Genomic DNA, 60,948 nt, shown 5'->3' with positions numbered 1-60,948 from the left:
GTTGCCTGGGCTTTTATGGAACAGGTGGTGGTGCTCTGTTCCTTAATCACATCACAATCATGTAAAGTTACTCCAAATCAATGGTCTGCAGATGACCTACTACAAGGAAATGTAGGTTACTATTCATAATCCCACGCATGGTGCATTGAAAGTGTACGTTTTGTCAAAATGATTGTGGGCAAATTGTACTAACTGTCAAGTTGTGAGCGCTTCAGTACAACCCCCTGTGATTTCTGCATGCGGGTCCACGAACGATGAAAGCGCGCCCCCGAGACTTCAGGTGAATGGGAAGCGAGAGCGGGTTATGGTTCAGTGTGCGTCGGTGAAAAGGAAAAATAAGGAAAATGACCTGCAACAGCTCGTTCTGGGCACATGTGTTCATGACAGCGTATTTACTATGGGTCACGGGACGTGTTGCTCAGAAAGTAAGTAACACATGGCTGCTCTTTGTTTACAGTCTATATTTGCCTCATAAAAAAGCGCAGTGATTTGTTTCACCCGTCATCGGTCTTCTAGTTTAGTGACTGGCTGAAAACTTGTTAAGCAAGAATTAAACTGTATTAAGTTTCCTTGTTGTTGTTGTGTAGCTAGTTATTTTCCACCCAGGGAAAGACAGAATATAGACTTTCCTGGGTAATTTGTCATTATTATGAGAACTTGATGCACTAAATGCACTGTAAAGTATTGTAGTAGTCCGGTATGCATGTGGACACCACACGTGCATACACAGGGCTCATCTCTCCAGAAGTTTGAGAATAGTTTTACGTTAACAATCACTTTTTAGTAATCTAATATCATTAACTTATAAAATGATCTACTATCCTATCGAGTGCTACAAAAAGCTTATTGACATTTCATTAGGAAGCTTCCAATAGTAATCACCCCAAGTTCAAAGTCATGCTGGGTTGGTAATTGAGGAAAATACGTCATTATTTTATGTGATTTTTCCAGTTGATCATTTTGTCAATTTAATGCGCAATTGGATATCAGCTTTTCGCAACTGTAAGATATTACACAAAAATATACATCAATATTAGGCTACTGGATGTCATAAGGTGAATGCACCAATTTGTAAGTCGCTCTGGATAAGAGCGTCTGCTAAATGACTTAAATGTAATGTAATATCTATAGCCAGATGTGTCTGCACTTCTTGATAATCAGCTGGCAGTACTCTCTGTAAGGCTGCATTTTCCAACCATGGGGAGGAAAACATCCCATGACACTGAGCGTGCACTCAATTTTTAGTCCTCAACTATATCTAGTAGAGTTAAAGGCAATGGCATGCAGAGTCAGACAGAGAGAGCAGTGAAATGAGAACCACATGGATGAAGCCAGAGCAGGGCATGTTCACCTCCTGTTGGTCTGAGTCTGACTCACTCTCACTTTGTGGTGAAAACAACCCCCACTGCCTGACTGCCTGACACTGACATGGATTTCATGACTTTATTCCTGAACAAGAGCTCTCATAAATCACCCTGTACATACTGTAGAGTAGAGAAACCTTACTCCTGCTCTCTGTTCAACAACACACAGCAGTTTCTGTCTGACACGGTTCCTAGTACAGTAGTATTTAAGTGTAAACCAACCGTTCCCTTACAATTCATTATCCGTCTTACATGGCACTGGATTGCATCAGTGGCTTTTTCCTGGTTATTGGGTTTCCACATTCACACTAAGGTGGGGTTTGGGGGTGTAACACACCTGAAACATTATTTAGTACAGTGGAGGCTGCTGAGGGGAGTACGGCTCATAATAATGGCTGGAATGGAGTCAATGGAATGGTATCAAACACATCAAAGATGTGGTTTGCATGTGGTTGATACCACTCAATTGACACCATTCCAGCCATTATTATTAGCCGCCCTCCCCTCAGCAGCCTCCACTGGTTTAGCAGTATGGTTGTGCAAAAGATGGTGCAGCAGAAGCAGTCCAGGTGACACTCTGGTTTGGGTTTCTTCTCAATTTGGTCCAAACTAGGAAGAAACCTGTATGTAGGTTACATTATTATTACTATCTGCTTTCCTTTTCTAAGTGTTCTGTATGTGAACATCTGACACTGTAGCATTGACTTACTGCACATATATTTATGCTATTTATCTGGTGAGAATTAAGCTATTGATCGCCACTGTACTGTATATTAAATATAAGACAGAGGCGTCACATGACCAAATGAATCCATAACATTACTGTGTCATAGTGTCTATGGGCCATGGAAGTGTGCTATTTAATTATGTTCAGTTATTAGCATTTGGGAAAGACTTCCCTAATCTGTTCAGTGCTTACAGGTGATTAACAGAGTCCGGCAGAAGGCGTTCTTTTTAATCACCAAATTCTTCCTGACAACTTTGGCAGCAGTTAGAATGCAGTGGTACCATAAAATAATTTCCCCCACTTCCTATGTGGTTTCTGGTGCTGTAGCCTCTCCGCAATGATTTGAGTGTGACACGGCATTCGGAAAGTATTCAGACCCCTCAACTTTTCAATCAATCTACACACAATACCCCATAATAACAAAGCGAAAACAGGTTTTTAGACATTTTAGCAAATTGATAAAATGTATAAAAACTGAAATGCCTTATTTACATAATTATTAAGACCCTTTGCTATGAGACTCGAAATTGAGCTCGGGTGCATCCTGTTTCCATTGATCATCCTTGAGATGTTTCTACAACTTGATTGGAGTCCACCTGTGGCAAATTCAATTGATTGGACATGATTTGGAATGGCATACACCTGTCTATATAACGTCCCACAGTTGATTGTGTCGAGGCACAGATCTGGTGAAGGGTACCAAAACATTTCTGCAGCATTGAAGGTCCCCAAAAACACAGTGGCCTCCATCATTCTTCAATTGAAGAAGTTTGGAACCACCAAGACTCTTCCAAGAGCTGGCTGCCCGGACAAACTGAGCAATTGGGGGAGAATGGCCTTGGTCAGGGAGGTGACCAAGAACCCAATGGTCACTCTGACAGAGCTCCAGAATTCCTCTGTGGAGATGGGAGAACCTTCCAGAAGGACAACCATCTCTGCAGCACTCCACCAATCAGGCCTTTATGGTAGAGTGGCCAGACGGAAGCCACTCCTCAGTAAAAGGCACATGACAGCCTGCTTGGAGTTAGCCAAAGGCACCTAAAGAACTCTCAGACCATGAGAAACAATATTCTCTGGTCTGATGAAACCAAGATTGAACTCTTTGGCCTGAATGCCAAGCGTCGCATCTGGAGGAAACCTGGCACCATGCTTATGGTGAAGCATGGTGGTGGCAGTATCATGCTGTGGGGATGTTTTTCAGTGTCAGGGACTGGGAGACTCGTCAGGATCGAGGGGAAAGATAAATAGAGCAAGGTACAGAGAGATCCTTGATGAAAACCTTCTCCAGAGCGCTCAGGACCTTAGACTGGGGTGAAGGTTCACCTGCCAACAGGACAAAGACCCCAAGCAAACAGCCAAGACAATGCAGGAGTGGCTTCGGGACAAGTCTCTGACTGTCCTTGAGTGGCCCAACCAGAGCCCGGACTTGAACCGAATCGAACATCTCTGGAGAGACCTGAAAAAAGCTATGTGGCAACTCTCCTCATCCAACCTGACAGAGCTTGAGAGGATCTTCAAAGAAGAATGGGAGAAACCCCCCAAATACAGTTGTGCCAAGCTTATAGCGTCACACTCAAGGAGACTCTAGGCTGTAATCCCTGCCAAAGGTGCTTCAACAAAGTACTGCGTAAAGGGTCTGAATACTTATGTAAATGTGATATTTCAGGGTTTTTTTGTAATACATTTGCAAACATTTCTAAAATCCTGTTTTTTGTTTTTTGTATTGGTCACATACACGTGTTTAGCAGATGTTATTGCGGGGGTAGCGAAATGCTTGTGTTTCTAGCTCCAACAGTACAGTAATATCTAGTAAGTAATATCTAATAATTCACAACAATGCACACATCTACAGTAAAGGAACGGAATTAAGAAACATTTTCTGGGCTAATAATGTAAGAATTAACTAATAAAATAAAAAATACTGCAAAGTTGCCTAGAAACTAGAAGCACGGCTGCCCTATCTGTCTGCACCATGGTTGTACACCATTTAGAAGAAGGCTGTAACGTAACGAAATGTGGAAAAAGTCAAGTGGTCTAAATCCTTTCCGAATGTACTGTATGGAAATGCCAATTTATCTCCTAGAAAATGTGCAATTGTGTGTGATTTCATTGGATTACAAGTGCGGCTATTTTGGTTTCACTATCGCAATTTGCTAAGACTTCATTCTAGTTTTGATTGAAGTGTTGTTGGAGATAATCTGGGGTTTGTTTCTTTATCAACATTTTCATTTTAATCCTTTTAAAATCTTTTTAAAATTGATTTTGTTTTTTCATTGCAGAGTTCTCCCTTGGGTAATTTTAAAATAAATATTAGTTATGACCACCCACTACTACAACACTAGGAAGGAGAATCTCTAAGCCTACAAACTGTCAAGACTCGTCCCCATCCACTGTGACTGAGTGGCGGTGAGCAGTAGAATTCTTAGAACTGAACAACAAAAGCCCTTGGTATATTGAATTGTCAGCGTCCCCAGCTTTAGTTTCTGTGTGCGTAGGGTGCTCACTATCTTTTCAATTATCTGCCTGATGGGGCACTCTAAATGATGCCTTTGTCCTCTTGTCCTCTTTTGTATAAAGTTGATTTTTGGAACAGCGTAAACAGGCTTGGAATTCATTGCATCCACCCCCAAAGGGGAATCTTTCAACTTTGATAAATCCACCACCCGAACATTTAGACAAATGAGAACCACCCTAACATCTAGCTAGGCAAATGAGAGCATGTTTGACATTTGAAGTTATGAAATATTACAGTATCTTTACATAATTTCATTGCTTATTCTAATGTTGATTTTTAAACAAGCATCAGTTTGATGCTGTGGAATTCACTGAGGAATTCACCCCCTAGCTAAATATCTAAAGTCCATAAAGAGACTAGTTCATACTGTAAACACATATTGGTCAGACGGTGAGGTTGGCATGATGGTAAATAAACTGTACCGTTACTTTAAATGAGATGAATGGGCCAGGCAGAGGGAGTGAGCGAGAGCTCCAGCTGCCCAGCTAGCTGGCTTGGCTGTTCTGGCTGTGTGTGTTGTTGTCATCCTGTATGTTGGGGCTACTCGCTCAGCTGCTGAGAGATTAATTACTGAGGATGCATCCATTCACTGCCTGGATCACATTCCAAATCTGGAAATTATTTCTCCAAATTGGTCCGAACCACCATGGAGACATAACTCTGACTCATCAACATGCTTTAATTTCTAGGCTAGGCGTCCTTAGTTAATGACTGTTAGTGCAACCTCCTATCCAGAGACGAAGAAAAATACAGGGAAAACTATGTTAATTGGTGTGTGCACCACAAATGTGGAACCCCCTATCCAACATCCCGCCCACTCAGCCACATATCTATGTGGAGTTGGAGGGCCCACCACCACCACTACAATGCTGAACATTCCACTGTCTCATGCGGAGCAGAGAAAATGTGTGGCCCCAACATTGACGACCAAAGATTATCGTGGCCTTGATGGTAATTTGAAAAGGTCAGAATTTTGTGCGGTGATTTAGAGCATGAGGACTCTGCTCTCCCAGGTCAGTGGGGGCAGCTTCAGCTAGATCCCAATCAGGAAGCTCACCAATTGTTTGTAAACTCACCCTGAGTGAAGCTGAGGGCTTGGGATACCTGCATACACCACCACACCATGCTTAGAGTGACTTCAGAAAGTATTCAAACCCCTTGACTTTTTCCACATTTTGTTACGTTACAGCCATATTCTAAAATAGATTAAATAAAAACAATTCCTCAGCAATCTACATACTATACCCGATAATGACAAAGGTCCCCAAGAACACAGTGACCTCCATCATTCTTAAACGTAAGACGTTTGGAACCACAAAGACTCTTCCTAGAGCTGTCAAACTGAGCAATCGGGGGAGAAGGGCTTTGGTCAGGGAGGGGACCAAGAACCCGATGGTCACTCTGACAGAGCTCTACAGTTCCTCTCTGGAGATGGGAGAGCCTTCCAGAAAGACAACCATCTCTGCAGCACTCCACCAATCAGGCCTTTATGGTAGCCAGACGGAAGCCACTCCTCAGTAAAAGTCACACGACAGCCTGCTTGGAGTTAGCCAAAAGGCACCTAAAGACTCTCAGACCATTTTAAACATTATTTTCTGGTCTGATGAAACCATGATTGAACTCTTTGGCCTGAATGCCTAGCATCACATCTGGAGGTAACCTGGCACCATCCCTATGGTGAAGCATGGTGGTGGCAGCATCATGCTGTGGGATGTTTTTCAGCGTCAGGGACTGGGAGACTAGTTAGGATCGAGGCAAAGATGAACAGAGCAAAGTACAGAGAGATCCTTGATGACAACCTTCTCTAGAGCGCTCAGGACCTCAGACTGGGGCAAAGGTTCACCTTCCAACAGGACAACAACCCTAAGGACACAGTCAAGACAACGTAGGAGTAGCTCTGAATGTCCTTGAGTGGCCCGGACTTGAACCCGATCTAACATCTCTGGAGAGACCTGAAAATAGTTGTTCAGCAACGCTCCCATCCAACCTGACAGAGCTTGAGAGGATCTGCAGAGCAGAATGGGAGAAACTTCCCAAATACAGGTGTGGCAAGCTTGTGGCATCATACCCAATAAGACTCAAGGCTGTAATCACTGCCAAAGATGCTTCAACAAAGTACTGAGTGAAGGGTCTGAATACTTTTAAAATTTCTAAGAAATTATTGTTATTTTATTTAACCTTTATTTAACTAGGTAAGTCAGTTATTTAAGAACAAATTCTTCTTTACAATGACGGCCTACCAAAAGGCAAAAGGCCTCCTGCGGGGACGGGGGCATGGGATTAAAAAATAAAGATAAATACAATATAAATATAGGACAAAACACTCATCACAACAAGAGAGACAACACAACACTTCATAAAGAGAGACCTAGGACAACAACACAGCAAGTCAGCAACACATGACAACACAGCATGGAAGCAACACTACATTAGCTAACAAAAAAAATACTGTTTTTGCTTTGTCATTATGTGGTATTGTGCGTAGATTTGATGAGGGGAAAAAAACAATTTTATACGTTTTAGAATAATGCTGTGGAAAAAGTCCGTGTCTGAATACTTTCTGAAGGCACTGTATTGTACAAGTTGTGGGCTCGTGTATCAGTGCCTTTTCACATCTGTGGACAGACAACACCGGGTGCAAGGATGTTGTGTCTTAGTGTGGTGCTTCTATGACACACAGATTCAGTATTCTCCACAGTAGAAATAACCCCAATGTCTATGCTCTAGATTTCTGTCTGTGTCTGACCTGACCAGCAACAGTGGCTAAATGACTGCGACAGACATACAGAGGAGCTCCTGAGCCCTGGGTTATATAACACTTAATCTGGGAGTTGGCATAGCTGAAGCGTCAGCCTGTGGAGCAGTGTCACTTTTCTACTCCAGTAAACAGCGCCTGGGAGGATCCCTGCCCCCTTGAGGGGCCCGTCTGGCTGTTTAGGAGCCAGTCAGGGGCTGTTTGTGCATGTGAGAGAAGGGAATGAGTGAGTGAGTGTGTGACAGCGATCGCTATGGGAAGATGAGCCTCTGTTTCAAGGGTTTTAGCTGGGGCTTTCATCATACTAGTTGTATACTCACTAACCTGTTTCAATTCCTCAGTAAGCTCTTCAGTTGTTAGGGAGAGTTTTTTTATGATTTATAGATTGGAATTGTGTTCAAAATTCATATTCCAAACAGCAAATCAATCATAGGGATATTCTTTTAGTAGGCTTTGTATAAAGTTCAAACTATATTTCTGGTAATTTGCAGTTCTGGAAATGTTGTTCTGACAAAGGATTCAAGTTGCTTAACAATATCAATATTATGGTCAACCTCAAACTAATCACAGGTTTGCATTTGACATTCCAATGCACAAGGCATTCTACAGCATTATATGCTTGGTTTCCCTGCTTTTGTACAGGGATCGTCTAGTCAATCTCCTTGTGTGGCCAACTCGGGTGCAATGACCGACCAGCAGGGTCTTCTGTAAACTTTCTGCCTGCTCCTACTTATTAACATCACTTCATTAAAGTGTTATCTCCCATCCCACCATGAAGTGGTGCAACCAAACAGCACTGCTGCCCATTGTTCCCCATGAGAAAAGGCTTCCTTGAATAATGCCCGCCCTGGCTGCGACTGCCAGTGGAGAGGCCTGTGTCTGTGATGTAACAGAACTGGGATGTTTGGCATTATAAGAATGTCCATTTGCATTTTACACTGTGGCACTTTGAGGCCATTCATGTGTAGTCTACCATGTACATCACACCACAGTGAGGGTGGCGGACCTCCAGATAGTCAGTCCTAGTGCAGCCAGAGCCAGGAAAATGACAGTCCCTGTCCCTCCTTCCCTGACAAAGTTCTCTCTCTTTCTATGTAGCCCACACACTGTCAATAGAAAGAGCCTGGCTACACGAATGTGGATTTGGACACTTATATTGGTCACGGAGACAGACAAACACACCCCTCCCTTCCCCCCCATGTTGTCAAGCTGTTCCCTTCATTCTATAGGGTATGGCACAATACCACCACTGCACAACACCGTAGAGCAAACACGGAAATTGGCTTACTTTCTGCAACCTCTCTGGGAATGGCATTTGACCAGTTCAAATGTCATCCGCGTAATTTATGTATTGTTGTTGTGGCGCTCATGACATGAGTTCCTAGTAAGTCTAAGGCCATTTTCTCTTTTGCACCTTACTATGACATAATGTTTTCACACTAAACAGCAGAGAAAGCATTGAGAAAGAAAAGGCTATTATACAACACTCTTAGAACTAGTTGGGCTTCAAAGTGTGCCTTGATTCTTATAATTTATCACTGTTATATAAGCCTCCATCACTATCAAATTGTATTTACCACTGCATAAATTAAAATTTGTTTCTGTAATTATTTGATTTTGATGCCCAAACTTGACAATGAGTGTACTGTGTCCATAGCAATAAAACATTTACAACTTTTCAGTTCATCTTAAAGAGCCAATGAACACCCCAATTGGCACGTGTGTTTTTCTGTTGCAACAGAAAGTGTGTTTCTGATTCCGCGTTTGGTTAATGATGTTTGTCCCACATGAGACACTGTAGACCCGGAAGCCTATTTCACTCCCTCGAAATCCCCAGAATGAATCTAAGTCAAGAAATCTGTAATTTATTTAGACATTTTTGCTGAGGATGTTTTAGTTGCACAGTTTTACATCTAACTAAGGTGTTTGGTGCAGTATTTCTCAAGTAAAAAAATGTGCAACGTGTTGTTTTATTGAAACAAAGCCAGAGGTGCTGGGGGGCAGGTCGGTCTCACCGTCTATGCTATTGGATAGAGAGAAATCACTGCAGCTGCTCACCCATGTTAGTGGGCAAATGTACAGTACCACTCAAAAGTGTGGACACTACTCATTCAAGGGTTTTCGTTGATTTGTACTATTTTCTGCATTGTAGAATAATAGTGAAGACGTCAACACTATGAAAAAACACATATGGAATCATGTAGTAACCAAAAAAGTGTTAAATCAAATAAAAATATATTTGAGATTTGAGATTCTTCAAAGTAGCCACCCTTTGCCTTGATGACAGCTTTGCACACTCTTGGCATTCTCTCAACCAGCTTCACCTGGAATGCTTTTCCAACAATCTTGAAGGAGTTCCCACATATGCTGAGCACTTGTTGGCTACTTTTCCTTCACTCTGCTGTCCAATTCATCCCAAACCATCTCAATTGGGTTGAGGTTGGGTGATTTGTGGAGGCCAGGTCATCTGATGCAGCACTCCATCACTCTCCTTCTTGGTCAAATAGCCCTTACACAGCCTGGAGGTGGGTTGGGTCATTGTCCTGTTGAAAAACAAATGATAGTCCCACTAAGTGCAAAGCAGATGGGATGGCGTATCGCTGCAGAATGCTGTGGTAACCATGCTGGTTAAGTGTGCCTTGAATTCTAAATAAATCACAGTGTCACCAGCAAAACACCCCCACACCATCACACCTCCCCCATACTTCACGGTGGGAACCACACATGCAGGGATCATCTGTTCACCTACTCTGCGTCTCACAAAGATCATCCATCAAATGTATTTATATAAAGCCCTTCTTACATCAGCTGATGTCACAAAGTGCTGTACAGAAACCCAGCCTAAAACCCCAAACAGCAAGCAATGCAGGTGCACAAAGACACGTGGTTGCAACCAAAAATCTCTCATTTGGACTCATCAGACCAAAGGACAGATTTCCACTGGTCTAATGTCCATTGCTGGTATTTTTTTTCAAGTCTCTTCTTATTATTGGTGTCCTTTAGTAGTGCAATTCGACCATGAAGGCCTGATTCACGCAGTCTCCTCTGAACAGTTGATGTCGCTCTGGATAAGAGCGTCTGCTAAATGACTTAAATGTAATGTAAATGTAAATGTTGAGATCAACTGAAGCATTTAATTCTGAGGCTGGAAACTCTAATGAACTTATCCTCTGCAGAGGTAACTTTGGGTCTTCCTTTCCTGTGGCGGTCCTCATGAGAGACAGTTTCATCATAGCGCTTGATGGGTTTTGCGACTGCACTTGAAGAAACTTTCAAAGGTCTTAATGTTCCACATTGACTGACTTTCATGTCTTAAAGTAATGATGGACTGTCGTTTCTCTTTGCTTATTTGAGCTGTTCTTTCCATAATATGGACTTCGTCTTTTACCAAATAGGGCTATCTACCATGTCACAACACAACTGATTGGCTGAAACCCATTAAGAAGGAAAGAAATTCCACAATTTAACTTAACGAGACACACCTGTTAATTGAAATGCATTCCAGGTGACTACATCATGAAGCTGGTTGAGATAATGCCAAGAGTGTGCAAAGCTGTCATCAAGGCAAAGGGTGTCTACTTTGAAGAATCTCAAATATAAAATATATTTGGATTTGTTTAACACTTTTTTGGTTACTACATGATTCCATATGTGTTATTTCATAGTTTTGATGTCTTCACTATTATTCTACAATGTAGAAAATAGTATAAATAACAAAAAAAAATTGAATGAGTAGGCGTGTCCAAACTTTTGAATGGTACTGTACATCCTCAAATCAAACTTAATTTACCTGTTGTGACGCATGGATGTTCCAAACTCCGTTTTAGACCAGACTGACTTTATGACAAATTATTCTATTTACACTTTATAGTCAATTTTGACACTAGAATAACTGTTTCTGACTCCTATCGATGCCACATAGGCCATTTCCAAAGGGATTTGTTTTGCTTTTTAAAGACACTCCTTCTTTAGTTTCTTTAACATACGTTGTTATTATAATTTGTCAATTGTATTTAATACAAACCAAAAACACATACTGGATTACTAGCACAACACATGATGGCTTATCTCTTTCAACACAAGTGGCTTGTCTCTTTCCCATGCATATAATATACATATTTTCCCATGGTTAGAAATAATAGCTGAGATGAATACGCTGTTGCAATGTTTTGATCCAATGTTTTTAGTCCAATGTTGTTCACCAACATATTGCAAAATTGTTGAGTCATTAAGTGGTCAGGATAGAGAGGTCTGAAACAGATTGATTACATATGCTGTTACGTGATGGTCAGGCGATCAGGACTGTTACACCTCTGGCGTGATATCCTTAATAAAATGCATTCAATATTTTCGGTGCATTCATGTGCTTTGAAAACACATCTTTCATTAACTGTACAACACACACACACACACACACAGAGATATGTATGTCCTTACTGCCCTCCAGCTCTCTGTAAGGGACATTCTGACCTGGCTGTGAGGCTGCCAGCTGTATCAGCAATAGAGAGGCCTTTGAGTTGCAGAGTTGCAGTCAGAAGGACGGAGGGGATTGCTGATTCCAAACCTAGCAGCAGCCTCTCTCATACAATGATGACTGAAAAGTACATCCAGATTTGGCTACTTAAAATCTGAGGAATGCCTTTGATAAATGCATGCATATGGAGAGATGAGATGGGCCATGGACTGGCAATCAAAGCGTCTATCTGGCATTGGTCAATGGCAGTGGTGCTGGTGCTCCTTTTGCACACACACACCGTGTTTTAAATGTGTTTCCAGCCAGACTACTAGTGTTGCCTGGGGCATTGGCTGGTTTGTTACCTGTCTGGTGGTGGAGGCTGTGCTGGTTGAGCCCCGGCTAGGTCGTTCGCTCGGTTCCCACAGTCCATAACCTGGGCTGAGAGGAAAGCTCATAAACACACCAGCCCTCCTACAAAGGTCTGGACCTGAGCTCTGGGCCCAGCAGCCCCAGCCACACATCTGCCACTGCTTAGCCAGGCTGAGGTCCCCTTCCACCGTCCACCCCACACACCTGGGAAGCATTACAGCCAGCTCAGCGTGTTTTAAGAAACCCTCCCCAGGGTTACCCAAGCACAGGCATGCAAGGCACCGCCATGGCTTTGATATACTGGCTGGCAGAAGAGGAGGGTTGAATAGTTCAGGTCTGGTTGCAGTTCATTGTTTTTTAGGCAATGTGCAATTCAGCTCAACTGTATTATTTGTTTAAAAGGCAGCCTTATTTGTATTATATGTCCCTAGACGTTATCATCATGTATTTTTATTTTATTTTTATGTCTGCTGATTTTCTGTAAGTCTTTAACAAGTGCTGGTATACAGTAGAGATGTCGATCATTAGAGATGCTAGCGTTTTTACGTACACTCATGTCCCCCTCACCAAGCCCATGTATGTGATTATTGCAGGTCTACTTGGATTGTGGAGCGAAGGTGGATGTTGTGGATGTCCAAGGCCTCATCCTGTCTCCTGGGTTTCCCTATAACTATTCCTCAGGGACCCACTGTGTCTGGCAGTTCTTTGTGCCCGTCGGCCACCAGCTCATACTGGAGATATTTGACTTTGACGTGTTCGAGAGCCACGACCCCTCTGCCCAGTACACTGCCATCTCTAACTTGAAAGTGGAAGATGCTGAGGCTGACGATGGGGCAACGTTCCCGTCTGGCGGTCCGGTCACAGATGAAAACATGTCAATGCTGGCTAAAGACGTCCCCGTAGCTCAGGCTCAGGGGGGCAGAGCGAAAGCCCCCCAGTCCTCCTTCCAACATGACAAGGTCAAGCAGGTGGTGGTGCAAGAGCAGTCCACCAAGATGGAGATCGCCAAAGTCTCCAACTCTGCTAAAAGGTCCACCTCTGATATTGCATCCCCACATCCCCCCTCACACCTCCTACCCAGGGACCAGGCAGCGGTGAACTCAATCACCTCTCCTCTCCTCAGAGGCGACCCTGACCTGAACCCTACCCCTAACCCCAGAGCAGCAGCCCCAGACCTGGCTGTGGTTGTAGACAAGGCCACCACTCCGACCTCTCCGCCCCCCACGGACAATGAGTCAGTGAGCTCTGAGACCCAGGTGGTGGACGCTTGCCCCCACGACGTCCTCTACATCTCAGACCTCCTCACTTTCTCCTCGCGCTTCTGCGGCTCCAACCGGCCCTCCAGCAGCCAGCTGGTGTTTGGCTCCAGCCAGGAGATGGTAGAGGTCATCATGGAGTTGATCACCACCACCCACTGGGGCCGCGGCTTCGCCCTGCTCTTTCACTACCACAACCGGACAGAACCGGATGGAGATGACCCCCGGCACGCCTACGCCCCTGCCGGGGACAGCAAGATGGGCTCTCTGCTGGCTGCCATGAGCGGAGCAGCCTTCTTTGCCATGGTGCTCACCAGCGCTCTGTGTATTATTTTCAGGTATGTAAAAGCATGCAGAGAGAGTTGCTGTGATATGATATCCATTTGTCACATATGTGTTGTGTTATCAGGGAGTCAGAGCAACCTATTTATATCCAACCAGTACGTCAGGGGTGACATGCAGAGAGAATTGTGCAAGTGTGACCGGTGTAGATTGCCTCTGCGTTGTGTTTTGATCGGCTTACATATACTGTACAGTGCATTCGGAAAGTACATTTTGTTACGTTACAGCCTTTTTCTGAAATTGGTTAAATAAAAAAAGATCCTCATCAATCTACACACAATACCCCACAATTACAAAGCGAAAAATATATATATATTTTTTTGCAAATGTATTAAAAATTAAAAACAGAAATACTAAGTATTAAGACCCTTTGTTATGAGACTCGAAATTGAGCTCAGGTGCATCCTGTTTCTATTGATCATCCTCTAGATGTTTCTATTTTATTGAAGTCCACCTGTGGTAAATTCAATTGATTGGACATGATTTGGAAAGACACATCTGTCTATATAAGGTCCCACAGTTGACAGTGCATGTCAGAGCAAAAACCAAGCTCCAGAGTTCCTCTGTGGAGATGGGAGAACCTTCCAGAAGAACAACCATCTCTGCAGCACTCCACCAATCAGGCCTTTATGGTAGACGGAAGCCACAAAAATAAACATATCCAGGTGTTAGAATGGCCAAGTCAAAGTCCAGACCTGAATCCAATCGAGAATCTGTGGAAAGAACTGAAAACTGCTGTTCACAAATGCTCTCCATCCAACCTCACTGAGCTCGAGCTGTGGGAAAAAATTTCAGTCTCTCGATGTGCAAAACTGATAGAGACATACCCCAAGCGACTTACAGCTGTAATCGCAGCAAAAGGTGGCGCTACAAAGTATTAACTTAAGGGGGCTGAATAATTTTGCACGCCCAATTTTTCAGTTTTTGATTTGTTAAAAAAGTTTGAAATATCCAATAAATGTCGTTCCACTTCATGATTGTGTCCCACTTGTTGTTGATTCTTCACAAAAAAATACAGTTTTATATCTTTATGTTTGAAGCCTGAAATGTGGCAAAAGGTCGCAAAGTTCAAGGGGGCCGAATACTTTCGCAAGGCACTGTACATGACATGCACTTGCGAACTGCTAACGGTAAAATATTGTCAACATTTCTTAACAAACAAAAACACATGGCATACCTGACAACAGGAAAAACTTGCTATGCTGCCCTTGTATGCCAACTCCTCTGCAAAGTACACAACGAAAGGGGACATGAATAGCCCAATGACGATGTAGCCTACAGTAAAAAGTACAATAGATGGCTAACATGTACAGTATGCATAACGTATCTGATAAAAAGTTAACAAATGCATGAATATCCCAATATACTGGTAGGAGACCATAATGTTACACAGTCAAGGACCATGTAAACTCATTATAAGTGGTTTAACATGTAGTATTAATTATGATTTTCATGACACAATTTGACTGTAACCTAGCTCTTCCACATGGGTACATTAGACAGGGAAAGGTATGGGGCGCAGGGGAAGTTTTCAGGTGGATTACAGGAGGAGAAGGAATGTACAGTAATATCAGGCATGGAACTATTCAGATTTTGTGTTATTATACAATATGAAATTCAAAATGTTTCTTTTGTCATACACATTTTGTGATTGATTTCCCTATTGACTCAAGCATAAACATAAACAAGACCATGCACAATGGGAATGATTGTCTCTTCATGATCCCTGTAGTTCACCTGTGCAACATCTTCAGGTAAAACAAGCCATGCAGAAAGAAATGAGTCATAAAGATACCTTTGTCAGACACGTTTTGTGTTATAAATATATTTCCCTGACAACCTGAGACATGCAGTTCTCAAGCATAAACATAAACTAGACCATGCACATTCTGCACAATGGCAAGAATTGTCCTTTTATGACCCTCCAAGGGAGATGGCACAACTGTTGGGTCTTTGATGTTGGCCAGTGTAACAAAGACTCCCCCCATGAATGAGATGGTAGCCGTGAATGGGATAATCTGCCAGTCAGTCCTCCTCCTCCTCCACTAGTGTGCTGCTGCTGATGGCCTGCCCGTTGACTCAGCTGGAGGCCTTGGTTGGTCCCTGATGAGACCCAGTGAAAGGCTTGGGTGTAGCTGCCTTGATGTGCAGCATTATCACCATTCTACAGAGAGGGGGAGGGAGAGCGAGACACGGAGGGAACGAGACGGAGGGAGGGTGAGGGCCGTTCAAGGTGCAGCACCTGGCATCGATTCCAACTGACGAAGAGAAATGCAGCCATATAAAAGCCAGTGGGAGAATAAGGAAGGAAGACGAGAAGAGCAGAGATCCTTGTGCTGCTGTGCTGTGAGCCTCTGTCCTGCCGAGGTGCCATCATGGTTGTTTAATAGAACAAGAACAACATACAGTATCAAAAGGTGTAATTTACAGGTTGTTCTCTTGGTCGATCCCATGGGGAGGCAACAGTAGCACACGCAGCTAGTACCAGTTCTAGCAGGGTGTAATATTATCCATGCCAGGTGACTAAATGAGTATCACCGCTGTACTCTACCAGCCTGATTCACATCTCTAGTTCCCTCCAGGAAGGTTTCAATTCCCATACATATAAAACATCTATCTCTATGAAAATTCCCCTCAATCTAGTCAACTAAACTCAAAGGAAAAGCACTGTTTTTTTATTACTTGTGCAATTTAACATTTTTCTCAGCTTGAAAGCATTCTGTATTGAAAAAACAAACATACACACAATACTTTATGATATACCGTTGCTACATACTGTACATCTCCGTGAAAGAGGTTACACAGTAGAAATGGGTTATTCTCAAAAACCTATGTGTGGCTGTTGAGCACAATAAGCCCATTTGTGTAGTTCTTACTTCTTGCTGCTAATGAAAGGGAAATTGAAAACACACTTCTAATAAAATGAAAGTCTAATTACCAGGTACAACAACACACGGATTAAACATTATCAGGAAGCCAAGAAGGGCATTTCCATCATGCGTAATATTTTTATGTATTTTTTTATTTAACCCTTTATTTGACCTGGTAAGTTGACTCAAAACACATTCTCATTTACAGCAACGACTTCCACAGCCATGACTGCTTTAGAGAAATCCCTCATGCATGTTGGAGAGCAGTTAGAGTTGTATTAGTCGTGTCCTGGCGCCATGGTTTTTAATTGTACCAGAAATGGGTATACAAAAGCATTTAGATCTTGGTTAATGAACAGAATCCCCTCAGCTGCTGGAGCTGCCCTTTAGAGAAACAACATGGGGCTGTTTATGTCGTGATTTAGCTAGCTAGACTTTTTATGTTTTGAGGAAGAACCTCAGTGAAGTTCCCGTTTCTAATTGTGCGGGAATATGTTCATTTTGTAAAACATTTTGGAGAACAGTTGCCCTAAATAACAGTAAAGCTTTCACAAATAGCATGAAAGAGAATGTCGTCAAAAAGTAAATAATGCTTTTCAAAGATATGTAAAACAGTCAAGAAATGCATAACTGCAATGTTGTGGCTCTTTTTTTGTTTTCCAGACCTAAACTATGTCCGAAAAGAGCCAACTCTTGCTCATCCAACAACTCTGAGGTAAACGGAAAACGACCCCTGTGTGTGTGTGTGTGTGTGTGTGTTTGTGTGTGTGTGTCCAGACATTCCTCTGCAGGCTAGCTTCTGACTGGAATCAGGGAACATTTCATTCATATCCTCTAGACTACAGCCACTGGAACAAATGCAAATACCCTCCGCTGGCCTGGCGCTGTTGTTGTCCAACTTCTCCCACGCAGGGCAGGCAGCCTGAGGTAGACTGACTGGGGACTGACTGACTGACTGACTGACACACACACACACACACACTACACTACACTACACTACACTTCCCTAATACACTTCTATTTGGGATTGAACTTTAGTGTGCTAACAAGGAAAGAAGCAAATCAGTCCTACAAGTTCTGGTCTCTTTTAGTATCTTATTGCCATGAGATCATAATACCCCATTGGTTATCAAAACATTTTATTAATGGATCAAAACAACTTTAGTTCATGTCTGTATTTCATAGTGCTGTGCAGCCCTACTCCCTTGGTGTATGTGCTCTGGTAGGCAGCTGTAATAGTACTTGCTGACTCTAAATTGTAGGTGCAGGAGGGAGTGCAGAACTCTAGAGCTGACGTCCGTGAGCTGCAGCTGGTGGCTCCTAATCAGCCCAGCCTGGAGGTCCCTAGGACAGCAGGGAACGACAACAACCACTCCCTCAGCCTCACACACACAGGTGGGTATGCACACGCACGCATTCGCATGCGCACGCACGCACGCACGCACGCACGCACGCACGCACGCACGCACACACACACACACACTCCTCTCTCTCCCTCTAACACTCCCCTGTTTTCCCCTCTACTTGTGCTCCAGCCACCTAGCCTAGTGAATCCGCTCGCTCCCCCTGACCTGCTCCCCCTCTCTATCTCCATGATTGAGGGGTACCGCTGGGGTGTTTGGTTTGGTTCCGACCTGGCTGACTGACTTAATCTGCCCCTAAACCTAACTTACATGTTCAGTGTAATTGTGACACTGTTATTTCATTCGGCTGTGAAACTATGACAGAAAAATTGTACACTTGGCCTGACTGTCAGACCTCCAACACACAGTAATAGAGCAGGTAGGATTCTCAACAGTAATAGAACTTGTAGGATTCTAAACAATAATAGAGCTGGTAGGATTCTAAACAGTAATAGAGCTGGTAGGATTCTCAACAGTAATAAAACTTGTAGGATTCTCAACAGTAATAGAACTTGTAGGATTCTAAACAATAATAGAGTTGATAGGATTCTAAACAGTAATAGATCTGGTAGGATTCTAAACAATAACAGAAATAATATAACTGGTAGGATTCTAAACAATAATAGAACTGGTAGGATTCTAAACAATAATAGAGCTGGTAAGATTCTAAACAGCAATAGAAATAGTAGATCTGGTAGGATTCTAAACCGTAATAGAAATAATAGAACTGGTAGGATTCTAAACAATAATAGAACTGGTAGGATTCTAAACAATAATATAAATAATATAACTGGTAGGATTCTAAACAATAATATAAATAATATAACTGGTAGGATTCTAAACAGTAATAGAGCTGGTAGGATTCTAAACAGTAATAGAAATAATAGAACTGGTAGGATTCTAAACAATAATAGAGCTGGTAGGATTCTAAACAGTAATAGAAATAATAGATCTGGTATGATTCTAAACAGTAATAGAGCTGGTATGATTCTAAACAGTAATAGAGCTGCTATGATTCTAAACAATAATAGAAATAATATAACTGGTAGGATTCTAAACAATAATAGAGCTGGTAGGATTCTAAACAGTAATAGAGCTGGTAGGATTCTAAACAGTAATAGAAGTAATAGAACTGGTAGGATTCTAAACAATAATAGAGCGGGTAGGATTCTAAACAATAATAGAGCTGGTAGGATTCTAAACAGTAATCGAGCAGGTAGGATTCTAAACAATAATAGAGCGGGTAGGATTCTAAACAATAATAGAGCTGGTAGGATTCTAAACAGTAATCGAGCGGGTAGGATTCTAAACAATAATAGAGCGGGTAGGATTCTAAACAATAATAGAGCGGGTAGGATTCTAAACAATAATAGAGCTGGTAGGATTCTAAACAGTAATAGAAGTAATAGAACTGGTAGGATTCTAAACAATAATAGAGCGGGTAGGATTCTAAACAGTAATCGAGCAGGTAGGATTCTAAACAATAATAGAGCTGGTAGGATTCTAAACAGTAATAGAAATAATAGAACTGGTAGGATTCTAAACAATAATAGAGCTGGTAGGATTCTAAACAATAATATAAATAATATAACTGGTAGGATTCTAAACAATAATATAAATAATATAACTGGTAGGATTCTAAACAATAATATAAATAATATAACTGGTAGGATTCTAAACAGTAATAGAGCTGGTAGGATTCTAAACAGTAATAGAAATAATAGAACTGGTAGGATTCTAAACAATAATAGAGCTGGTAGGATTCTAAACAGTAATAGAAATAATAGATCTGGTATGATTCTAAACAGTAATAGAGCTGGTATGATTCTAAACAGTAATAGAGCTGCTATGATTCTAAACAATAATAGAAATAATATAACTGGTAGGATTCTAAACAGTAATAGAGCTGGTAGGATTCTAAACAATAATAGAAATAATATAACTGGTAGGATTCTAAACAATAATAGAGCTGGTAGGATTCTAAACAGTAATAGAGCTGGTAGGATTCTAAACAGTAATAGAAGTAATAGAACTGGTAGGATTCTAAACAATAATAGAGCGGGTAGGATTCTAAACAATAATAGAGCTGGTAGGATTCTAAACAGTAATCGAGCAGGTAGGATTCTAAACAATAATAGAGCGGGTAGGATTCTAAACAATAATAGAGCTGGTAGGATTCTAAACAATAATAGAGCGGGTAGGATTCTAAACAATAATAGAGCTGGTAGGATTCTAAACAGTAATAGAAGTAATAGAACTGGTAGGATTCTAAACAATAATAGAGCGGGTAGGATTCTAAACAGTAATCGAGCAGGTAGGATTCTAAACAATAATAGAGCTGGTAGGATTCTAAACAGTAATAGAAATAATAGAACTGGTAGGATTCTAAACAATAATAGAGCTGGTAGGATTCTAAACAATAATATAAATAATATAACTGGTAGGATTCTAAACAGTAATAGAGCTGGTAGGATTCTAAACAGTAATAGAAATAATAGAACTGGTAGGATTCTAAACAATAATAGAGCTGGTAGGATTCTAAACAGTAATAGAAATAATAGATCTGGTATGATTCTAAACAGTAATAGAGCTGGTATGATTCTAAACAGTAATAGAGCTGCTATGATTCTAAACAATAATAGAAATAATATAACTGGTAGGATTCTAAACAGTAATAGAGCTGGTAGGATTCTAAACAATAATAGAGTTGGTAGGATTCTAAACAGTAATAGAAGTAATATAACTGGTAGGATTCTAAACAATAATAGAGCGGGTAGGATTCTAAACAATAATAGAGCTGGTAGGATTCTAAACAATAATAGAGCAGGTAGGATTCTAAACAATAATAGAGCTGGTAGGATTCTAAACAGTAATCGAGCAGGTAGGATTCTAAACAATAATAGAGCTGGTAGGATTCTAAACAGTAATAGAAATAATAGAACTGGTAGGATTCTAAACAATAATAGAGCGGGTAGGATTCTAAACAGTAATCGAGCGGGTAGGATTCTAAGCAATAATAGAAATAATATAACTGGTAGGATTATACCACAGACTGAATGAGTAGACATATTTTCTCATTATCACGGCCATAGAATGGCTCTAAATTGGGAGGTGGGAAGTGCAGCATTAGAAGTCTCAATGGAAAATGGCTTTAGTTTTGGAGTAACACAGGGTTTATCCCAGAACAATCCAAAGGCTCTCTCATTGTAGCTGAGCCCACAGAGAGATTTACAGGTCATGACATTTAACCTGAATAACGTGAGAGCATTAGGAACACCATGTTTCTCCTCACGCTGAGTTCAACCATGTCACCATGAGTGTTTTTCTATTTTTAGCACCTTGCAATGTCACCCCTCTGTATTCTTTCAAGAATTCATTAAAAGAAGTATATTATTTTTGCATCTCGGCCTCCTTGGGTTATTCCTTTTCATGGATTGAGTGCAAGCACCTTTGGAACTCACTGAGTTAACAGAAATATGAGTGGACAAGTACTGTGGCTACAGTGGGTACACGGTGTACTGGGTACACAGTGCAGTAATATACAGTAGCCTATGGAGACCAATCTGTAACATTCCATTTCAAGTGCTCTTTTAGGGAAAAGCAGTGGAAGTTAGCGTAAACTAAGGTGTGATGGTGCAATGCATCTGACTGTTGTGCCTTCAATGTAGCAATGTTTTAATTGTATCTGTCACAACGAAATTATTCAAAAACAACTATTCCTTCCTTTCCTTTCCAGGTTCCCCGGTCAGTGTTGGTGGTGATATGTCTGAGCATGCTGAAGTGGACCTCTCATCCAATGGTCTCACGGAACTGGACTTTGGGACAGATGAGGTGTTTATCATTTCATCTGCGCCCAGTACGAGCAGCAGACTGCTGTTCTCGGCCCATACGGTAAGGAGCGAGGCGAGGTAGGTAACCCTGGCTAGGACCAATCAAGGTGCCCTCCTCTAGGGGGGACACGCAGGCAGTAGCAGAGAACCTCCTCTCGGGGTGACACGCAGGCAATAGCAGAGAACCTCCTCTCGGGGTGACATGCAGGCAGTAGCAGAGAACCTCCTCTAGGAGTGACACGCAGGCAGTAGCAGAGAACCTCCTCTAGGAGTGACACGCAGGCAGTAGCAGAGATTCTCCTCTAGGAGTGACACGCAGGCAGTAGCAGAGAACCTCCTCTCGGGGTGACACGCAGGCAGTAGCAGAGAACCTCCTCTAGGAGTGACACGCAGGCAGTAGTAGAGAACCTCCTCTAGGAGTGACACCCAGGCAGTAGCAGAGAACCTCCTCTAGGAGTGACACGCAGGCAGTAGCAGAGAACCTCCTCTAGGAGTGAAAACCCAGGCAGTAGCAGAGAACCTCCTCTAGGAGTGACACGCAGGCAGTAGCAGAGAACCTCCTCTAGGGGTGACACGCAGGCAGTAGCAGAGAACCTCCTCTCGGGGTGACACGCAGGCAGTAGCAGAGAACCTCCTCTAGGAGTGACACGCAGGCAGTAGCAGAGAACCTCCTCTCGGGGTGACACGCAGGCAGTAGCAGAAAACCTCCTCTAGGAGTGACACGCAGGCAGTAGCAGAAAACCTCCTCTAGGAGTGACGCGCAGGCAGTAGCAGAGAACCTCCTCTAGGAGTGACATGCAGGCAGTAGCAGAGAACCTCCTCTCGGGGTGACACGCAGGCAGTAGCAGAAAACCTCCTCTAGGAGTGACACGCAGGCAGTAGCAGAAAACCTCCTCTAGGAGTGACGCGCAGGCAGTAGCAGAGAACCTCCTCTAGGAGTGACATGCAGGCAGTAGCAGAGAACCTCCTCTAAGGGTAGCATGACACCCAGGCAGTAGCAGAGAACCTCCTCTAGGAGTGACACGCAGGCAGTAGCAGAGAACCTCCTCTAGGAGTGACACCCAGGCAGTAGCAGAGAACCTCCTCTAGGGTGGCATGACACCCAGGCAGAAGCAGAGAACCTCCTCTAGGGATGGCATGACACCCAGGCAGTAGCAGAGAACCTGCAAGGGGTGGCATGACACCCAGGGAGTAGCAGAGAACCTCCTCTAGGGGTGACATGACATCCAGGCAGTAGCAGAGAACCTCCTCTAGCAGTGACACGCAGGTAGTAGCAGAGAACCTCCTCTAGGAGTGACACGCAGGCAGTAGCAGAGAACCTCCTCTCGGGGTGACACGCAGGCAGTAGCAGAGAACCTCCACTAGGAGTGACACGCAGGCAGTAGCAGAGAACCTCCTCTAGGAGTGACACGCAGGCAGTAGCAGAGAACCTCCTCTAGGAGTGACACGCAGGCAGTAGCAGAGAACCTCCACTAGGAGTGACACGCAGGCAGTAGCAGAGAACCTCCTCTAGGAGTGACATGCAGGCAGTAGCAGAGAACCTCCTCTAGGAGTGACACCCAGGCAGTAGCAGAGAACCTCCTCTAAGGGTGGCATGACACCCAGGCAGTAGCAGAGAACCTCCTCTAGGAGTGGCACGCAGGCAGTAGCAGAGAACCTCCTCTAGGAGTGACACCCAGGCAGTAGCAGAGAACCTCCTCTAGGGTGGCATGACACCCAGGCAGAAGCAGAGAACCTCCTCTAGGGGTGGCATGACACCCAGGCAGTAGCAGAGAACCTCCTCTAGGGGTGACATGACATCCAGTCGAGGTATCAAACGGAGCGACAGGAGATTGAGGGTAGGAGAGGGTATGACCCAGCATTTTTACTTACGCTCTATTGGAATAAGAGTTGGCATAAGGCAGACCTGGCAGATATTAGAGAGCTGGTGAGCTTTCCTGCAGCCTAGCCTAATGGATACATTATCTGGGGAGCCAGCTTCAGGTGTGTGTGTGTGTGTGTGTGTGTGTGTGTGTGTGTGTGTGTGTGTGTGTGTGTGTGCATGGTCTGTGTTTGTAAATGTTCAGACTTTTAATGGGAATATATAAAAACATCCTTTTCAAGTCATTACTTCAGAGTCATAAGTTATTGTTCTAATATCACTTAGTTTGTCAGGCAACAATCTTAGCCTGTGTGTGTGCATGATGAGGGGGGGTCTCGTCTAGACTAAGCGAGCTGTTAGTGATTCTTAGTAAGGATTATTTCTATTTCTGAAAGGAGCAACCCCTTAAACCTCTATCCCCCCAAGCTGACTGAGGGAGGATTTGTGACTGATGGGCCCTTCACCTCTGACCTGCCATTTATATCAATGAGACACCTACCGTAAAGACTCTCCGAGGCGGTTTTGCGAACACAGATTAAGCCTAGCCATGGACACGGAGTTTCTCCATTGAGCTTACTTTTGGGTCCAGGGTGGCAGGTAGCCTAGTGGTTAGAGTGTTGGTCCAGTAACCAAAAGGTTTCTGGATTGAATCCCCGAGCTGACAAGGTATAAATCTGTCCTTCTGCCCCTGAACAAGACAGTTAACCCACTGTTCCCCGGTAGGCCAACATTGTACAATTTGAGGAACAGTTTGAGAACGAGAGGAACTACAAGGTAAGAAAAATACTTCAATATGAGGAACAAGTTAGTGTTAAGAAATATTGTTAACTGTTAAGTATATAAAAAAATCTGTGTTTGGAAAACTGTCCTTCAGAGTAGGAGAGCAGATCTTGGATAAGGTCCCACCCCCTGTCCATATAATTGTATTAATTATGATCTTAAAGACAACACTGATCCTATATCAGCACTCCTACTCTGAGAATCTTTGTGGGTATGGTTCTTGGGATCATAGAGGTAGGAATTGCTGACTGTACCCACTATCAGGCAGCACTTGGTTGTTGTTTTGGATTATACATGCCTGATTCAATGGTTTGCTTGTTGCCCTTTTTAGGTCAACTGTGATTTGAGGTGCAGGTCAGTGCTTGAATATAATGCAACCTCTGATTCTATGCAGCTATTTTTATCCAGCTATCTCTAGCCAATGTCTCATTTACGCTCCGATGCAACTGGTGGTGAAAATTCCATTGACTGAGTGCTCAAGTCAATCGAATATGCATTGTATTCACACAGTGGCTCATTTTCCTATAGTCAAATAAAATTATAAAATAATCACATGTAAGTGCTTCCAGTTTTCAGAATAAGACGTTTTCTGCGATGGCAGCAGTTTGTAAAAAAAAAAGCACTGTGTAACATTGCTACAGCGGGTTCACTGGGTTTAAGCATTTAACCTCTTTCAGATGCTTTTCCATTGAAGAACTCTGTTTGTTTACTACTCCCCATGAACACAGACACTGCATGGTGGGTTTGATTGAATTATATTTGATTTGTGTTTTTGTGTCTCCCTCCTATCAACAGCGGGAGAGGTTTCTGAGGCACAGTGACACCGGCCCAGGCCCTGTCAGTGACTGGCCCTCTCCAGACCCAGCTGCCTCGCCCACAGAGACCCGTGCTGCCCAGGATGGCAGTGCCAGCTGTGCCCGACCCCGGCCGCGGGCCTGGAGCGTCCGCACCTTCCAGGACTTCCTCCCTCCACTGCCCCAGTTACACAAGAAGTGGTGCAGTTGGAACTCCACCAGTCCCTTCACTAAGCTGGTGGACAGCGTTAGTAGCTTGGTCATTCAGCAGTGCTGTTGAATAATAGTCACACCTTCATAAACTGTATATCTTTACATTTTTGTTATTTAGCAGACGCTTTTACCTGGAGTGAGTTACAGTCATGTAATGTATGTTTCTGTGGATTTCAAAATAATTTTTCAAGACTCGGCTCAGATTGAAAAAACAACAACAATGAATGTCATGTTGCACTGCAGAAAGATATGTGCTGACTAGATGTTGTTCCCCCCCAGGCCCCGTCAGGCTTTGTGTCAGAATGCCGTGGGGATGACAGCAGGAAAGTGTTCTCCGACCCCCAGTTGGAGGCCCAGGATGACAGTAACGCCTCCGACTCCTCCATGAGTAACGCCTCGTATCCCCTCACCCTGCCCGCCCAGAGGCAGCGCCGCCTAAACTCCACTAGCAACATGCGGCGCTCCCGCTTCACCGGGCCCTGCTTCGGCCTGCTCTCTGGGTCCAGTCCCTCAGACAGCACCAAGGCCCCCGGGGGCTCCCTCCTCCAGGCCTCCCCGTCCCAACCCAGTAACAGTACCTCTGGGCAGGGGCAGCTGGAAGAGGTGCAGGGTGGGAAGCGCCGTGATTTCCCAGCAGAGAGCGACCACGTCAGTGTCCCGGTGTTTGCCATCTGTGAAGAGGAGGACCGGCAGCCCTTGATCCTGGCTGAGCACTTGGGGCATTCCTCCATGCTGAATGGACTGAGTCGGGGGGTGTACGAGGCAAAGGGGCCCGCCGGCGGAAGCCTCAACCCTGGCCCCCAGAGCGCAGCCAATGGCCCCCTCCTCCAGAGGGGAAGGTCAGAGTGGAGGCCATGGGGGAGTCAGGCCTCAGGAGGGGCCAGTCCTTACCCTCTCCCTCACCCCTCTGGCTCACACACAGCCACCAATACTAACGAGTCCGCCTTCGTGCACAGCACAGCCAATCAGATCCAGATGCCTTCCCTCAGCCAATTAACAGTGCCATGCAGTGTGACAGGCAATGTGACCAGTGACAGCCCAGCATCCAGTCCATGTGACAGGAGAGCGGACAGACAAAGTATGCACTCTTGGGTTGGCCCAGCAAAGCAATAATAAACCATTTTTAGTGCCACCTTTGTAAAATGCAAAAACTAACATTTTGATTACTGAAATCAACTTTTATATGGCATTTCTACATTCTTGAAGTCAATTGCTTTATGGTGACAAACTGGATGTTTTCATACACACTATAGATATTTTTATAAAGTTAAAGGCCCAATGCAGACTTTTTAAAATCTCAATATCAAATACTTTCTGGGTAAAATTAAGTACCTTACTGTTACAGTTGTCCAATAAAATGTTAAAACATATACAGAAATAGCTTTTTAGCAAAAAAATATTTCTCAAACAAGAATTTTGTTAAGATTGTCTGGGATTGGTCTAAGTGAGGGGCCTAATGGGGGGGATATGGGTTGTCCACATTTGGTGCCTTTTGATTTCGCCTCTAATTTTAACATTGTCTTAAAGAGTACGTACAGTTGAAGTCGGAATTTTACATACACCATACACCTTAGCCAAATACATTTAAACTCAGTTTTTCACAATTCCTGACATTTAATCCTAGTGAAAATGCCCTGTTTTAGGTCAGTTATGATCACCACTTCATTTTAAGAATGTGAAATATCAGAGTAATAGTAGAGAGAATGATATAGTTCAGCTTTTATTTATTTTATCACATTCCCAGTGGGTCAGAAGTTTACATACAATCAATTAGTATTTGGTAGCATTGTCTTTAAATCGTTTAACTTGGGTCAAACGTTTTGGGTAGCCTTCCACAACCTTCCCACAATAAGTTGGGTGAATTTTGGCCCATTCCTCCTGACAGAGCTGGTGTAACTGAGTCAGGTTTGTAGGCCTCCTTGCTCACATATGTTTTTTCAGTTCTGGCCACACATTTTCGATAGGATTGAGGTCAGGGCTTTGTGATGGCCACTCCAATAACCTTGACTTTGTTGTCCTTAAGCCATTTTGCCACATCTTTGGAAGTATGCTTGGGGTCATTGTCCATTTGGAAGACCCATTTGTGACCAAGCTTTAACTCCCTGACTGATGTCTTGAGATGTTGCTTCAATATATCCACATAATTTTCCATCCTCATGAAGCCATCTATTTTGTGAAGTGCACCAGTCCCTGCATTAAAGCACCGCCACAACATGATGTTGCCACCCCTGTGCTTCATGGTTGGGATGGTGTTCTTCGGCTTGCAAGCATCCCCCTTTTTCCTCCAAAAATAAAGATGGTCAATATGGCCAAAAAGTTATATTTTTGTTTCATCAGAGCAGAGGACATTTCTCCAAAAAGTACGATCTTTGTCCCCATGTGCAGTTCCAAACCGTAGTCTGGCTTTTTTATGGTGGTTTTGGAGCAGTGGCTTCTTCCTTGCTGAGCGGCCTTTCAGGTTATGTCGATCTAGGACTCATTTTACTGTGGATCTAGATACTTTTGTACCTGTTTCCTCCAGCATCTTCACAAGGTCCTTTGCTGTTGTTCTGGGATTGATTTGCACTTTTCTCTCCAAAGTATGTTCATCTCTAGGAGACAGAACGCGTTTCCTTCCTGAGCGTTATGATGGCTGTGTGGTCCCATGGTGTTTATACTTGCGTACTATTGTTTGTACAGATGAACGTGGTACCTTCAGGCGTTTGGAAATTGCTCCCAAGGATGAACCAGACTTGTGGAGGTCTACATTTTTTTTTTCTAAGGTCTTGGCTGATTTATTTTTATTTTCCCATGATGTCAAGCAAAGAGGCACTGAGTTTGAAGGTTGGCCTTGAAATACATCCACAGGCACACCTCCAATTGACTCAAATGATGTCAATTAGCCTATCAGAAGCTTCTAAAGCCATGACATTTTCTGGAATTTCCCAAGCTGTTTAAAGGCACAGTCAACTTAGTGTATGTAAACTTCTGACCCACTGGAATTATGATACAGTGAATAAGTGAAATAATCTGTCTATAAACAATTGTTGGAAAAATGTATTGTGTAATGCACAAAGTAGATGTCTTAACCAACCTGCCAAAACTATAGTTTGTTAACAAGAAGTTTGTGGAGTGGTTGAAAAACTAGTTTGAATTAGTCCAACCTAAGTGTATGTAAACTTCCCACTTCAACTGTATATTAAAACGAGATGTCCGTTCACCTAACAGGGTTGACCTTCAAATGAGGGACATTTTTCTTCAAATTAATCACAAATCACGTTAAATAAATAATAATATTCAGAAATTACTTTGTCGAAGCAACAAAATAACTAGTGCTTCACAATGATGGAGAACCCTTTGAGAAAGTTTGGGTTTAAGTGGGTAAAATCTCCCTGAAAGTCACAGAGGGCTCACAGAGAACGCACGAGGGACAAGTCCTTATTAGTATAAAATAATCTGATTTATTGAATTCTCCATGTGGTCAAGATTAAAGGGCACTTCACTGAATATAAACAGGCATTAACATTAACATTCTATTCAATATTTGTGAACAATTTCTACTTAAAATATCAAAGGGATGCAAAAGGCACTCATTTTGTGGAATGAAAATGAGCTGTTATTAGCAAAGCGTTTTGGAACTTTGTTATTGGTCTATTTACCTACACCGCCTGGTGATGTCACCAGGTAAGCCAAAATACCACCCATGCAAACCTGCTGATTTAGAAGGTCCTGTATAAATTGTATTTTCAACCAGCAACTATCAGGAAATAATGCTGAAAAAAATGTTTGCGCTTTTACAGTGTTCGTGCTAGATTCAATCAGATTGACATCCGTTTTGCATTATTTTGGCGGAATCTGAGGTGGAACTGCGAGCTGTCAAATCAAGCGACTCATTGCGTTACCTTTTCGCAGACATTGGATGCAACGGAACCACGCCCAACTATAATCCGACAAACGTGCAGCCACGTTACAAATTCAAACTCTCGAATTGGCTGCTGGGCATAAATCCCCCCCATCCAAATGAACATGAAACCAAGCATTAGCCTCACATCAATGGTTTGACATTTGAGAGTCATTATTTCCACCATGGACAGAGCTGACACTTTCTAACGCCGTAGGGATACTAAGGAAGGGAGTGGTTTGTGACACATAGGAGCAGCTGCTCACTAATGTCAGCTAATACCGCAGTTACACATCCAACACCGCCAAAACATCTGCTATGCGGATGTCGGCCAACGCTAAAATCCTCATAGATTGAATCCAGGCCTTATTTTTATCAGCTGTTGTACAATATGATACAAAACACAGGAAAAACAGAATGTTGACTGCAATGGGCCTTTAAAACATCATCAATATTTGCTGTTTACCACACAAAGACATTTTCAGCTTCTGTATAATTAAAAAACGTGAGAAAATTGAATATGGACGGAAACATTGTTTTTATTTCCCAAGCCCAGTTCATTTCCCAACTCCTGTGAGCACTTTTCTACCAGTTAAAGGCTCAGCGCAGTCAATTGTTTTTCTGGTGTTTTGTTTCATATTGTACAACAGTTGATGAAATTTACACTGATCGACAACAACAACAAAATCACACTGTTACAGAGTTATTCCTAATTTTATTCAACTAGGCAAGTCAGTTAAGAACAAAAACATCTGACCCCAGCCAAACCCTGACGACACTGGGCCCATTATGTGCCGCCCCATGGGACTCCCAAACACGTCCGTTTGTGATACAGCCTGGAATCGAACCAGGGTCTGTAGCGATGCCTGAGATGCAGTGCCTTAGACCGCTGTGCCACTCGGGAGCTAATAGCTGCTTGTTGAAAAAACTATCTGGACAGGACTTTCCTAATCAGCAGGTTTGCATGGGCGGGAGTTGCGGCTTTCCATTGTGACATCCCTTGACATATTTTGGTTAAAAGACCAATAACGGAGTTTCAAACCTCTCTGCCAATAACAGCTAGTTTTCAGTTTTCCCCTCCCCACGCAAACTACTCCCATACAGTCCTAGCTAAATTCTTGCTTGAGAATACATTTTTTGCTAAAAAGCTTTGTTTTTGCCCATTTCAATGGAATCTATTACAGTAAGTTACTTAATTGTTACTCAGGAATTATTTGATTGAGATAACAGCTGCACTGGGAATTTAATTCATTTGATTCTTTAAAAAAAATTAAATGATAAAAATCTTAAACATAAGCACTTCCAACGCAATAGCGCCCCCTTGCTTGTGTGTATGTTTACCTTTTGTCCAACAACCTTAACCTTGGCGCAGTGGATGATAGTAGTTCCACAGAGCTCCATGGAGATGGTTTATGCTTACACTACTACTCTATGCCCTCCAGTGTTAAACTGATGTAGCTCACATGCAGTATATTAACGTCAAAGCTGCAACAATGTATCCAAATGTTTTCCTAAGGCTGATATTGAATTCTAAAAGGGAATTGATCATTGTAAAAAGAAAAATGACAAATGCAGTAACTAACCTTTCAATAGAAGTAAGCATATATGACTAGCTATAGAAAAACATAGCAACAGAAAATAAATAGGGTTGGTGGGAATTTGTGCAAAGAACTTTTAATAAAGGTTTACATAAATTGCTGCTTCAGTTTTTGATCATTTGATGTCCATTGAAAGTGGTCAGTAGCAAGTCATGCATCTTAAACACAATGAGGGAACACATTTAGCAAAACGTTATTAGTGCACTAGAACAGACATGTTAGAGCCATATACATAATACGTATTTTAGCATTGCTAATACCGGGGGCACAAAAAGCTCACAAAGGCATTCAACTAGGAATCACAACTCCAGTCCTTAAGAATCACAGTCCCATTGGTTTTCAGTTATACATTACATTTACATTACATTTAAGTCATTTAGCAGACGCTCTTATCCAGAGCGACCTGGCTATATATTGATAAATCAATACCACTTTATTAAGTAGATTAACTAATTGATCAGAGTGCAGTGCATACACCTGGTTGAACTCCCAGCTTTAAATTGGTCGCCGATTGACAAAGGCAAAAAAAAAAAAAAAACAGCAGCCGCTTTCAACCGAGGACCAGTTGTGTTCCCCTGCATTAAAACGTAACAGCGCTACTCTAAATGCCGTCCAGTCAGTCCCCCACTTACTAGAATCCACAAAACACAAAAGTACAGACCGGATTGTTCAGAACGTCTCGGGAGCTCTGATGAGGTAGAATTCAACTTGCCCCGGCAAGGCCTTTATAGTGACTGGCCATACTGTTAGTACAGAGCATCTTGGTCCAGACTTTCTCACAGAGTAAATATTTTCCCTAGAATACAGCGTTTCCCTCTAAGAATGCAAAGCACCCTCCAAAGCCTCCTTAACACCCATTCCTGATCGGTGGCTTGCACTGTTGTTGGCTTAGGGTGCCCAGATCCTCCTGTTATAATTAAGGTTCAGCGCTGCTGTAGGGAGGGATAGGCTGGCTGGCTGGGTTGTGCTGAGCTATTGCCTGAGCCTCTGAGGAATGCCACAGTGTGAACCCACAACAGGGAAACCGCGACTTTGGGCTCTATTAAATCCGTAGCGCTGAAGATCCGATTGACAATTAAAGGCAATGGTCTCACGGTCACGGAGACTGCATTCACTGTACACGCTGCATATGTCAGCTCAATTGGAAGTGATCTTTACGTGGATCTACCACAATATGGATTGAATCCAGCCCGTAAGATCCCAAATAAAGACACGAGCTCTGGCAGAAAGCGTGCCCATATTTGCCCCCCTTTATACCAGCCCAGAAGAGTCGGTCTGAGCGTGTGAATATTGCCACTAAACAGTCCCAATGAGGGTATATTGCGACATAGGTAGAGTTTCAGCTCCAATCCTGAGTTCCACACACATTGATTGCACAAGGATATTTCTAAATGGATGTTTTAATATCCATTGAAGTTACAGGACAGAGTTGAACCTGCACCATTTCTGCAGTGCTTATTACAGTTCATCTTGGTGCCAGGATTCAAACAAACGCAGATAAAGTACCAGTGTGCTCAGATGCACTTTTAAAGGTCATTTCTGCTTGAGCCGACATCCGTGGCCTTACGTGATCTCCATGAACGTTTGGGAAGTTGCCTTCAAAAGTCTATAGCTGTGAACAGGTCGTTAATCTGTGTTTGTTTGAATCCCAACCTAATTGTAATCTTGGTTAAGTCTTCAAATTAGTGATTCATACATTCAATGTGTGCGAGCTGAATTATATAAATAAAAAACCTCAAAGATAGACTTGCTTGTAAACACTAACAGTTCGAGCAAACTACTTTTTCCTCTTAAATCATTGTCAATTTAATGTCACAATTTACTAAATTAAAGAGGGATGATTTAAAATGACGAATGACAAAGTGAATAATCTCATTGCATTTCTGTCAAAGTATATTTTTTTACTGCAACAGAATCTAATGACTTGCATACAAAACGTATTTTCTGTACTCTACTTCACTACTAACAACTTAGTTATCTTTTTCCTACTTTTCAATATATAAGGCCTCATGAATAACATTAGTATATCAGGCCATTCTATCTAGACTAAAGGTCTGCAGACATTGGGCCGATTTGACTTCCATAATGACTTGTCAGTAATTTACAGAGAATGTGACCGATGTCTCTAAACAGTAAGAGACAAGTGTCTACTGTTGTGGTTCTACACAACATTATGGACACCTGGTTGTTGATAGTAGTCTTCTAATAAGACAAAACACGGAAGTAAGACACAGCCAGTTGTCTCGGGTTGATCTATAAAAGTGACACACCTGTATCTCTGAGTACTGTGTAACTGCAACACTGAATTAGACAGGCAGCACAATTCAGATATTTTGTCCATTTATTGGCAAATGGGGATGATCTGATTAGTCAAAAAGACAAATGAGTGAAAAAATATCAGAATTGGGCTGCATGTGTGAATGCAACCGAATGGTCTCATAATATAATCCTGGAGTTTTTAGATCACCCTCGCAGTTCTTCTACAGCAACGTGTCTGGCAGCGCGAGACTTTTACACCTCTAGTCTCTTTTCTAAGAGCAATAGAGCCCACTTTCAGTCTCCATTGTTAGAAATGACAAAATGTTGTTTTCTTCAAATCTAACTTGGTACGGGTACTTTCACTGCCAGATAAAAATGCCTGACCAAACAGCAATGTGTTATTTCCTCAGTTATTATGGGAAATTGCACCAATTAAAGTTTAACTGATGAGGTTTGACCATACCATGGTATTTGATAAACAAAACTATTATAAGATCTATCCAACATGCTCCAAGGTAACACTTCCTATATATTGAAAACATGTCCTTAATTTAACAGAATGGCAATCCTTAATGTTTCATTATTATTTATTTTTTAATGTAACCTTTATTTAAATAGGCAAGTCAGTTAAGAAAAATTCTTATTTACAATGACAGCCTACCGGGGAACAGTGAGTTAACTGTCTTGTTCAGGGGCAGAATGACAGATTTTTACCTTGTCAGCTCGGGGATTCAATCCAGCAACCTTTCGGTTACTGGCCCAACACTCTGACCACTGGGCTACCTGGTTCAATCATACTAATAAGTATGATCGAACCCGTATGATCAAGTTGCTTGCTTAATTAATATATTTAGCCAACACCACTAACTTAATATAATGTAACAAGGAGGAACAATTTCACCCCCTAAACTCTAGCAAACCATTGTGCATTTAACAAAAAAACTGCATTGGCTGTTAGTACTAGTTTAGGTCTGAGAAAGCTTCTCTAATGCACCATTTTAAAATCAGCTTTATGTTGATTACCCTGAGCAAAGCATATAACTGAATACCCCTGCCTTTCCCAGCCTCAGATAAAACTACATTTCCACATATAACCCTTATCCCTACCGGAAGAACTGAAATCCTAACTAACTTTCCCATTGATTCTAGTTGAACCATGTTATTCTCAGCTTTGACAGGGCTTTTTGCCCTTGTTGGGAAATCCACATCAAACTAGCAGAATTCCCCCTTTTCCCAAAACTAAGAACAACTCCCTTTCCATAGCACTTGTCTTCTCAGTTAGCAGTCTTATTAATATGCAGAAGCAGCAACAGTCTGAATTCAAAATGGTGCCACTGAATCTGTCATCCATATATATGAACCACAAGAAACCTCAAAGTCTGTATATGGATAAGTCTTTTGATAACATAGCTGTGCTTCAACCTAGTTTGTTTGGGGGGAAGTTTCTATAACCAACATACGAATACTACTTAGATGTTTAGAACACCACAGTAAGCAGTTGAGTAGGAAGCTCTAGATTCTAATTCAAATACATAATTCTCCAAGATATCTAAAGTACTAGACCACAAGTTAAGAGAAAGGAAAACACGGAAATAGGAAAAGTATCAACATCTTACTAACATCAATATGATCCTTAAACTGTCACAAAAGATGGCATTGCATCCTGTGTAACAGCACATGTATGGCCAAAGTCCATTTTGATTGCCAACGGTCTTCAGTAGATTTATTTTATATATCCCTCACCCAAAAGGACATGATACTGGAATGAAGGGCGATGATGATCGTATTCCACATAAGATATAAGTATGTCATCATCATATAGGGGAATCCTCTCTTACTGTGTGGAGTGCATAGCATTATCCCACTCACCCCTACTATACCTATAACACTAGGCTGGCTAATCATGACCCAGCAAAAAGAGTGTGATTGTAATTTCAGCATATCATCAAATACATAAGCCTATAAAGCCTGTGAGAGAACTACAAGTTATATTACCTAAGAGATACCTTTCCTCACGGCAAGGCGCTGCTTAATAAGGGAGTAAAATGATCACTGTACATATGAGAGTAATACAGGAGATCCTTGGAAGTCTGTGTACGCTCCAGTGTTCGCAGGAGAGCCTTGCATAGCAGGTCACCTACGAGGCTCTTCAGCTCTTGAAACGGGTCTGCTCACATATGTGGTTGAATTTCCTGCAACAAAGTAAAAGGGAAACAATACAAAACATGTCCCATCTTGTATCAGAAGCAGAGCTGCTGTGTGAAGAGCTGTGAAGTGTGAAGGAGTGATTCAACTTTTCCTCTCACACCAGGTGTGATTGGCCAAGCTTATACAATAACGCCCTCTGTTGGTAAAATGCATGTACAGCCACGCAATAGAACGCATATCTATCACAGGAGGCTACAGAGGGGAGGACGGCTCATAATAATGGAAAGAATGGAATCAAACACATGGAAACCACGTTTGATACCATTCCATTTATTCTGTTCCAGCCATTACTATGAGCCCGTCCTCCCCAATTAAGGTGTCACCGGCCTGTGATATCTATCCATACAAAATCTTAAAAACTCGGGACTATGGAGACCTATTCAGAAAATGGAATAAAGACCACATCTTGTAACTTACGTGGCATGGTGTGCCTTGACTTGAGTACGGCAGTTGCGTCCCCAATAACAGTCTGGCCGAGACGTCACAACAGCTGTGGGTATGAATATCAAACAAATAAAAGCTTAATTCATATTTAACACATGCTAGTTCACTGTATTGATGTATTGTGATTGCTTCCAAATGAATTGCCTCTGAGGACATTCAAGTTTCCTGAACGGGAATTGTCATTTCCCAGTATCCAGCATTTAGAGCAGGGGTTCCCAAACTTATTTTCTCACGACCTCAACCATGTGAAAAAAAAAACGGTTTCCTAATTAACAGCTAATGTCTACTTTATTTGGGCCCATGGCAGAAAATATAAAAACATTCTAACAGTATTTCTGATCGTCTTAACTCACCATCACATACTTTTAATGTGGAGTTATGACAGTCAATTGCAAATTAGTCAGACATGATGTGTCTTATCTCATGTCGCGTCTGAGGTTCTCAAAGTCAAGGGGCGTGGTCGACGCATCTCATCTCTGCTGTCACATCCAACCTGGATCGATATTTGGTTTTAAAGCAGACGAGAGCACTGAATCCAGTTTCACATTGATATGATCCGGCGAAGGGTACCATGAGTTTTATGGTTGCTTTCAAGACAACTGGGAACTAGGAGGTCAAATCATCACGTCAGTGATCTTCAGATCGGAAAGTCGGGACTCTAGAAAGAGGCCATAGTTCGAGTTGGAATTCCGAGTTGGGTAACCGTTCAAAAATATATGTTTTCCGAGTTCCCAGTCGTCTTCAATGCAGGCAAGTCGGAGATTTACAAGTTCCCAGTTGTTTTGAACGCAACATCACTGCTCAGTGATGGAAAGCTGCCGCGGTTATCCCCCTCTTCAAAGGGGGTGACACTCTAGACCCAAACTGCTACAGACCTATATCTATCCTACCCTATCTTTCTAAAGGTCTTCGAAAGCCAAGTTAACAAACAGATTACCGACCATTTCGAATCCCACCGTACCTTCTCCGCTATGCAATCTGGTTTCAGAGCTGGTCATGGGTGCACCTCAGCCACGCTCAAGGTCCTAAACGACATCATAACAGTCATCGATAAGAGACATTACTGTGCAGCCTTATTCATCGACCTGGCCAAGGCTTTCGACTGTCAATCACCACATTCTTATTGGCAGACTCGACAACCTTGATTTCTCAAATGATTGCCTCGCCTGGTATACCAAGTACTTCTCTGATAGAGTTCAGTATGTCAAATCGGAGGGCCTGTTGTCCGGACCTCTGGCAGTCTCTATGGGGGGTGCCATGGGGTTCAATCCTCGGGCCGGCTCTCTTCTCTGTATACATCAATGATGTTGCTCTTGCTGCTGGTGATTCTCTGGTACACCTCTACGCAGATGACACCATTCTGTATACTTCTGGCCCCTCTTTGGGCACTGTGTTAACTAACCTCCAGACGAGCTTCAATGCCATACAACTCTCCTTCCGTGGCGTCCAACTGCTCTTAAATGCAGGGAAAACTAAATGCATGCTATTCAACCGGTCACTGCCTACACCTGCACGCCTGTCCAGCATCACTAATCTGGACGGCTCTGACTTAGAATATGTTGACAACTACAAATACCTAGGTGTCTGGTTAGACTGTAAACTCTCCTTCCAGACTCACATCAAACATCTCCAATCCAAAATGAAATCTAGAATTGGCTTAATATATCGCAACAAAGCATCCTTCACTCATGCTGCCAAACATACCCTCGTAAAACTGACCATCCTACCGATCCTCGACTTCAGTGATGTCATCTATAAAATAGCCTCCAACACTCTACTCAACAAACTGGATGCAGTTCTATCACAGTGCCATCCGTTTTGTCACCAAAGCCCCATACACTACTCACCATTGCGACCTGTACGCGCTCGTTGGTTGGCCCTCGCTTCATACGCGTCGCCAAACCCACTGGCTACAGGTTATCTACAAGTCTCTGCTAGGTAAAGCCCCACCTTATCTCAGCTCACTGATCACCATAGCAGCACCCACTCGTAGCACGCGCTCCAACAGGTATATCTCACTGATCAGCCCCAAAGCCAATTCCTCCTTTGGTCGTCTTTCCTGACAGTTCTCTGCTGCCAATGACTGGAACGAACTGCAAAGATCTCTGAAGCTGGAGACTCATATCTCCCTCACTAGCTTTAAGCACCAGCCGTCAGAGCAGCTCACAGATCACTGCACCTGTACATAGCCCATCTATCTACCTACCTCATCCCCATACAGTATTTATTTATCTTGCTCCTTTGCACCCCAGTATTTCTACTTGCACATTCATCTTCTGCACATCTACCATTCCAGTGTTTAATTGCTATATTGTATTTACTTCGCCACCATGGCCTATTTATTGCCTTTACTCCCTTATCTTACCTCCTTTGCACTCACTGTATATAGACTTTTTGTTTTCTTTTGTTCTACTGTATTATTGACTATGTTTTGTTTATTCCATGTGTAACTCTGTTGTTGTATGTGTCGAATTGCTATGCTTTATCTTTGCCAGGTCGCAGTTGCAAATGAGAACTTGTTCTCAACTAGCCTACCTGGTTAAATAAAGGTTAAATACATTTAAAAAATAAATAAAATGCCATGTTATTTCCTTTGGGTCAGGAACCAAAACTCCTCTGTAGTGACCCGTGAATGCATTCGGTCAAGACAGCTGGATCAGCTGTTCTATTTCACTTACTGGCATGTCAACTGAGCCAGAATCACTGTCAAACGGATTGGGACGTAGGTCCCTAAGTGATCTTCCAAGAGTTGGCGGTGAGCAGTCATCACTCGTGTGGAACACTTCGTGACCACGTTTACTAACAGTATTCTGGATATTAGCTCATATCCCGCTTAAGGTATTCTTCTGGATAAGATGTTTACATGCACCTTCGATAACCCACTCATGAGTATCCCTGTGACCACGAATAAACTAAATGTTCCTAATTTAAATATATGGGTTAAATGGAATAGTAACTGAAATACGGACTCCGACTGTAGGGCCTATAACCGCTCACATGTAGCGTAATATAATATTAACTCCTGGAGAATTGTGCATTTCTTGCAGTGAAATTATACAACAAATGTTAGCTTTGTCTTGGGAACAGGAGTGGAGAAATGTTTCTGTTTCAGCATCTCTCGAGAAAATGCGAATGTGCCATCTTTGACACTTAGGCAAGCAGACAGTATTTCAACCACATAAAATATTCACCCAAGACAAATTGAAGTCTTATCTGAAAAGTATTTAAATTGTTTTCTCAGCTTTTCATTTCCTTAAAACGGATGACATTTGGACATTTTGGATAGGCCCAATCTTTCCACTGTTTTGGAGTTATTGCGTTTTCTACCCGGTTCCTAAACGAAAGACAACTTTACCTGTGTTAACTAGATTACTAATGTATTCATTCTATCGATGTAAGACATTCTTGTGAGCACTAATTTATTTAGTCTTCTGGTGCAATACGTTGACAGAAGAGAAGCTGCATGTATCTAACTATAGTTGACAAACAAATGGCCTACCAAATGTCAGAAACTATAATAATGGCCTACCAAATGTTGGAAACAATAACAATGGACTACCAAAATGTCAGAAATAAGCAGAAACTTAGTAGTAAATTAGTGAATAAATTATAGTAGGCTAAATTATTATGTAATTATTATGGTGGATCGAACTGCGCAGGTAGCCTACTTTTTGAAGGGATTCGTTTGAAAATCAGATGAAAACATCCCACAACACCCATGACATGCGAAACTGAGCCTGCACAGACCGCAGAAACAACATTAAAACGGGATAAAATTTTACAGCATCCCTTTATTAAATCAGCATTTTACCCGGGTTTCTCATAACCGGGATACAAGCGTTTTCGGTGTTTATGATGTTTGTGTGTCAACTCAAAATCAGAATACTTCAGTATCCTGAATAATAATGGGATAGTAGTGTGCATGTAAATGTGGTCACTGATGCCATTTTCTGTTAGAAACATGCACAGCCGATGGAAAGGGGCATGTTTCGCTTTAGAAAGACTCTCCAATAAAACATTTTTCACTCATCTGTAGAATGTTTTTGTATTTCTCCAGCGTTCTTGAATTAAGTTCGTTCAGTTTCCCAAATATGTCTGTTACATAGGCAACGAGACATTTTTATTTTCATTACACAGAAAGTCAACCAAGTCTTATATATGGTTATTTTTTACATCCATTGTGAAGGTCAACCGTTCCTCTCTCAATGCAAACAATCTTTCCAACACTCCCCCTCGACAACCACCAAGCCTCGGTGTGAATTATAACAGTCATGCCCTGATCCCATATCTCCACATTGTTTCGCAAACAGGCATGTGCGCAGTGTGTGGTTTGATGTGGTTTACAATCAAAGTTACCTGCTGCAGTATATCTCTGAGGTCTGTGCTCAGCTCTTTTGCCGCCAGTTGCTCTCGGTGCATCATACAATGCGTCCATAAGGCAGAGGGAGACATACTCATAACTAGAGTGCAGAGGCCTGCCTGCCATCCCGCCATAGATGGAGTGTGCAAAAGTCCATCCTTCGATTGTTTTGTGTCAATATAGCCATGAAATACACTGAACATCCCATGTGCTGTTTCATGCTCGGGAATCGTGAGACAGAACAATCTGTCTCCTTGGTTAAATAGCCCGGAGGTGTGTTCGGTCATTGTCCTGTTAAAAAACAGATGATAGTCCCACTAAGCCCAAACCAGATGGGAAGTGTGCCTTGAATTCTAAATCAATCACAGACAGAGTCACCAGCAAAGCACCCCCACACCATAACACCTCCTCCTCCATGCCTTACGTTGGGAAATACACATGCAGACATCATCCCTTCACCCATACCGGGTCTCACAAAGACACGGTGGTTGGAAACAGAAATCTCCAATTTGGACACGTTTCCACCGGTCTAATGTCCATTGCTTGTGTTTCTTGGCCCATGCATGTCTCTTCTTTGTTCTTATTTTTCCTCCCCAATTTCGTGGTATCCAATTAGTAGTTACAGTCCTGTCTCATCGCTGCAACTCCCATACGGACTCGGGATAGGCGAAGGTCGAGAGCAGCGCGGCTCGGTTAGGTTGCGTTTCGGGGGACGCACTGCTCTCGACCTTCGCCTCTCCCGAGTCCGTATGGGAGTTGCAGCGATGTGCTTCTTGACACAATGCCCACTTAACCCGAAATCCAGCCGCACCAATGTGTCGGAGGAAACACGTACTCCTGGCGACCATGTCAGCGTGCACTGCACCCGGCCCGCCACAGGAGTCACTAGTGCGCGATGGGACAAGGATATCCCTGCTGGGCAAACCCTCCTCTAACCCAGACAATGTTGGGCCAATTGTGCACCGCCCCATGGGTCTCCCGGTTGTGGTCAGCTGCGACAGAGACTGGACTCGAACCGAGAATCTCTAGTGGCACTGCTAGCACTGCAATGCGCCACTCGAGAGGCCCAAGTCTCTTCTTCTTATTGGTGTCCTTTAGTAGCGGTTTCTTTGCAGAAATTCAACCATGTAGGCCTGACTCACACAGTCTCCTATGAACAGTTGATGTTGAGATGTGTCTGTTACTTGAACTCATTTATTTGGGCTGCAATTTCTGAGGCTGGTAACGCTAATGAACTTATCCTCTGCAGCAGAGGTAACTCTGGGTCTTCCATTCCTGTGACGGTCCTCATGAGAGCCAGTTTCATCATAGCGCTTGATGGTGTTTGCGACTGCACTTAGAATAGTTCTTGAACTATATATAGTTCTTGAAGTTCTACGTATTGACTGACCTTCATGTCTTAAAGTAATGATGGACTGTCATTTCTCTTTGCTTATTTGAGCTGTTCTTGCCATAATATGGACGTGGTCTTTTACCAAATGGGGCTATCTTCTGTATACCACCCATACCTTGTCACAACACAACTGATTGGCCTAAACGCATTAAGAAGGAAAGAAATTCCACAAATTAACTTAAGGCACACCTGTTAATTGAAATGGATTCCAGGTGACTACCTCATGAAGCTAGTTGAGAGAATGCCAAGAGTGTGCAAATCTGTCATCAAGGCAAAGGGTGACTGTTTGAAGAATCTCAAATATAATTTTAATTTGTTTAACACTTTTTTGGTTACTACACGATTCCATGTGTAATTTCATAGTTTTGATGTCTTCACTATTATTCTATAATGTAGAAAATAGTACAAATAAAACCCTTGAATGAGTAGGTGTTCTAAAACCTTTGACCAGTAGTGTATACATTAAAAAAATCCTCCGTATTTTGGAAATTCTCCCATGAACCCATTTGCATATCAGGCGACCCCACATGGGGTTGCGATCCCTAGTTTAGGAACCGCTGAGTTAGAGGCTGCTCTCGCTCACCAGGAAGCGCCGAGGCAGGGATGTTCTGTCTGTATTTGTAGGCCAGCTCCCCGAAGGCTCGCAGGCCACAGCAGAAACAGAGTATGGCGTTACTGTTGATGCGATAATCTGAGATATAAAACATGGAGAGAGAGAGAGAGAGAGATAGAGTTACTAGTGCGTCCCAAAGTGAGTTGGAAGGATGCTCTGCACTGTCAGTAAGACTGAGAAACATGTTCAAGATGGGAAGCTTAAAGGTGGAATTGCAGCTCATCGTTTTTGCAGTCACGAGATATGGAAATAAAAGACCTGGATATGGTGTCTCAGGAAGCACATTTATATGATGTAGGAATTTTCAGAGATGTGCAATACAAATGCAAAAAAGACAACCTGGAACGCTTCCAATCTCAAGTTTTATGTGAGGTGAAGAGGATAGCGTCAGACTGACCAGACAGATAGAAGGTTCCCTGTTGCAGGCCCTGAAGACCCTCCTGTAGCATGTCCCTCCACGACATTCCTCTGGCTGACAAGTAACTCTATAAGGCGGAAGGATGACAGGTTATATGTTAGACGTTAGTGGTCGCTGTAGTAGAGAAGTTAGAAAACAATGCAAAGGAAATAGATTCACTTAACCTGGGTTATGTAACCAGGCACCAGTTTCCCAATTCCTAGACACAGATTTAGACTATTCATGGACTAAAAAGCATGGTCAATGGAGAATCTTCATTGAAATAGCTTTTAAGTCCAGGACTAAGCTTAATCTGTGTCTGGGAAACCGGCACAAAGAATGCAGATGCTGATTCTGGGTGTTCAGACTGATCAATGGTTAGAGCCGAAGAGTAGAAAGGAAGTACCTGGAGGATCTCTGATTCATAGTTATTGCTGTTCAGAACACCGTCCAGGCATTTGTCTGTAAGGTTGAGTTCTGTGGACAAAGACATGGATATTATGTCTCATACTGGTAAACATGATACTGCAATGTGATAACAAATTATGTGTAAGACATAAGGACAATACAGGCAATATTTTGGTAAACTTCCACCACTATTTTCAATAAACTAACCACAATGACAGCATTACCTCGGAAATCCCTCAGAAGCTCTGGTTTATTTGTTAAAAATATTAGTGACAAACTTTGAAAGTAAATCTAGAAGTAGTAGAGCAGAGACGCACCACTGAAACGTGCGAGGCAGCCCTGACAGCCGATCCTCTGGCAGCCCCAGTACATGTGACAGAAGGGCCGCAGGCACGCCACACCTAGCCAACACAAAGAACCACACCCATCAGCACCTTCAGCCAAAGCACTCTTGCCATTGGTCCATTAACATTGATTGGCAGGCCTGCGGGCCACTCACATTGCTGAGCGGAGAGTTGCTGGCCAATGAGCTCTGCGCGGCGGTCTGGCATGGGTTGCAGGCAGCAGGTGCAGATGACATGGCTGCCCAGAGGAGGACAGGTGTAATCCTGAGGAGCTGCAGAAGGACAGGACACAGAGAGACATGTCCTCTGGGTCAAGGTCCTGAAGGCTGCACTGTATTATCCTTACAGAATCTACAGATCCAACAATTACGCCACAAGCATTGTCCCATATTTCTGTGTCCAGGCGAGTACAACATACTGATAATTAATTTGATCTGTAAGTGCACTACATTGTGTTGTCATAACTCCCTAATCAACCAACACAACATAAAACACTTACATATTAGAAATAAAAGCATTATATAAATGTAAGCCGTTACCAACAGATGGACACATAGTTCAGTACCTGTAGTGGGGACATCAGAGCATGTTGATAATTCCCCTGGTCCTAGAGGGGCTGGTAGGACTGGTCCTAGAAGAGCTGGTGGGGCTGGTCCTAGAAGAGCTGGTGGAGCTGGTCCTAGAGGGGCTGGTGGAGCTGGTCCTAGAGGGGCTGGTGGAGCTGGTCCTAGAGGGGCTGGTGGAGCTGGTCCTAGAGGGGCTGGTGGAGCTGGTCCTAGAGGGGCTGGTGGAGCTGGTCCTAGAGGGGCTGGTGGAGCTGGTCCTAGAGGGGCTGGTGGAGCTGGTCCTAGAGGGGCTGGTGGAGCTGGTCCTAGAGGGGCTGGTGGAGCTGGTCCTAGAAGAGTTGGTGGAGCTGGTCCTAGAAGAGCTGGTGGGGCTGGTCCTAGAAGAGCTGGTGGGGCTAGTCCTAGAAGAGCTGGTGGGGCTGGTCCTAGAAGAGCTGGTGGGGCTGGTCCTAGAGGGGCTGGTAGGACTAGTCCTAGAAGAGCTGGTGGGGCTGGTCCTAGAGGGGCTGGTAGGACTGGTCCTAGAAGAGTTGGTAGGGCTGGTCCTAGAGGGGCTAGCCCCGTGGCCCACAGTACCTGGCTGACCTCCTTCCTGTAGCCTGGACACTGTCTGCACATCACAACAGGCTGGCTGTGGAAACAACAGGAAGAAGAAGAATGTTTTAGAGGGAGAAAAACAAACCACACACTCTTGGTCAACCATACACACAGGGTCACAGTCACACACACAGCTACTCTTCTGTCTGACCCGATATCGGAGGTGTCACTGTCGTTGTCGGAGAGCTCAAAGAGATAATCAGAGCTGCCCTCTTCATCAGAGAAGGAACGCTCAATCTTTGGCTGCAGCATGTCCCGAGTTATCTTGTTCCGGCTGTCCATGCTCTTCAGGTCCTCCTCACTGCGACACTTCTCTGTGGACACAAAGGGTCAACACAGGGTCAACATTTCCATGCTTTATTTGGGTCCACAGACGTAGACACAAATACCGAGTTTAACAGGGGGAAGAGCTGGTCGCTATCCACAATAGTGTTAATGGGGGTACAAGGGTAGAGTCGGCAGATTGAATACAAACCCGGGTGTTGGATAAGGTAGGCCTCCACCAGGTTGTTGAGGATGTGGTTCTTGCGGATCCTCTCTACGGGGCAGCGACAGGTGGGGCAGAGAGACGAGCGCTCCATCCAGCCAGAGTAACACGCAGCACAGAAGGTGTGCATACAGGGCTGCAGGCTGCATGGGGGACACACAGGGAGCAGATACCATTAACACGCAGTAGAGACACCTTTCTGTCTTATAGAACAAAATTAGAAATACTAGGAATTATAAAATGTTGTGTTAATACGACTCTTGATACCTTATATTTATTGAACCATTGCTATGTTCATCTGCTGTGAGGAGCCACAAGCAATGAAATAGAGGAGTGGGCCTATGTAGTAGTAGGTAGAGTCTTGCTGTACCTGACACAGTCATGAAGTAGGTCCTGACAGATGATACAGGTTAGGGACTCCTCCATCTTGTCAGTCTTGGCTTCTTCCACAGTCACAGCCACAGCAGCTTTTCCAAACAGATCCCCGATAAGAAAAACCTTAGCTGGGCTGGGGCCAACCACAGCAATACTGGAAGTATGTGGCAGTCCAAAATCATAGTCCTTGTCTAGGAAGGGAAAGGGGGGAAACACTGTTACGATCAAGTGTCACCAACTAAGTGTCAATATGCCACAATGTAATGACACTGAATGCACTGACCAGCACTGTCAGTTTTCCTCCTTTTTCTCTCTGGCTCCATGTCCCCCTCCTTATACAACATTGTGACTCGGTTCTGGGCTTCAGTCTGTCGTGTGTCTGTTGAGCAGAAGAGGTTAGTGTTGTGCTGCCCAGCCTTGCCTTCAGCAGCAGCAGGATAAGGGAGAAAGGATGCACAACAGAGAATGATCAAAAGGCCATATGATTGGGGCAAATTCAGTTACCTGTGCCTGTTCTTGAATATGGGAAGATTTACAAGTAGTTGTGATCATAAAAGTCTGGCATAATATCATTCGGCAAGAGCTGTCCTTTGAAAGAAGTAAGGGAGAGTGAACAAAGCTGGCACAATCAAGTGGAGACCATGATATACCGGTCGAAGAATTTGAGGAGGGTGAAACAGATTTACTTCCCAGTCCCTGCTTCCTCTCAATGAGCACCATAAAGAGGAAGCACAGGCCAGATGTAAAGCCTACCTAAGGCAGAGGTGTGCAGGAGGGAGGCTGCAGAGGAACAGGCTGTAGAGGAGGAGACTGTGTGGAGGAGGTGGGAGGAGGTGGAGGGCTGGGGTTCATCCAAGGCCTGCTGCTCCCGTGGAGGTCCAACAAGGAATGGCTCCACAGACACACATACTGCTGCTGTAACAGGGCAGGTCTGGACTTTCTGCTGCATTACTGAGCATCTGGTGGCACCACCTGACATGGTGAGAAAGGGTGGAAAGCAACAAACAAGCTAATTAAAACCACCCTAAAATGTTTTTCATGAAAAATATGCAAAGTCACGAGGTAGCAATCAAATATCACATTGATTTGGGTATTTTATACTTACCAATTGTGTCTTGTGAGAATGTCCTCTCTGGTTTTATGGACTGATACATGTAGGCAAGGTCTGTAGAAGCAAGAGATTGTTATACTTCACTCAATTGAAAAAAACAAATACCGACTCATGAAAAAAAAACAAGGAAATTACAAACTTAAGAACTATAAAAAGACGACACCAGGCCCATCCACATTGACTCAGAACAAATAGAATCAGTTGAGCAATACAAATATCTTGGAACTATAATTGACTGAAAACTCTTCTAGACTGCAAACACACAGACATACAAATAGGGACAACAATGACTGTATTTCGTGAAGATTAAATAAATATCTGGTCAGTAAAAGAATATCAACCATATTCTATACATCAATTGTTCAGTGTTCTCACGCCTGGTACAAGCAGATATCCATCCATAGCAAATAAAAAACAACTAGTAGTAAAGCTGTCAAACAAAATCAGTGGAGTTAATCTGAAGAAAAAGGAAGTGCTGTTCTTGGAGAGAGTGGTGGGCAGGAGTGAAAATTGCCACCAATCTGACACACCCACTCAACCAGGAGTGGTACCAGCTCATACCATCAGGCCGCTGATACAGAGTCCATCTTTACAAAACCGCCAGAGCCTAGTAATCCACCAGTATAAGTCAACTGACTAAATAACTGCTCAACCCTAACTGAATTATGAACTGTATCCACATGTGTTGTCTGCTGTAGTTATTGCTTGTGATTTATGTATGCATTTATGTACATATATTGGTGATGCTGTGCTGTTTGGTGAGATGCAAGACAAATTTCACGAAAAGGGACACACAAATTATTGTTGTTGAGGCAAAAGTTTGTGTACATTTCGTTAAATATCCCCAAAAAGGGAAAACATTACTCTTATTTTGAGAGGCCCTTCTTGGCCGACTGGTCCAACTCAGTTTAGACACATTATGCAAGTTCACTGTGTACAGTATGCATTTATAACCAAGTTGGCAGCACTGGAAGGTACACAGGAAAACAAGTGGACTAAAAGACCTGTATGCACTAAATCAAATCAACATATATTGGTCACATGCACATGGTACAGTGAGATGCTTTCCTTGACAATGCTTAACAATGGTGTGCACTATGCAGTATACTACGGTTGCAAAACTATTGGTAATTTACCAAAGTTACTGGAATTTTCAGTCATTCATAATAATAATTTAGTGGGTGCTTATAGTTGTCCTATTTCACAAGTACAAGTGGGTATTATATGCGAATTTGAATATATATATATTTTTTTGCATATCCAAACTCCCATTGAGACACCCTTGAGAGAGTGGGATCACGGGCCAAGGTCCAACCCTGGAGTAATTAGGGTTAAATACCTCGCCCAAGGGCACATCGTCATATTTTTCACCTTGTCGGCTCGGGGATTTCAACTAGCGACCTTTCGGTTACTGGCCCAGCGCTACAACAACTAGGCTACCTGGTGCCCTGTTCTACGATAATCTATTGTAACTTTGGACATTTGCACTTCAATTACTTAAAGAATATACATTTTATATAAAATCTTCATTTTTTTTCATCTGTGTCCATATTGTCCATGAATTTCTAGTGGATAGACCATACGGTTCAAGAGAAAACAGCCTAATTAATGAAAAAAAGCATCTAAAAACAACAATGGCATAATTTTCAATTAACTCTGCAAGTCTTTCAACTATTGATTTTTTTCCCACAACCAGTTTGGTGCAAAAACAATTACAACAAAGACATAGTAAAAATAAATAAGTGTGTAGAAAAAATCTAAAACAAAGGATCTCATGCTGAACACGAACGGTATTCACCAAGTTGATGGGTTATATTTAGGATAATGTTGTCATTCTATTTGTTATATTAAAATCATCTTATTTTACATGTTACATAAATTCCAGAAAGTTTTCATAATTCCAGTAGTTTACCGGTAAACTTGGAAAGTTACCATTTACATACCCTCACTTTGTAACCCTATGCACTACTAATTTATACACACCCTCTGAAGAAAATAAGGAACACGTTATATTCGTTCTACAGCCTTTCTTTTACAGATGGATCTTAATTTGATCACCCTGCTGTTACAAGAAAATTCCCGCACAGCAGAAAATGCGAACTTGTATTGTTTTGTTGGTTTAAAAAGGCTTTAAAAGTTTGTAATTTCCACCTAAAAATATCAGACTTAATTTGCCCTAACTAAAAATGTATAATCCGCTACAAAAATGAGAGCCAATCACTCCAATCAAAATAAGAAAAAAAACGTACTTTGCTCTGGTTCGTTTTTCCTGTATACAAAGTAGATGACGTCTCCATTCTGCAGCATATGAATCTGCTTCTTCACCAGCTTAGACATGTTAATCACTGTACCATTGGTGCTAGAGGTGTGAAAAACAAAACAAGAACACTGGTCTGTCATTGTATTCAATGTATTCAATCAGCAACCTTGGAAGAAATCCAAGACTAGAGAGGACTGTGTCTCAGTTTTGGCTGGCTAGAAAAACTTTGCTGCAGTTATTACTATAGTAACAGTTAAATAGTAGCTTCTCTTCATGGGATATATAGGGATGGAATCTTACCCTACACTATTGAGACACTACACTGTCGCATTCCATCTTTCTATTGGAAAAGTATCCACAATATTCAGGAACAAAACAGTAAGAGCTGCCACTTTGCTCAATGATGTAAAGCCTAAAACTTACCGTATGCTTCCCAGTCAAAAAAGTTGGTGCATATATTATGACCACATTTTGTGAAGTTTTTCTTAGTTTTTGATTTTCGGACGCATTTGGCAGGTTTTTCCCCGGCTGTTCGAGCACACACATTTTTTCCCCGGCTGTTCGAGCACACACATTTTTTCCCCGGCTGTTCGAGCACACACATTTTTTCCCCGGCTGTTCGAGCACACACATTTTTTCCCCGGCTGTTCGAGCACACACATTTTTTCCCCAGCTGTTCGAGCACACACATTTTTTCCCCGGCTGTTCGAGCACACACATTTTTTCCCCAGCTGTTCGAGCACACACATTTTTTCCCCGGCTGTTCGAGCACACACATTTTTTCCCGGCTGTTCGAGCACACACATTTAGTTTCTTAAGGATTGTTGAATTTCGGTAGCCGAAGTAGACTCCCTTCTGTGATAGGTCAACAGTAGGGTTCTACAATAAAGTGTTTGTTGTCATTCAACGACAGACTCGTTTTCAGTTTCACTTGAGAAATACTGCACCAAACATCTTAGTTAGATGTAAAATTGCACGACTAAGACCTCTTTGGCAAAATTTTCAAAATTAATTACAGATTTCTTGAGTTATCTTAGATTAAATCATACTATTTTGAGGAAGTGTATTTGTTGCTATGGTGTTTCAAGAGGGACAAACAGTAATATTGTCGCTTTTTTCAACAGAATGTATTAAGGAAGTACAGACGTTCACGCCGCCTAGCCAAGTTCTGCTAGGAGCAAACCGAACCTATGTATGCGGACACCTTAATGCAGTGTGTGCACACTAGAGAAATGCGTGTAGAGAAAATGCCTTTCATCTTGCTGACTTATTAGCGCATGGTAAAACACAACCTCTTTAATTGATGGTTAGTGTAATTTGCCAGCTGGTTGCTTACACTGAAAATGAGATTACACTGTGATGTGCAGTATTGGGCAGGCAGATATCTGTTCAATCCACCATGAAATACACTGATCAGTCACTATAAACAGGATTACAAACAAATACAATCTGCATAATACATTAACCTATAACAATAAAACAAACAGGTTCAAATCTATTTAGCCTAAATGCTCTACATTACCATATTATCGTTAAACATACATAATTCATCAGTTTATCCTTGAGCCTATAAAGTACTTAGAAAATAATTTAAAAAATACTCCCTTCATACCTTGTGTCCTCCAGCCACACCAATCCTGAGCTCTTATCTTGCACTATCTTACAGTGATCCCCCGAGACCAGTTTGTTAGCAGGAAAGGAAAGATCACAGCCTGGTGAAAGAAAAAGTTATTTACAGTTAATAAAATGCACCAAAACAAAATTACAACATAGTTAAAGATTACTATTTTCAACATGACTTGAATAAACTAGATTTTGTCATACAGTAGGCTACTGTTGTGGAGCTTTTGTGCTATATTGTGTGTAAAAAAGCATTTTGTTTACGTCATGTTACTGTAAACAAAAACAATTTGGGCCTACTCATTACCTATTTTAAAATAGCAGGAAAACAAGTATTTAGGCAATGGCCACATGGCTGATGATATCGTCACGAGTGAGCTTGGAAAATACCACATTGAGATTGTACGACTATGCTGATTTATTGTTGATGCATTCCTCTCTTCTTTTATACCATATTGTGGGTGCTGCATAACAGACTAGCTCATTAGGCTCAGTCTCTTTGTACCGGAAAGCAGACTCCTGGAACTCAATATAATAGAGCAGAGACACAGACAGAAACCTAGGAGATATAACCTTTCCTTGGTCAAAATCCATACAAAAAACGAGCCTACTTAATATTCTGCACACATGTTCTCAATAGACGGCTTTGTTATCATCAGAGAGGGTGTCTAAGTTTGGTGAACTAAAGACTGGGGGTATTGTGCCTTGAATTAACTGGTTTTATTAAAGAGCCCAGACACTGCCCGACTCATGTCTAGGATATGGTATTTTCTGTCTATAAACATCAAGACATTTATAAACAAGTTCCTCAAAACAAGCCACATACATTTACTTAAAAGTGTTCAACTATAAAAATAAAAACACCATTTTATGAAAAGTGTTATGTCTTAAGTTTTTACACGTTATTATGAATGTGCAAGCAATAATCATTAATATCGATAACAGGGCGTTTTGGTAGTTCACAAAATATGTACAGTTTATAGATAATCGTTAGCTAGTGTCCTACCGCATTACTTTCTCTATCTTTTATAAATTAGCCTACAATATAGTAGCTGAGTTTCTCAACTCCACGATATGTTGAGAAACTCAGGTAACAATATGATGAAGTGAATGTGTTAGTGTCACTGTGTGGGATAGTAATTGTACCTTTTCTTCGCCCGACAGTGCATTCCCTGTTGACAAGCAATACTTCAGACTGAGTGTCCACTTTTACTAACTTCCCCCATGGTTGACTCCTTCCATGCTTCTTCTCCATGTCCAAAGCTGATACGTTCCAGTTTTCTATATTGATCAAATCATGATGCAATCACTGCTTTAAAAACACTCTACCTAGATCAGTGGCAGCAAATATGTCATCCAATAACTTAACCTAGCTAGTTATTATTTTAGTTGAGAAATATGGGGCACTTTATAGCTAGCCAACTACCGTTTCCTTAGCCTAACAAACTGTAGCTAACGTTAGTTTAGTTGGGAAGGATAAACAATGAAGCAACCACCCTGTCTGGAACGAGAAACGCCTGGCTAACTTGCTAGCTAATGTAAAATATTTGATTAGCAAGGCATTTTGAGTAAGTTCATGTTAGAAGTTAGTTAATCAAACAACTCGATGGTGAACATGCGACAACAAGCAACTTCATTTTCAAAATAAACCTGGCTTAAGCTTGCTACTGACGTTAGCTGGCTAGCTAACGTTAGCTTGTTGCAAATAGCTAGCTATTCAATTTAGGAGCTAGAAAGAAATACGATTTAGCTAACTAGTTAGCTACCTTGAAAATATAATTACTATACCCTCAAAGGCACGATTATTTCATTCGGTTATTTTTGCTTGAAGGTGTTTTGTCCCTTAATTTTCCAGTTGGCACACACACTAGTTCACTTCCTGACAACCAAAGGTATTTACAGCCAGCCATCAGCTGGAGGAGGGGCGGGGAAAGTAGTCTGAGAAAATGAGGTCTTCAAGGGAACGCCTGCCACTCAACCACCACTACACGCGAAGAAGAGAAAACAAACTCCTGCTTGTTAATTAATTAGATTAGAATGGTGTGTTCTTATACGCACATTTGTTTAGCTATTTAGATTCACACATTTCTCACAGTAAAGCTACTCAATGTCAAAACCTGGATATATAACCAGGCTTTCATTGGGAATTTGGAGATGAGGGAAGCCTATTTGGGGGAGGGACCAAATTAAGGTTGTGGTTAGATTTCGTGTTGGGGTTGTGGATGAGGCTAGGGTTAGGGTTGAACCGTGATGTGGACATGAAGTTAGGGTTAGGGTTGAACCGGGATGTGGACATGAAGCTATGGTTAGGTTTGTTGTTGAGGCTAAGGTTGAGGTTAAACTAAGATGTGGACATGAAGTTAGGGTTAGGGTTGAACCGGGATGTGGACATGAAGCTATGGTTAGGTTTATTGTTGAGGCTAAGGTTGAGGTTAAACTAAGATGTGGACATGAAGTTAGGGTTAAGGCTAGGGTTAGGGTTGAACCGGAATGTGAACATGAAGCTAAGGTCAGGTTTAGGAGCGGTTTAGTTTGTGAGGGTATCAAACCTTAGGTTGCATGGGTCTATTGCAGCTTCCTGCACTGTCTGTCTTAGGTCAAATCAGTCTGGTCTGGAGAGGTTGAGGGACCATGGAGAGGTTGTTTGTCAGAGAGATCAACAGTCAGACGGGTCAGCTTTGACGGTTTAATATGGGGGACAGCTTTGACAGTTCAATATGAGGAAGACATGGGCTGATGAAGTGCTACGGGTAAACAGGTAGAATAAATAATATTAATGCATGCAAATGCATAAATTAATTCAATAAGAAACAATTAAATAAATAAATAATGAAGTAAATAATGAAAAATCACAAGGGATCAAAGGGATTAAGTGCTGTAAAAAGTGAAGTGCTTAATAGAATTAAAAATAGATTAAAGACAAAATACTATATATAGAGACAAACGAGACAAGGTAAATCAATAAAAATTTTCCTGAAATTCCTCCTTCTGTTGGTGGCCCTTCTGGCTCTCCTAATTGGTTCTCCAGCCCTCCACCGACCCCACCAGGCAAAGGCCATTCATACGCCAACCCTAACCTTAGCTCCTTGTCCACATCCTGTTTCAATCCCACCCCTACCTTCAACCACAACCCTAGCACCTAACTTCATGTCCACATCCCGATTAAATCCTAACCCACAACCAGAACTCTAACCTTATCTCCAGTGATATAGTGGTAAAAAAAAATAGGTGGGTAAACTATTATTGCTGTTCGCAGTGAATAAAGTAACTCTCCCTATACTTTCAATGCATTTTTCCGCAAAAGTTGGCTAAAACGTCACGCAAAATATAAAAGGTGCGCAAACTGTGGTTACCCTCCACTACACCACTGCGTATCTCTAACCCTAGGTCCAGCTTTTACCCTATTTTACATTACTGGAGCTCGGCTCCACCTGGCTCTACCTTTGATCCAGAAGGAAGGTACAATCAAAGTAACAATGCAAAAAATTATACTATGTATGGCACTTTATCAGGCAATTATGAATAGTACTATGTTTTATCACACCATATTATCATAGATTGTCCATTTATATGATTACATATGGGGCGGCAGGGTAGCCTAGTGGTTACAGCGTTGGACTAGCAACCGGAAGGTTGCAAGTTCAAACCCCCGAGCTGACAAGGTACAAATCTGTCGTTCTGCCCCATTGAAAATATGAATTTGTTCTTAACTGACTTGCCTAGTTAAATAAAGGTAAAAAAATATTGCAAAATTGTAATTATCCACCTACCTCCTCATTCCTTTTGCACACAATGTATATAGACTCTTTTTTTTATTTCCACTGTGTTATTGACTTGTTTATTGTTTACTCCATGTGTAACTCTGTGTTGTTGTCTGTTCACACTGCAATGCTTTATCTTGGCCAGGTCGCAGTTGTAAATGAGAACTTGTTCTCAACTAGCCTACCTGGTTAATTAAAGGTGAAATAAAAAAAAATAAAAAATGGGATCAGGTGGTGGACTGACAGCTTATGTTAAGCGTATCACCTGGAGAACCTGCCCGTCGGTCGGCCTGTAGACAGCAGTGACGTGAGTTAGCGGGCCAAGCTGAGGCAGTAGCAGTCAGCTCACCTCGCCGCGACGGCCCTAAGATGGATGGAGAGTCCCTGAGGGCCCCCGGCTGGGTCAATGGATGTCTCTTCTCTGTTTGTGTCTGATTGCAGAGTGACAGCCTCTTTAATCTCATTGCCTGTCTGTTTGTGCTGATCTCCTCTCCTGGCTCTCCTGTCTATCTGCTGCTAGATTGGGGTGTTATCACTTTGGATGGGGTGACAAATACCAGTTTAGAAATTCTAACCAAAAGGTAGAGAGACTGTAGATTCTTTAACCAACAACTTTTTTATACGATTTGCAAAAATGGAGCAGTTAACAATCACTCAGTGGTGCAGAGTTAAGGGCCTAACGAACAAAGTTGGGTCTCAGCTTTTCTTTAAAAAAGTTGCATAGTTCAAATCAAACTTTATTTGTCACATGCGCCGAATGAGTGAAATGCTTACTTACAAGCCTTTAACCAACAGTGCAGTTCAAGAAAGAGTTAAGAAAATATTTACCAAATAAACGAAAGTAAAAAATAATAAAAAGTAACACAATAAAATAACAACAACGAGGCTATATACAGGGGGTACCGTTAACGAGTCTGTGTGCGGGGGTACAGGTTAGTCAAGGTAATTTGTACAATTTGTAGGTAGGGGTGATATGACTATGCATAGATAATAAACAGCGAGTTGCAGCAGTGTAAAAAACAAATGGAGGGGGGGTCAATGTAAATAATCCGGTGGCCATTTGATTAATTGTTCAGCAGTCTTATGGCTTAGGGGTAGAAGCTGTTACGCTTGCCGTGTGGTAGCAGAGCAAACAGTCTGTGACTTGGGTGACTGGAGTCTCTGACAATTTTTTGGGCTTTCCTCTGACACAGCCTAGTATATACAGTAGGTCCTGGATGGCAAGAAGCTTGACCCCAGTTATGTACTGGTCTGTACGCACTACCCTCTGTAGCGCCTTACGGTCAGGCTGTGATGCAACTGGTTAGGATGCTCTCGATGGTGCAGCTGTAGAGTTTATGAGGATCTGGGGATCCATGACAAATCTTTTCAGTCTCCTGAGGGGGAAAATGTGTTGTCATGCCTTCTTCCTGACTGTATTGGTGTGTTTGGACCATGATAGTTCATTGGTGATGTGGACACCAAGGAACTTGAAACTCTCAACCCGCTCCACTACAGCCCCGTCAATGTTAATGGGGGCCTGTTCGGCCCTCCTTTTCCTGTAGTCCACAATCATCTCCTTTGTATTGATGTCCTGGCAACACACTGCCAGGTCTCTGACCTACTCCCTATAGGCTGTCTCATCTTTGTCGGTGATCAGGCCTATCTGTTGGGGCGGTATGGAAATTGGAGTGAGTCTAGGATTTCTGGGATAATGGTGTGGATGTGAGCCTTGATCAGCCTTTCAAAGCACTTCATGGGTATCGACGTGAGTCCTACGGGTTGGTAATCATTTAGGCAGGTTACCTTCGCTTCCTTGGGCACAGGGACTATGGTAGTCTGCTTGAAACATGTAGGTATTACAGACTCGGTCAGGGAGAGGTTGAAAATGTCAGTGAAGTCACTTGCCAGTTGGTCCGTGCATGCTTTGAGTACATGTCCTGGTAATCAGTCTGGCCCCGCGACTTTGTGAATGTTGACATGTTTAAAGGTCTTGCTCACATCGGCTACTGAGAGTGTTATCACACAGTCGTCCAGAACAGCTGGTGAATGCTTGAATGTTGCTTGCATCGAAGCGAGCATAAAAGGCATTTATCTCATCTGGTAGGCTCTCGTCACTGGGCAGCTCGCGTCTGGGTTTCTCTTTGTAGTCCATAATAGTTTTCAAGCCCTGCCACATCCGACGGTGTAGTAGGATTAACCTTAATCCTGTATTAATGCTTTGCTTGTTTGATGGTTCGGAAAACGGGAAAAGAGAAGACTTTCTTAGACTTAGTATATTACAATCGTAAATGACCTCCCATTTCATTGAGATTCAAACCTTCATATAGTGCAATTCATTCTCAGAAGGGGAAAGGAACATATGAATTAAACATCTGTACATGCTTCATCACCACACACAAGGCAATCGCTTCGTTGACACTGTCCACATCGCCAGGGGTCACCATGATGGTAGTGGCCCCTAACTCTACCTTGGGAGCACCATCTACAGAACCTGCATGGTGGGCATGGCCTATGGCCTTGCTGCACCATTAAATCAATGTTTTTACCTCAGTGTTCTGGATTATCATCATCTTCATCAGACATGTAATCAGGCATAAGAAATAAATCAGGTAAATAAATCATCCAATTAAATATTGTAGCCCCCCAAGTATGAAACAATGACTGGACCCATCCAAATAGATTCCAATCATTGTCCAGTTGGTGCTCATTTGTAAGATCACCACTGAGCTCTTTCAGATGTTCCACTGCAAAAGTAAAGTTACCCTCACCCTGGGGGATGAATGTACATGTCACGCCTTGGTCATGGTATTTTGTGTTTTTGTTATATGTTTGGGTAGGCCAGGGTGTGACATGGGTTTATATGTTGTTTTCGTATTGGGGTTTGTATAGTTGGGATTGCGGTTGAGTAGGGGTGTTGTTAGGCTGGGCTGCCTGAGGCGGTTCTCAATTAAGAGTCAGGTGCTTCTCGTTGTCTCGGATTGGGAACCGTATTTAGGTAGCCTGAGTTCGCGTTGTATTTCGTGGGTGATTGTACCTGTCTTTGTGTATTCACCAGATAGGCTGTATAGTTTCACGTTCCGTTTGTTGTTTTGTATCTCACAGTTATTTCATGTATCGCTATTTCCTTTATTAAAGCACATGAGTAACCTACACGCTGCATTTCGGTCCGACTCTCTTCTTTCAACAGACGAACGCAGTTACAGTACAGCAATGGTCACCTATTATTTGGCACACTCTACAGGAGATGTGATGCTACTACTTGATAGAGAAATTCTAAATTACTCTATGCTTTAATTGCCAAAACCAATTTCACACTCGTTTCTATTCATTAATGAGGTGTAAGTTCATTAATTATGCATGAAGTAGATCGAGACCAGTCTTAAAAGCCAGGTAAAGAGCGTTTAATTCCAGAGAGTACTAAATGCTTACACACATTACCACAGGTTATAAACTGAAAATGACGTCAGCGTTTTCCAAACGTTCCGTTTCACAAACAGAGGGCCCCTCTAATTCTCAAGCCTCCGCGTTATCAGCACGAAGTCAAGGCCAGTCAGCATAAATCAACATTCCCGACCATTTTGGAGATGGTCCGTTCCCACCACCTGGAGATTTGTACAACTGAATGAACTTAAAGAACAGACCTTCATTGTTACTAAACTTCCTGACTACATTATATACAATTGTGAAAGGGAGCAAGAGGGACAGTACATTATAGCATTTGGACTAGTCAGTTTCTGATTGGAATGTATACATAATTAGTCATTTCAAACATTTTATTTTCCTCTATCACTACTACAGCGAACTTCCCTTCCGGTGAGGTGGCCTCCTGTATACAAGGATCTGTGGCTATTCTTTCAAGCGTTGTACCATCTTTGACAATCCCCTCACTGAAAGTTGAAAATAGTGTCTGAAATGACAACACTATCTCTTCTAGAATCTGCAATTAACACCTGTATGCAAACATTCTGTCTCAAACACATGCCCCGTATGTACTTAACCTCCTACATTTGCACATAAATCATTCCATCTAACCCATAACCCGTTAGTCACTACTGCTAGTCCACTTATACAGTTATTAACATATAGTAAAACATGCTCAAGTCAGTTGTACTGTATCATCCAGATAGCTATATGTATTGATGCGCTGTAACATTAGAATTCTGATAACACGGTAGAACAAAATTACAAGATTACACTGTCGCAAGTGGCATGTTAATGACAGATCGGTATCTCAATGCATTTTTTAAAACCTAAATGACCATACATATCCCAGTGTGCAGACCTCCACAATCACCCTGATACCTCAAATAAACAGTTTAGGGCAAACCTTAATCAAATTACGGGCACAGTTGACCTCCCCCCTCTTTCCTGGCACTCTTCTTCCTGCATTTCTTCATGTTCTGCTTCAGATAGTTTTTCAGTTTGTCCTACCAATGGCACATGTTCAAAGTGGATTGCCCTTGATAATGTCTCTTACCTGAGCCGCCACTGTCCTTCACAGTCCATTATGTCTTCCTACCAGTACACGAGCAGCATGAGATAAGTTTGGACGGGATCTCTCTCCATGCTCACTCCACATGAGCTCATGTCACACTCCTGAGAGAAAAGGCATGAGAGAAAAGACAGTTGATAGCTTCGACTGGATGCTGTGGTTGCTGGCTAAGGCTCAGGTCTCACAGTAGAAGTGGTGAAAGACAGGGCCATATTGAACGCCATTTTTGCCATTACTTCAGCCGGTTAGAGGGGGTGAGATTCACACTGTTCTCCAAAGTATTCCTTCCATGCATCTAGATACCATATATGGTCACCTTAGCTATAGCTCAAGAGAGGACAGACCAAAACAACAGTTGTACCCTTGTGTAGTCTTAACATTCTGTATACTACCCTTGTTCTAAGGATAAAAAATGACCCGCCTTCACTAAACCCCTAAAATGAAGCAGCTTGTTTTTGTTCATAGAACCTACCAGCGTTTTCCCCCTTGCTCCTGTCTTTTCTTAGTTCCTGTTTTCTAGTTTTTCCCAGCTTTGACCCCTCTGCCTGTCCTGACCATGAGCCTGCCTGCCGTCCTGTATTTTTGCCCCACTACTCTGGATTACCGACCTCTGCCTGACCTGACCCTGAGCCTGCCTACAGTCCTGTACCTTTGCCTCAACCCACAAGGTGTATAAACAACAACAATAAATAAGAATAAAATAAGATAATATATACAAAACAAAAATGTGAAGAACATCATTCAATCAACTCTAATTAGCACATGTAGGACAGTATGTCTTTTCACATGTGTAGCACATAGTTCTTGTTTTACAGTCCTTCTTTTGGGGCAGAATTGGCATTTCTTTCTCTTGCCTGCCCCAGCTGCAGCCTCAGGTGGATCAGGACAAGATTCAGCCCCCTGAACAGCTTTCACAAGTGCTGCAGAAAATGCTGTGCGGGGTAGGCACTCCCTTCTTTGAATGTGTGGGGTTACAAGTGCCTTTCCTAGCTTCTCCAGGAACACCCTCCTCTTGTTCCGCATATCAGGCATCCAGGTAGGGTTGATCTTGTTCCATATCACGAAGGCATTGTATGACAAATCAATGATGTTATGGAAGATGACCAGGGGCCAGCGGGCAGCCATCCTCCTGCAGCTGTAAGTTCCAATCACCTTGTCCAGGTTGTCCACACCTCCTTTGTTGTGGTTGTAGTCCAGGATGATGGCTGGCTTCGTGTCCTCACGAATACTGATCTCAGCCCTTTTTTGCAGTGTGCTCAGGAGGACCACATTCTTGTTCTTCTTTGGGAGGTAAGAAACTAGAGTGGTGGTGGGTGAAGGCAAACTTTCATGAGAAGGCCTCTCTCCCCTTTGTTGCGAGGAGTGCAGGGGGGAGCTCAAGCTTGTTCTTTCTAACTGTGCCAACCATGGTGATCTTCCTCTTCTGGAGCTGCTGACGAGTTCAGGAGCTGCTGACGGAGTCCATCCAAATAATCTTGTCTCCTGGACTCTGTCCACGCATTTCAAGGCTGCGTTGAAACAATGACTGGTAAATGATCCATGACCAGCTCAGTTTATGCCTACCACTGTGACAATGGGTCATCTTAATGCTGCCTTAAATGTACATCATCTTAAGGGCATTGGCAAACACAATATAAGTCATTTAATTTATTTATCCCTAATTGCACCGAATACATGTTTATCCTACAGCTATTGTAAGCAGTAATTACACTGTTAGCATTGAGGTAGTGTGCAATAGTTAGAAGACCACTTTATGCAGCTCACCCTTTACTATCAGCTCCAATGTAAATAACATGAGTAAGTCTACCTCTGATAAGCTTCCCAGTAAAGCATTAAAAACAATCAAGCAACCCAGAAAAGTGCTAAAAATAGCCCATATTAACATATGTAGCCTAAGAAACAAGGTCCATGAAGTCAATAACTTGCTTGTAACAGATGACATTCATATTCTGACTATCTCTGAAACTCACGTAGACAATACCTTTAATGATACAGTGGTAGCAATACATGGTTATAACATCTACCGAAAAGACAGAAATGTCAACGGAGGCGGTGTTGCGGTCTATATTCAGAACCACATTCCTGTAAAGCTTGGAGGCAATCTAATTTTAAATAACTGTTGAAGTAATATGGCTACAGGTTCATCTGCATCACCTAAAGCCCATTCTTGTGGAGAGCTGCTATAGACCACCAAGTGCTAACAGTCAGTATCTGGATAATATGTGTGAAATGCTTGATAATGTATGTGATATCAACAG

General features: G+C 42.5%; 2 protein-coding genes and 1 long non-coding RNA gene across 6 annotated transcripts in view; 1 reads left to right on the top strand and 2 right to left on the bottom strand.

Moving 5' to 3' along the window:
- The first annotated feature begins 239 nt into the window (after nt 1–239).
- On the top strand, nt 240–31,599 carry LOC115140595 (uncharacterized). The gene is made up of 7 exons (XM_029678943.2): nt 240–425; nt 12,780–13,780; nt 17,318–17,369; nt 17,917–18,049; nt 21,794–21,948; nt 25,324–25,569; nt 25,815–31,599. Exons 1-7 carry the CDS (start codon nt 345–347, stop codon nt 26,646–26,648), a joined length of 2,502 nt encoding a protein of 833 aa, XP_029534803.1. The 5' UTR covers nt 240–344; the 3' UTR covers nt 26,649–31,599.
- Nucleotides 31,600–33,841: 2,242 nt separating this feature from the next.
- LOC115140218 (E3 ubiquitin-protein ligase CHFR-like) lies at nt 33,842–52,372 on the bottom strand. 3 transcript variants are annotated; one of them, XM_029678430.2, is made up of 18 exons: nt 52,222–52,372; nt 51,602–51,736; nt 50,448–50,547; nt 48,825–48,934; nt 46,570–46,629; nt 46,218–46,436; nt 45,748–45,843; nt 45,460–45,655; nt 45,078–45,232; nt 44,754–44,916; nt 44,005–44,636; nt 43,595–43,711; nt 43,413–43,496; nt 43,094–43,164; nt 42,688–42,775; nt 42,261–42,368; nt 35,898–35,970; nt 33,842–35,464 (listed from the first exon to the last, which is right to left on the bottom strand). In XM_029678430.2, exons 2-18 carry the CDS (start codon nt 51,708–51,710, stop codon nt 35,422–35,424), a joined length of 2,424 nt encoding a protein of 807 aa, XP_029534290.1. In that variant the 5' UTR covers nt 51,711–51,736; nt 52,222–52,372; the 3' UTR covers nt 33,842–35,421. The 3 variants fall into 3 exon arrangements, with proteins under 3 accessions (XP_029534290.1, XP_029534289.1, XP_029534291.1); XM_029678429.2 differs by having other exon boundaries at nt 52,244–52,372; XM_029678431.2 differs by lacking the exons at nt 48,825–48,934; nt 51,602–51,736; nt 52,222–52,372 and having other exon boundaries at nt 50,448–50,528.
- Nucleotides 52,373–57,577: 5,205 nt separating this feature from the next.
- Nucleotides 57,578–60,948, bottom strand: part of LOC135574741 (uncharacterized) — a 9,270-nt gene continuing 5,899 nt past the window's right edge. For both annotated transcript variants that reach the window (XR_010465635.1, XR_010465636.1), the window contains exon 3: nt 57,578–60,948. This exon is cut by the window's right edge. This is a non-coding gene — a long non-coding RNA (uncharacterized LOC135574741).

Source organism: Oncorhynchus nerka, linkage group LG13 (assembly GCF_034236695.1).
Source record: "Oncorhynchus nerka isolate Pitt River linkage group LG13, Oner_Uvic_2.0, whole genome shotgun sequence".
Classification (NCBI taxonomy): domain Eukaryota; kingdom Metazoa; phylum Chordata; class Actinopteri; order Salmoniformes; family Salmonidae; genus Oncorhynchus; species Oncorhynchus nerka.
Note: the sequence above shows the minus strand (reverse complement) of the source record. Positions and strands in the feature narration are given on the sequence as shown.

Bases quoted from the DNA above. Each gene is read 5' to 3' on its own strand.
- LOC115140595 (XM_029678943.2), top strand. From the start codon at position 345: ATGACCTGCAACAGCTCGTTCTGGGCACATGTGTTCATGACAGCGTAT. The intron at 17,370-17,916 runs GTAAACGGAAAA...TCTAAATTGTAG, and splicing joins GCTCATCCAACAACTCTGAG to GTGCAGGAGGGAGTGCAGAA. The intron at 25,570-25,814 runs GTTAGTAGCTTG...GTTCCCCCCCAG, and splicing joins TCACTAAGCTGGTGGACAGC to GCCCCGTCAGGCTTTGTGTC.
- LOC115140218 (XM_029678430.2), bottom strand. From the start codon at position 51,710: ATGGAGAAGAAGCATGGAAGGAGTCAACCATGGGGGAAGTTAGTAAAA. The intron at 45,233-45,459 runs GTACAGCAAGAC...TCCCCCATGCAG, and splicing joins CTACTTCATGACTGTGTCAG to CCTGCAGCCCTGTATGCACA. The intron at 44,637-44,753 runs GTCAGACAGAAG...TTGTTTCCACAG, and splicing joins AGTGACACCTCCGATATCGG to CCAGCCTGTTGTGATGTGCA.